Source organism: Apodemus sylvaticus, chromosome 19, assembly GCF_947179515.1.
Source record: "Apodemus sylvaticus chromosome 19, mApoSyl1.1, whole genome shotgun sequence".
NCBI lineage: Eukaryota > Metazoa > Chordata > Mammalia > Rodentia > Muridae > Apodemus > Apodemus sylvaticus.
The window spans coordinates 60237303-60309391 of record NC_067490.1 but is presented as its reverse complement, the minus strand read 5'-3'; the positions used below and the strand labels follow the sequence as shown (position 1 = coordinate 60309391).

Sequence of the window (72089 nt, the reverse complement as noted above, 5' to 3'; positions counted from 1 at the left end):
GAGAATTTGGTGTCTGGGTATGTCTTATACCAATTCCAGGGAGCTGACTTTCTTTTCAGAAATAAAAGTGTAACAAGAAACATGGGTTTCTGTTGTACATTCAACCTTTGTAAAGCACAGGAGTATGGGAATAAAGTTGGCTGGCATTTATCATTTGTTCTAGAAGTCTTTAAGAAAATGTAAGTCGGAGCCCTGCCCTATTCTCCGGGACTGGGCGGGGCAGGGCCCTGCGGTCTGTCCAGAGACCTCAGGCTGGAGAGCCAGTGACTTTCTTGTTGGCAATCTCAGAAAGGCCATGTCTGGTGGCGTAGCCCCTCGGTGCTTAATCAAGATTCACTATTGCGAGTCTAGGTCCAAGCCACTACTATGCCCAACCCCAGCAGTACCTCCTTTCCTGGCCCTCTCCCTGAGGAAATTAGGAACCTGTTGGCAGATGTTGAAACATTTGTGGCAGACACACTGAAAGGGGAAAATTTATCCAAGAAAGCCAAGGAAAAGAGAGAATTTCTCATTAAGAAGATAAAAGATGGGGGCTGGTGAGATGGCTCAGCAGTTAAAAGCACTGACTGTTCTTCTGAAGTTCCTGAGTTCAAATCCCAGCAACTACATGGTGGCTCACAACCATCTGTAAGGAGATCGGATGCCCTCTTCTGGTGTGTCTGAAGACAGCTACAGTGTACTTACATATAATAAATAAGTAAATCTTAAAAAAAAAAGAAGATAAAAGATGTAAAGTCTGTTTATCTTCAGGAATTTCAAGACAAAGGTGATGCTGAGGAGGGGGATAAATATGATGATCCTTTCGCTGAGCCTTCAGACATGATTTCCTTAGCCTCAGAGCACTATGATAAAGATGATGATGGCCCCACAGATGGAAATCAATTTCCTCTGATTGCAGCCCAGGACCTTCCTTTTGTCATAAAGGCTGGCTACCTGGAAAAACGCAGAAAAGATCACAGCTTTCTGGGGTTTGAATGGCAGAAGCAGTGGTGTGCTCTCAGAAAAACAGTATTCTACTATTACGGGAGTGATAAAGACAAACAACAGAAAGGTGAATTTGCAATAGATGGCTATGACAACAAAATGAACAACACCCTTAGGAAGGATGGAAAGAAAGATTGCTGTTTTGAAATCTGTGCTCCCAATAAACGTATCCCAAACGTATCCCAGCACACTCTCCCAAAGATACTGAGGAATGGGTCCAGCAGCTGAAATTTATCTTACAAGACATGGGATCCGATGTTATTCCTGAGGAGGATGATGACGAAAGAAGAGAATTATATGATGACGTTGATCATCCTGATCCGGTCAGCAGCCCACAAAAGAACCAACCAATAGATGTTGAAATTCATGAGGAACTTCCAGAGGAGGAAGAGGACACTGCTTCAGTGAAGACAGCCGAGCAAGGAAAGGGGAGGTGGGACAGCATGCATCACCCCTCAGGAGATAAAAGCACTGATTATGCTAATTTTACCAGGGTTTGTGGGACTGTACTGGAGCTCTTTCTGATGAGTTGTCCTTTAAGTGTGGCGATGTGATTTACATTCTTAGCATGGAATACAATAGATATGGCTGGTGGGTAGGAGAGATGAAGGGAGCCATTGGCTTGGTGCCTAAAGCCTACCTAATGGAAATATATGATATTTGAGATGCTGGAGAAGTCTTATGTCCGTCTGCAAGTGCCTTGGAACTCGGTACGCCTGAATGCCTGCCCAGAGCCACCCTCCTTTGGGTGAATTCCTGCTTCAGCTGTCAGTCTATGTAGTCACTCACTAAAGCACTCTGATGGCAGATTAAGCAAGTAGTGATGGGTTACATTAGATACAGCAGTAGAGATAAGACCTGTTGCTTTTCAAATAATAATTAGTTTTAATTTACCCATTTGGTTTGTATGGGAAAATTCATTGTGATTGTACGTGAATCTTAGTCATTGAAGCTGCTAGTGAGGGTTGCTGTTTCTCTTAGTCCCTAAGTATAAGTTATTTTTAGAGTGCTGCATATAATTTCATAGACTTTGTACATTTTGAGTCTTTAATAAGGACTTCTTAAAAAAAGAAAGAAAGAAAGAAAGAAAATGTAAATGGTATGATAAATTAAGCAACCCATCCGTGGTTCTCAAATTTCTTATAAAAACATACATTGGCAAATCAGTCCCAGAGATTCTGATTCCATATAACTGAAGTTCAAGAATTATAAACTGTAGCAAGGTTAAGGTGGTGATTATGATAATAATCATGATACTATTAGTATAGAAAACATACTTTGAGAAGCATTTACATTAGGAATGCTATGAAAATAGGAGGTTTCACATAGCCTTTAGAGAGGCTATCAGCTTTCATATTTAATGGCTTCATGGATAGACTCAAGATACTGAAACAAAATCCAACTAATGACCCAAGCAGCTAATCAACCATCAAAACTTCACAGAGTCTCATCAAACATTTTATGATAAATCCCAGACTCAGGAAGGGAAACAAGACACTGAAATGGCCACATCTGGTAGACACACAACTGCCTATAAATATAATTCTTAAAGATCTGATACCCTCCTTTGGGCTCTACAGGAACTTATATGTGATGCAGACACACACCCTCCACACACACACACACACTGGCACACATTGACAACTACAACTACCTCACACGCAAGTTGAACTGCCTGCTTCTAAACTGGCTAAGACTGTTGTATCTTACAAGATTTTAGAGTAATTAAATCTGTACTTTCCTATAAATCAGGCAAAGCTTTTATCTAAGGCAAATTTTGAGCAAGATGATAAAGTATTCAAATCTCTCCTGATTTTATTACAAACTCCAGAGAAATAGCTATGTTATAGTTTCTGCATAAGAAAACAACAACATCATCACCAATACCTTATTCTAAGTCAGCAGGATATGTCTAAAATTAACCATGAAATAGATTTTGTAGTGGGAATCATCTTACAAATCTTGACATAGGAAAGTTTATGGTCATGTAAACACTCCTATGACTTAACAATTAAATTGCTCCATAGCAATGCTGGATCAAATTTTAATATATTTCAGAAAAATATTATTAAAATTGTGATACCATAAAATCTATATGGAATGAAATAATATCAGTTACTTTAATTGTCTTGGCAGAATATTAAATTGAATGCCAGAAAGATCATGTACAATTATTTTACTGCAACCTCTGTGATAACCCAGAAGACACAGCCTTTGTTAAAAGAGTGAAGAAGGAAGGCATGTGGTACATCAATGTAATTCAGTCTTAAGAACACTGAGTTAAAATGATGACTTCAATGTCATCCTAAAGACCTTTGAAATAATAACCAAATTATCTAAGTAATTTAACAAAATAGAAAGCAAGAAATTTTAATTATGATTCTTATTGTTTACACTTGGCTATAATCTGAAGACATTTTGTATACTAGCTCTTGCTGTAGATGATCAATCTGTTCTAATCTCCCCAGCATCATCCAAGGCAAAATTCCTTGCTACCTGCCCCAATGTGCTGGATTCGCAAATGAAAACCATACACACACACACACACACACACACACACACACACACACACACACACATGGCCTTATATTTAAATATTCCTTAAATAGCTCAATGTCTGGGCCACTCCCAAACTTCCACGTTTTTAATACCTCCCATACTCCTTCATTACCACCTACTAAATTATGTATTCCATCTTTGCTACCCTAGACTCAATGCAGGGGTGGGAGTCATCTGGGGTTATTCTTCCCCAAATTTTTACATGATTGGTACTCTGTCTTCTTCAGTTCTCAAACCTGCATCTTATTCCTTTTAGAGCATGGAGATCCAACTTCTTCTCTTGGTCCCCTTGCCCACAAATCCCAAAGTTCTGCCTCTGTCTCCTTGCTCAACCATTGTCTGCAAGCAACTTTATTTACTAATCATAACACATTGGGAGCAGGGACCCTCTGCTTCTTATGTGTGGGAGTCTTGTATAATTTTGGGAACACAACTAACATAATACAAGCAATAAACCAAATCTACAACAACAAGGTACATATTTAAAACATATTTATAACTAACAAAATATTGCATTTTGTGTAAAAATGTAACCCACACTAGACATTGTGCATAAGAAAGTAAAGTTATAAATATTAAGCTGATAAATTTTCTAAGAAATATGTCTGAGGATTTCTCTGAGTATTTGGGCATGTTTAAGCAATATAATATTATTTTATTATTGAATTGTATTCAAATGTTCTGATTTCATAACTTATTATATTTTAAAACTGTAGCAGTATATTTAAATTCTTTATTATTCTTTATAGCAAGAAGTAGACTATGCCTCATAATTTGATTCATAAGAACATACATATGTCCACACATATAGAGTGAAAATAAAGTAGTAAAATAACATGTAACAATTAATTGTAGGCTAGATTAAAACTCACAGTCCAAATGTAGTAACTATACTGTGTGGATATATGGATTTCTATTTAGCCTTTGCAATAAATTAATGTTTGTCTTGTTTCTCCAATTTTAGTATATTTTAAGAGATCATCTTTACTTAGTGGTATACTTCTTTTCATAATAAACTTTAATTTGGTCCTGGGAACATGGCTTGTTGGGGAAGAGTACTTGCTGTGAAAGCAAAGGACCTACATTGAATCTGCATTGTCCATATAAAAATTGGATGTGGTTTCCTAGGCTTGATATTTCAGTGCCAGGGGTCAGTTGACAATAGGAGGATCAGGGTGTGTGTGTGTGTTGGGGGGGAATTGTTGTTCTTAAATCTTTGTGTGTGCAAGTGTATATGTCAGGGTGCTGTGTGGCAATGAACCCTAGGATCATAAGACAGACCATGTGTCAAGGTAAAAAGACAGATAAAAAGAGACTCAAGTTCATACTGGCACACATATATGTACACACATGCAACATACACAGAGGGAAGGAAAGAAGGGTAAAGGGGAGAGATAGAAGGAGGGAGTAAAGGAGAGAGAGGACAGTAAGACTCAGACTGAAGTAACAAAGGGAAGTGTGTGCAATCCAATGTATTCTGGAGAAATGAGAATAACTATAGAAGCTTGTAGAAAGTAATGCATGGGCATAACCACTACTGCAGAATCTGTGAACATTTGCTACCACAGTTTTTGCTTGGGCAACACACCAAACCAGCTGTAAATTCACTGTCCACTATTTCTCTGAAGGTCTCCTCCATCAATGCTCAACAAGAAGGCAGATTATGCTTGTTCTGGAATTAACATTGTGTGATACAGATATATTAAAAATCCAGGGGATTGAGTGCTAGAGGAAAGGAGCACAGAACACACAACACATGTGCAGTGAAAAAGGAGTCACTAAGATATCAGTGAATTCCTTTAAGGGAAGGACCATGAAATAGGTAGACAAAGTAGAAGTTGGTCTTCTCCTTGTACCTATTATTCAAAGGGTTTAATTTATTTCTCAAATAATGTACATCTGGACTAATTATTAAAAATTTGTTATGCATATTAAAATATTCCAAATGTCACAGGACTCATAATGTTTTGGCCAGGACAGAGTGAGTACAGTCATTGTTGTTAGATACATTGATTATGCATGAACTCATGGAGGCAGAATTCTAAAACTGTTGCGTGGTCTATGTGGGCTAGTTAAAACAAAAGAATGTAAGAATACACAGTAGTTACTATTCAAGAAGTAGCAAGCAGATTGTTTTCTTATCATTTTCTTTTAATCTGATAAAATACTAAATATTTAGAATTTTTCTTGGTATTGGTAGATCATGTATATATAGTGTGAATGAATTCATTGCATATTATGTTTATTATTCTTGTGGTTTTAATTACCTTTCTTTCTTATACTAAAGGTAATTAAAAATCTTATATAGTATGCTTGAATAAGGTAACATACACAACAATTCTCATTTAAATTCCTCAGGATAACTGATTCAAACTAACTCATCTTTAAATGTATTCTTTTTAATGGGTGTTCAGTGGGTTGGGAAATGGGATCAATTTTTATAAATGCTTCCCACTGCAGCAAAGATTGTCTTCTATCCTCAGCATAACAGGTAATTAACTGTGCTTGAGAAGCAAGTCCTCAGAGAATTCTTTCCCTGGGAAGTTTGTCTAGTCACAGAGGACAAGGGTAAATAAGATGTCTATGAAAACAATGCACAGGACTCTCGGGAGTAGCAAATATATAAAAGCCTTCTTGATATTCTCTATTACTATTTTCCTAACTTGAGCTTTCCCTCCTTTTAGATTCTTTGTATGAACTAAAAACCTGAGAGTTCTGAAATAAATCTTAAACTGTCACCTTTATACTAGGATCTCTCTGTCCTCTGAAAAGGAAAAACTGAACTATCTTCCCTTATAACTATTTTTAATCAAATAAAGGGGATTTATCAAAATAAGGTAAGTGATGAGACACCTCTATTGACAGACATGCAGTCCTAGGAAAGGGGGAAAGTGTGGGCTGCAGTATCTAATTAGTGCACAGGAAAGACAGCTCCACTTCAAAAAGCCTTTCACAAACCTTGGCTATATCTATTTCAGTGACTTTAGGAACAACTAGACTTTAAAATTTAACTAATTTTTTTCTCATACTCTCACTGAAACCAAAAGAACTCTTAAGTTTCTATAAGCAATATATTTCTCAGTTGTTGATTACCTGAAAGTATTAATATATAGACATTTGATTGTATAAAAAACATGTTTAAAATAAGATTAATCTTGTTCATGTGTTTCACCTAAAGCTTTAGTCTATGGTAAAAATATTATACTTGGAGGTAAAAATGCTTACAATATCAATGTGAATAACAAAAATGCAATGTGTCTGTGATTTTTGACCCAGTTTTTATAATAAAAGAGAGCCTTAAACTCAGATGACAAATAAATACATCTAGAAGATAAATGAGTTAATAATAATTTATCACAAATTATTGGATATCAAAATTTCCACTAAATAGTTATACAATAAATCACATACATGACAGAGAGGAACAACACTATAATTGAGGCTTAACTCATTTGGCTTATAAATAGGGGATTTTTTTTATAACTGTACAAATATGAAGAAAAATGTCAACGGTGTTTTTACTACTTGCTCAAACTCAAGTACATAAAGGAGGTTTGTATATATCTCAAATGTATTCACTACACATGCAGAAGATTTGATCTTTCAGCTGAGAACATAAAAATGGACCAACCAATATTCCATACTAAGATTTCAGAGCTATTTCTTCCAACTTCCCGACTGATTCCTGGAAATGTTTCTATGATTTTCCAGGAATGATTTCATCACTGCTCTTAAAATTACCTCCTAAACATTATGCCACATGCACAGTCAGATAATTTGAAGTTCCTTTCAAATTTTGTATTAGAAGTAGAAGTGAAATTCCCAGTTGTCACACTATTTTTTGTGCATGGAGGAATATGAATGTGTATGAATGGGATATTCATACATGTTTCTATTGTGTGGGTGTGTTGTGCATACAAAATCCAGAGTCCTTGCCAATTTTTTCTATATTTGATTTCTACTTTATGTTTGGAGACTGTGCTTCCCACAAAATACGGAGCTCATCAATTTAGCTACAGTACTGCATCAGTAGGGTCCATAAAAATAACCACTTTTCTCTCAACTAGAACTGAGATTATAGAATTATAGGTTATAGATTATTGGTTCCCTTGCCAATATTATTACCTTATTACTGAAGATAAAATCCAGGTCCTCTTGCTTTGGTACAGAGCTCTATATGGACTGAGTTGTCTCCTAAGCATCTCACATGACATTTCAAATATGGAATGACCACCCTGGTTTCTACAGTTATAACGAATGAATCACGAGGCTTTGCTATTCCTATAAAACTAACTTTCTTGATACTTCTTTACTATAGGAGAGTCAGATTGGAGAGAATGTCATTGATCAATAAAAGTCATCCAGAAGAGTTTATTCTACTTATTTTTTCAGACTGTCCTTGGCTGGAACTTCCTCTCTTTATTATTCTTCTGGTAACATACCCCACAGCCATGATTGGAAACATTGCCATCATTCTGGTGTCCACATTAGCCCCCGCCTTCACAGCTCCATGTACTTCTTCCTCAGCAACCTCTCCTTTCTGCTCTGATTTGAAAAAAATGCAAAAATTCATGGTGCTGTTTCATTTACAAATAGTTACTTTATTAAGTGCTAATACAATTATTTAATTTATAATACAAGTATGTCCTTCCAAGCTAATTGTCATGAAAATTACATAGTAATCATTCATCAATTGTTTTCTAATTTGTGACTTGTGAAACAAATCCAATTCTTGTGGGAGAGCTGACTACACACTGATAAATAGGAACTACTTTTTATAAAGTATTCTTTTAGTTTACAGACTTTATTTATGTGGTTGTTATTTTAAATACCCTGTTTTATTTCTTAATCATATCTATGCAAGTATTCTATATGAGGAATTGAAGAACTTACCATTAAATACCCAAAAGAGTATAATTAAAGATGAAAACATTATTTTCTTCAACTTTTATTTTAAATATCTTGATCAATTAAATAGGAAAAATGAAATATATAATGACAGCCTAGAAATATTTATACTAATATACTTGTAGCTAGATGGAATGTCCTTTTAAGGATTAAGAGGCTTAGCAATTTGTAATTTGGATTGAAAGAGAACTTGCTTATTTATTTCTACAATATGAATTGTTACAAATATATAAATTTTACATAAGGATGTTCAAAATATACAACACCGTAACTTGAGATATCTAAGACCATTCTAGTACTAACAGGGAGAATTTATCTTTTATCATGAAATCAGCTACACTTCATTAAAACAAATTGATGGCTTATAAAATTATGATATCGGAATAATTTGTGAATAATTAAATATGGTGCATACGAAAGAACTAAATATGAGTGAAAACATAAGCTATATCATCACTTTCTTGACCTGAATGCTTTAATTATTGGCCAATCTTCATGGATTACCCATAGTCGCATTATCTCAGGATAAACTATTATATTTAGTACCTTTTCTTCCAGGTCTGTTCCTACCAATTGATGTAATTTTATTCCAACTTTTATGGTGAAATCAGAAACTTTTTTCTATGTAAATCTTTAATTTTTTTACTTTCTGTACTAAGAAAATCCATACCATAACACTATATTTCTTACCAAGAAGAGAACAAGTTTAAGGCAAAATAAGCAAAATACAATTAAGTTTGGGATGTATGTGATCTACATATGCATCTTGCAGTCTCTTTTTTACTAAAGTTTACTATTTCTCTACTCATAGTTTTAGCTGTAAACATGATGTTATTGTGCACAGTGTGACAATTTAAACCTTGATTTTGTGTACACATATATCTGGATGCAGTACTTATTCAGAGATTCTCCACTCTCAATCTTGTGTAAAAACCAGCTACTTAATTGTTTCCTGATGTGTCAATAAAGAAAGTTTAATACCCAATGACTGAGCAGGGAAAGAGAATGGGGCTGGACTTCCTGCCACCCAGAAGAGAAGCTGAAGAGAGAGGAAATGGGGATTTAGCCAATGGGAGAGAATACAGGAGAACAGAAAGCCATAAAAAGCAAGTATCTTCAGGGTGGAGTGGGGGGGGGGAAGCAATAAATGGGACATTTGAAATGTAAATAAAGAATATATCTAATTTTTAAAAAAAGCAAGTATCTTGGGAATTTGGACTGGGAGGTAGCCACATTGTTTTAAGAGTATTAAAATTGAGAAATACTGCTCAATTGTTATCCCTTTAAAGTATGTTAAATAAATATAATGGTCCAATCTCAATTATTTGGGCACTAGCTGAGTAAGACACCAACTAAAAAGCCACTAATAGTTAGTGGCCCTAGATTGCCTAAGTCTGAAACTCCTTGCAGCATTTGAAACAAAGTACTTACCTCTTGAGTAATTAATCACGGGTCATTGGAAATTAATATCTCCCATTAATTTTTGAAAATAGTAATCATGAAGACTTTGCAACTGGTCTCTTATGATCTGTTGCTTTAGTGGTTGAATTTTTTGTTGACTTATTTTAAAACCCAAACAGTTCATAAAACCTTATCCCTGTCATTTTTCAGGAGCAATCTGTAGCCCCCAGCATGGAAAAATTCTTTGTGTTTCCTTAAACATTTTTTTTTCTAAAATATCTGTGTCAGAATCTGTCCACAAAATATCATCCATGTAATGACAAATAATGGATTGAGGAGAATACCATGTAAATTATATGTAGTGGTTATTGCACAAAATACTCACACAAATTTGGACTGTTTAACATTCCCCGTGGCAGAATGTTCCACTGATATCTTTTTTTTTCCTTTCTAATAATATTATTTTTGGAGAGTTCCATAAGCATTAGTAACATATAAGAAAATGACAAACCACTGTTGACAATGAAAAAGAACAGCATTTCATCACTTCCAACTTTTTTTTAAAATTATTGATATATTTATTTACATTTCAAATGATTTCCCCTTTTCTGGACCCCCACTCCCCGAAAGTCCCATCAGTCCCCTTCCCTCCCCCTGTTTTCCCACTGAACCCTTCCCACTTCCCTGTTCTGATTTTGTTCTATACTGCTTCACTGAATCTTTCCAGAACAAGGGGGCCACTCCTCCATTCTTATTGTACCTCATTTGATGTATGGATTATGTTTTGGGTATTCCAGTTTTCTAGGCTAATATCCACTTATTAGTGAGTGCATACCATGATTCATCTTTTGAGTCTGGGTTACCTCACTTAGTATGATGTTCTCCAGCTCCATCCATTTTGCCTAAAAAATTCATTAATTCATTGTTTCTAATGGCTGAATAGTACTCCATTGTGTAGATATACCACATTTTTTTGCATCACTCTTCTGTTGAGGGATACCTGGGTTCTTTCCAGCATCTGGCAATTATAAATAGGGCTGCTATGAACATAGTAAAGCATGTATCCTTATTACATGGTGGGGAAATCCTCTGGGTATATGCCCAGGAGTGGTATAGCAGGATCTTCTGGAAGTGAGGTGCCCAGTTTTCGGAGGAACCGCCAGACTGATTTCCTGAATGGTTTGTACCAATTTGCAACCCCACCAGCAGTGGAGGAGTGTTCCTCTTTCTCCACATCCTCTCCAACACCTGCTGTCTCCTGAATTTTTAATCTTAGCCATTCTGACATGTGTAAGGTGAAATCTCAGGTTTGTTTTGATTTGCATTTCCCTAATGACTAATGAAGTTGAGCATTTTTTAAGATGTTTCTCCGCCATCCGAAATTCTTCAGGTGAGAATTCTTTGTTTAACTCTGTACCCCATTTTTTAATAGGGTTGTTTGGTTTTCTGGAGTCTAACTTCTTGAGTTCTTTATATATATTGGATATTAGCCCTCTATCTGATATAGGATTGGTGAAGATCTTTTCCCAATTTGTTGCTTGCCAATCTGTCCTTTTGATGGTGTCCTTTGCCTTACAGAAACTTTGTAATTTTATGAGGTCCCATTTGTCAATTCTTGATCTTAGAGCATATGCTATTGGTGTTCTGTTCAGAAACTTTCTCCCTGTACCAATGTTCTCAAGGGTCTTCCCCAGTTTCTTTTCTATTAGCTTCAGAGTATCTGGCTTTATGTGGAGGTCCTGATCCATTTGGATTTGAGCTTAGTACAAGGAGACAGGAATGGATCAATTCCCATTCTTCCTGCATGCTGACCTCCAGTTGAACCAGCACCATTTGTTGAAAAGGCTATCTTTTTTCCATTGGATGTTTTCAGCCCCTTTGTCGAGGATCAAGTGGCCATAGGTGTGTGGGTTCATTTCTGGCTTTATAAATTAAAAAAAAAAAGATTCAGTTACAACACCAAAAAATATTTAGATATTTTACAAAGTGTCACTTTGCAGGACCATAATCACATTTAAGCCACTGACTTACTGTTAATGGAAAAGGTTCACACTGCATCTATTTGCTATATTATTTCTAAGCATAATCACAGCTGATTGAATGCAATGTGATATACGCCAAAATCCATATGGATGTAATATGGTGACAGCATTGTACAAGTAACATTGGTGACCTCCAACAAGCATATGTTAAAAGTAGGCTAGTCAAGCTAAGTGTAATGTTGGAGCCAAAAAAAATGTAGTGGAATTAGGATTGTCTAGTGAGATCAGAAACTATACACAATAATGATGTAAAAACTAAATACTGGTGGAACACTATCAAAATACTAGCAGCAACTGTGAAAGTCCTCCAAAATGACTAAGAAAATCTAGCAAATAAAGATAATACCATTTGTTTAAGAATATAAAACTTTGTATACAGTAAGCATAAACAGCTTTGTGTAAGGCGTTAAATCTGCTTCATTTCAAACAACTGCCAGAATATACTCCCACTCTAAAATGCCTCACTGACATCTTTTTATGGATTGAGCATTACTGTGAGTAGGTTCTGTGAAAGCAAACCTTTCCTTATCTTGCTAATGCAAATGAAGAGTAATAAAATTATGATCATAGGCCATTCCTTAAGTAATGAAGAAGGTAAAGAAATTCTAGGCTGTAACAGACCCACTGGTTGGATTACTCTATTCACTGCTCTTAAATTTGCTGACAGGTCAGCTCCCATATCCACCAAATCTTCTATTTCAATACCATTTACTTGCAATTTTAATTTTGGCCTCTGATCATTAACAATGGTTTGTCAGAACACACAGTTTCCAGTACTTCCAAGCATCATATTCTCTATTCATAAGTAGTTTTACCCTTGAGGTAAGAAAACGGTAAAAATTGAGAAAACATATCACCTGCATTAAATTGCAACTCTCTTTTTACATAGGTTATAATTTTAATTTCTCCTCTGAAATCTTCACGTATACTTCCTGGGTGCACAATGCATCCTTGCAAAGTCAATCCACTCCTTCCAGGATCATCTTTCTAGTACTGGAGGGCAAAAGATCATAAACAATCAGATTTTTTTTTTAACAATCAGATATTGAATTTTTGGCAATTGAAAGAGGTGTTTACCTGTGGCCAAGTCAAGAGTTCTGCTGCTTGCAGTAACATGTATTAAATCACGAATGCCAAATGGAGGCTTTTTGGTTTGCACGTAACTGCTTGGCAGCAATAGCTCATAATTTTTGCTGCATTGCCCTGAGCCAGGCACCCAAGGTCATTTCCTGACAGAAGAGTTTACCTTAAATGTTTTCTTTTGGACTTTCATCCATTTGCCAACTGGCAACCCTGCCTCATCACATGTACAACCCTGGAAACCTAGGCCTTCATTTTGGTTTGTATTAGAAAAACCATTGCCCTTACAAATGGTTTGTTCACAATTTTGTTGCCAATAATCACATTTTCCACAGTTAAAGCACCAGGTATTTTGTGATCTGAGACCCTTGGTGGGTTGGTTACAGTCCTGTTGCAAATTACTATATTTCCTGCAATTAAAGCACTAAACATTTTGACATCAGATACTTTTAAATATAGCTTTGAGGGGAAACTCTGTTAATTAAAGTCAAAGTCTATCATTTCCTGGATAGCTTTCTGGGGCTCTTCACATAATAGAGAACTCAGTTCCTTAATAGAGTTTCTCCTTCACTGACCTTGTCTGGGATATTCTAAGGCCCCATACTCACCTCTACCTGAGGAATGTCATATAGCCTCAACTAGTTTATAGGATTTTCTTCCTCCTCTAAAAACCTATTCAGCCAGCACCTGATTCAAGAAATTAGCTTCCCTATGCAAATGAGGTATGCCACATAGCTGAAACCCCAAAGTAATGACTTTTGCCCTTCCTAGATGTCCCTGTCTTCAGTCCCCCAAAACTTTATAAGCCTTTAATTATCCTCAATAAAATTGATGCACCTACTGACAAGGTATCTCTATGTGGTCATTCACTATATGTACTTATTGGACTTCTGAATCTCCTGTTCTACATCTCTACTCCCCGTGCCCTCATATAGTATATCACACATCAAACTCCAAAAGCAAGGAAACCCACAAAGCTTAACCTATTACATTAGCATGGTACATGTTAGAACCAATATTGGTCATATCCCTTATTCACACATCCACTGACATGCCTGCAGCTATAATGATCTAACAACTTTTGTCTTTCGGGATTTGAATTTTCAAACACCAAGGTCTCTAACAACACTTGACTTGTGTGAGGATCTAATTTGGCTTTGTTCACAGCTGAGGCTAATCTTTGTAAAATTTTAGTAACAACTTCTCTAGAGCCTTATATAATCTTTGTAAATGAGGTGGACTATTTTCCTGGCTTCCTCAACTTTGCCCCAAGATCTTATAGTCCCTAAGTGAAATTATTCTATGGTAGCATCTACAAATTGAATCTGTTCTATTTATCAGAGTACCACCATTCACCTAGCAACTGGTCTTTTCTTAGATTCATTCCCTGCAATCTACTTTACTGTTCAATATTTGTGGCTTGTTCCCTCCACCTTATTACCTATTGCAAATGGGGACCAGCCAATAGTATCCCCAGTCTTGGGAAATAATTCTATTTTGAGTAGTCCAGTTATTTAGAATTTATTTCAGATAAGGCTAGTGCAACCCAAATGAGACCATGACTTCTTTAAACTGCCTTAGATCTATTATTTCTATAGGACACTCCCTTGTCTTGTCATGATTTTATTCCACACCATTACCAGGCATATGCTATATGACTACTAGAAAAGCTGATGATGATCTCACAACGCCAGGCTTCCCCTCCTCTAATTCTGGTGGGACACTGATTCAAAATTAACCCCCTTTCTTGAAACAGATGTTTATCACTCTGTGTTTCCAATTTTTATGCTTTTCTCTAACCCAACCTCCCTCCTGACCAGTTTTGTTCCTTCTTTCCTCCTGTGGCAAACCCCCATTCTCTTGCCCAGTTGCTGCTGCTGACACATTTTGTTCCACCTTTCCCAGTGCTCCTTGCCTCTCAAGTACTTCTATCTCCACCTGGAAACGATCAAGTTGCACAGCCGACTCTGCAACCCTTTCAGAAGAGAGTAGAGTGACCACTTTAGTTTTCCCCTTTCAGCCATTTTGTTTGTTTCTTAAGCACCCCCATTTCTACCTGCAATTTTTCCAACTGCTCAGCCATTCTTACAACATTTTTCATAACAAAATATAGGGGGGAAAAGAAAGAAAAAATAGAAATTCTCCTCTTTGAGCAAAGCTTGGAGTATCCCAGGTGTTACAGCCACAATACATTTTCTACTGGCAACTTGAAAAAGAATCCATTCTTCCAATCCCTGCCATTATCTCTATGGTTTTTGAAATCAAGTTCCCCACTTTTATCCTCATGTTTCATGCACCACTTCTTTCTAGTTTTGCTATTTTGTTGGTTCTTCTTATCATTACCTTTTATCACTCATGATTTTATCCCTAACACTAGAAAAGAGAGTAACTAGGAATATATGGGAGAGAATTATTAGGAAAAATCCTGACTCTAATTTCTCATTTGTTTCTTCTTTGATCATAGCTAGTAAAAAAAAACAAACAAACAAAAAAAGCACCCTAAATGACAAACAATATCCCACACTTACCTTTTGGAGCCCTAGTATTTATAGACCCTCAAAAAATTTCAGAGAATTCCAAACCTCACACATTCACAAAAACAATCTACAGCTGGCAAAACCATGCCTTTGCTAGAGTACTAGGCAAATCACTGTCTGATGTGTTGGTGAGTCTGAAGCACCCCCAAATTCCTATGCCTATGACCGGGATAGACAAAAAAACAACAAAACAATACAAAACAAAAAAATTCTTATAATATTTCTGTTTTTTAAAGAAACCGAAATTCCAAATTGTCACTACAAAATTTCAAAACAATTATTTAGAGACCTTGAAAGGGCAATACTCTATTTCATGTGGCAAAACATAAAAGCTCAAGATAGGAAAAATAATCCTGAACAATGAAAGAACATCCAGAGGTGTCACAGTGTCTGATACCAAGATGTACTACAAAGATATTAAAATAAAAAGTGTACCATGTTGTCATGTAAGAAGACATTCTCATCAGTCATATTAAATTGAAGATCAAACATAAATTCACACATCGATGGATGCCTGATTTATTTATTTTTATTAACTTTTGTAATATTTTATACAGAAGCCAGAAATACACAAAGGAAAAAAGAAAGCACCTTTAACAAATAGTGCTGGTCTAACTGAACATAAGCATGGAGAAGACTGCAAATGAACTCATATTTAGCACCCTGCATGAAACTAAAGTCCAAGTGTATGAAAGACCTCAACATAAAACAGGACACACTGAATGCAAGAATAGAGAAACTAGGGAATAACCCTAAATGCATTGGTACAACACACAAATTTCTGGAAAGAACACCAATAGCTCAGGCACTAAAATTAACAATTAATAAATGGGACCTCATTAAATGGAAGAGCTTCTTTCAGGACTATGACACACAAATGACACTTCATACTGATGAAGATTGTCAAGCAAAAGGAATACTCCTCCATTGCTGATGGTAATGCAAAACTCATGGATATGGAAGTCAACAAGGCAATTTCTCAGAAAATTGGGAATTTGCATACTTCAAGATCCATGTATACCAGTCTTAGGCATATATACCAAAAGATGTTCCATTCAGTCACCAGGACAGGTTCAAACTTGTTCAGAGAGGCTTTATTCATAATAGACAAAAACTGAAAACAACCTATGTGTTTCTCAACCCAGGAATGGATAAAGAAAATATGGTATATTTACAAAATGAAGGATTATTCAGGAATTAGAAAAAATAATATATGTAGACAATGAGTTAAAACTAGAAAAAGATTTGTCCTAAGTGAGAGAACACAGACCCAGAAAGACAAATACAATAAATACTCACTTAAAGTGGATATTAACTGTTAAATTAAAAATAATCAACATATAATCCACAGATTCAGAAATTCTATGTAACAAGACAGGTTTGGGGGTGGGGAAATGTGCTTATTTCTCTTAGTGGAAAGAGAAATAAAATGCACTTTGTGGGTGGACTTGTGGTGGGTAGGGATGGCAATGGGAGGGATCAAATGGGTGAGGGAAGGACAAAGAAAAGTATAAGGAAAGATGACCAGAATAGGCAGTGTTTAAAGGGCATGCTGGAAACTTATGGCAAAGGAAATTTCCTGGAACCTATGAGGGTTAACTTTGCAAAAACTTCTATTAATGGAGGATAAGGAGTCTGAACTGGCCATCGTTTTAAATGAGGAAAGGCTTTTTGTGAACTAGGATAGCAACACAGCCACAAAATGCTCAATACACATTTAAAATTGCATCTCATGATGCCAATAGGGGACTTTAATAAGGACATAAATAACTCACTTAAAGAAATACAGGAGAACTCATGTAAACAGGTAGAAGCCCTTAAAGAGGAAACACAAAAAATCCCTTAAAGAATTACATTGAATACACAACCAAACAGATGCAGGAATTGAACAAAACCATCCAGGATCCAAAAATGAAAGCTGAGACAATAAATAAATCACAAAGGGAGACAGCCCTGGAAATAGAAAACCTAGGAAAGAACTTAGGAGTCATAGATGCAAGCATCGCCAACAGAATACAAGAAATAGCAAAGAGAATCTCAGCTGCAGAAGTCACTATAGAATACAAAACTGTGAAAGAATATGCAAAATGTGAAAAGCTTCTGACCCCAAACATCCAGGAAATCCAGGACAAAATGAGAGGACTAAACCCAAGAATAATAGGGATAGAAGAGACGGAAGACTCCCAACTTAAATGGCCCGTAAATATTTTCAACAAAATTACAGAAGAAAACTTCCCTAACCTAAAGAAAGAGATACTCATAGACATAAAAGAAACCTACAGAACTCCAAATAGATTGGCCAAGAAAAGAAATTTACATAATCATCAAAATATTAAATGCACAAATCAAAGAATGAATACTAAAAGCAGTAAGGGAAAAAGGTTGAGTAACATATAAAGGCAAACCTACCAGAATTACACAAGACTTTTTACCAGAGACTATGAAAGCTGGAAGATCCTAGGCAGATGTCATACAGACCCTAAGAGAACACAAATGCCAGCCCAGGTTACTATACCCAGCAAAACTTTCAGTTACCATAGATGGTGAAATGAAGATAATGCATGAAAAAACCAAATTTACACAATATCTTTCCACAAATCCAGCCCTTCAAAGATAATAAATGGAAAACTCCAACTTGAGGAGGGAAACTACACCCTAGATAAAGCGGGAAAGTAATTATCCATTAACAACCCAATAAGAAGACAGTCATATAAACATAACTCCACCTTCAACAACAATAATACCAGGAAGCAACAATTACTTTTCCTTAATATCTCTTAATATCAATGGACTCAATTCCCCAATAAAAAGACATAGGCTAATGGACTGGATACTTAAACAGAACCCAACATTTTGCTGCATACAAGAAACCCACCTCAGTGACAAAAACAAACACTACCTCAAAGTAAAAGGCTGGAATACAATTTTCCAAGCAAATGATCCCAAGAAACAATCTGTGGTAGCCATTCTAATATTGAATAAAATTGACTTTTAACCTAAAGTCATCAAAAAGGATAAGGAAAGACACTTCATACTCATCAGAGGAAAAATATAACAAGAGGAACTCTCAATCCAGAAAATCTATGCTCCAAATGCAAGGGCACTCACATTCATAAAAGAAACTTTGCTAAAGCTCAAAGCACACATTGTACCTCACACAATAGTAGTGGGAGACTTCAACACCCAGCTCTCATCAATGGACAAATCATAGAAAACAGAACCTTAACAGAGAAACAGTGAAACTAACAGAAGCTATGAACCAAATAGATTTAACAGGTTATCTATAGAACATTTTAATCTAAAACAAAAGAATATACCTTTTTCTCAGCAACTCATGGTACCTTCTCCAAAATTGACCATATAATACATCACAAAGCAGGCCTCAACAAATACAAGAAGATTGAAATAATCCAATGCACCCCATCAGATGATCATAGATTAAAGTTGATCTTCAATCACATAAAAAACAATAGGAAGCCCACATACACATGGAAGCTGAACAACACTCTACTTAATGATAACTTGGTCAAGGAAGAAATAAAGATACAATTAAAGACTTTTTATAATTTAATGAGAATGAAGCCAGAGCCTACGCAAACCTATGGGAGACAAGGAAAGCAGTCCTAAGAGGAAAACTCATAGCTCTGAGTGCCTCCAAAAGAAACCAGAGAGAGCATACACCAGCAGCTTGACAGCACATCTGAAACAAAACCCAAGAGGAGTAGATGGCAGGAAATAATTAAAATCAGGGTTGAAATCAACCAAGTAGAAACAAAGAGAACTATACAAAGAATCAACCAAACCATGAGCTGGTTATTTGAGAAAATAGATAAACATTTAGACAGACTAACCAGGGGGCACAGAGACAGTACCCAAATAAACAAAATCAGAAAGGAAAAGGGAGGCATAATAACAGAAACCAAGGAAATAAAAAAAAAAAATCATCAGATCCTACTACAAAAGCCTTTATTCAGAAAAACTGAAAAATCTGGATGAACTAGACAATTTCCTAGACAGATACCAGGTACCAAAGTTAGATCAGAATCTGATAAACCATCTAAATATATCAATAGCCCCTAATGAAATGGAAGCAGTCATCAATAGTCTCCCAACCAAGAAAAGCCCAGGACCAGATGGGTTTAGTGGAGGATTCTATCAGACTTTCGAAGAAGGAGTAACACCAATACTCTTCAAACTATTCCACAAAATAGAAACATAAGGAACACTACCGAATTTGTTCTAGGAAGCCACAATTACTCAGATACCTAACCCACACAAAGATTCTACAAAGAAGGAGAATGTCAGACCAATATCACTTATGAATATCGATGGAAATATACTCAATAAAATTCTTGTAAACCAAATCTAAGAACACATCAAAACGATCATCCATCATGATCAAGTAGACTTGGGATGCAGGGATGGTTCAATATAAGGAAATCCATCAACATAATATGTAGTCCGCCAGCGGCCACATACGAACTGGGTTACCTGGAAGAAAATTCTGAGGTTAACGGGAAGGGGGCGAAGGAGAAATGAGTCAAGAGGACAGTTGCCCATAGAGACCGACTTTACTATCAATAAGCCAATATTTATAATCTTAGGAAAAACCACCCTGCCCCCCAAATGGCCGAGAGTTCATGGATTTTCTTCTCGGCGGGTTGTCTGCTTAGTCACGCAGTTTTCTGTTGGTCTCCGGGTGGAGCTGCACTGAGGTGAAATTGGTTGTATTGTTATCTTGAATAGGCCAGAGATAACGCCTGAGGAAGGGTGGAGGCTGTAGGCCAGGAATGCCTCAGCTTGAATAGGCCAGAGGTAACCCATCGGGAGAGTGGGGGTTGCCAGCCAGCTTAATGTTGTGGGGGAAGAGACATAATCCAATACATTAACAAACTAAAAGAAAAAAGACCACATGATCATCTCTTTAGATGCTGAAAAATCATTGAACAAAATGGAACACCCCTTCACGATAAACGTCTTTGAAAGATCAGAATTCAAGGCTCATATCTAAACATAGTAAAAGCAATATACAGCAAACCAGTAGCCAACCTCAAATTAAATGGAAAGAAACTCAAAGCAACCCCTCTGAAATCAAGGACTAGACAAGGCCCTCCTCTCTCTCTGTACCTGTTCAATATAGTACTCAAAGTCCTAGCTAGAGCAATTAGACAACAAAAGGAGGTCAAAGGGATAAAAATTGGAAAGGAAGAAGTAAGAATATCATTATGTGCAGATACGATAATATAATAATGTGACCCCAAAAATTCCACCAGAGAATTCCAAAACATGATAAATAACTTCAGCAAAGTGGCTGGATATAAAATTAACTCAAACAAATCAGTAGCCTTCCTCTACTCAAAGGAAAAACACACTGAGAAAGAAATTAGAGAAACAACACCCTTCACAATAGTCACAAATAATATAAAATACCTTGGTGTAACTCTAACTAAACAAGTGAAAGATCTGTTTGACAAGAACTTCAAGTCTCTTAAGAAAGAAATCAAAGAAGATCTCAGAAGATGGAAAGATCTCCCATGCTCATAGATTGGCTGGTTTAACTGGTCATCTTGACAAAAGAAATCTACAGATTCAATGAAATCCCTACCCAAATTCCAAATCAATTCTTCATAGAGCTAGAAAGAACAATTTCTAAATTCATTTGGAATAACAAAAAACTCAGGATAACAAAAACTATTCTCAACAAAAAAAGAATTTCTGGGGAATCACCATCCCTGACCTCAAGCTGTAATATAGAACAATCATGATAAAAACTGCATGGTATTGGTACAGTTGAAGACCCAGAAATGAACCCACACATCTATGGACACGTGATCTTTGACAAAGGAGCTAAAATCATCCAGTGGAAAAAAGACATAATTGTCAACAAATGGTACTGATTCTACTGGCAGTTAGCATGTAGAAGAATGCAAATCGATCCATTTTTATGCCCTTGTACAAAGCTCAAGTCCAAGTGGATCAAGGACCTCCACATAAAACCAGATACTCTAAAACCAATGGAAAAGTGGCAAAGACCCTCGAGCACATGGGCACAGGAGGAAAATTCCTGAATAGAACACCAATAGCTTATGCTCTAAGAGCAAGAATTGACAAATGGGACTCACAAAATTGCAAAGCTTCTGTAAAGCAAAGGTCTCTGTCAATAGGCCAAAACAGCAACGAACAGATTGGGAAAAGATCTTTACCAATCCTTCATCTAATAGAGGGCTAATTTCTAATATATACAAAAAAACTCAAGAACTTAGACTCCAGAGAACCAAATAACCCTATTAAAAGTGGGGTACAGAGATAAACAAAGAATTCTCGGAGGGAAGCCCCGCGGCCAGATTCGCTGCCTGCCAGGACAGAAAAGGATCACTAGGTACTATATCACCCTGAGCTTTAGATCTCTGGTGGTGCAAACCGCCAAGGGTCTGCCTGCACTCAGGAACTGAGCACATAGGCGGTTTGTCTGCCAGCCTGCCGGGAGTGAGGCCTGTGTCCTGCCCAGAGAGCTGCAGAAGGAGAGAAGCCCCGTGGCCATATTCTCTGCATGCCAGGACAGAAAAGGATCACTAGGTACTGTATCACCCTGAGCTTTAGATCTCTGGTGGTGCAAACTGCCAAGGGTCTGCCTGCACTCAGGAACTGAGCACATAGGCAATTTGTCTGTCAGCCCGCCTGGCATGGGGCCTGTGGTCTGCCCAGAGAGCAGCAGAGGAAGAGGTTCCCTGTGGCCATATTCGCTGCCTGCCTGGACAGAAAACCGTCACTAGGTACTGGATCACCCTAAGCTTTAGATCTCTGGGGGTGCAAATCTCCAGGGGTCTGTCTGCACTCAGGAACTGAGCACATAGGCGATTCATCTGCAAGCAGGTCTGTCGCAGGACCTGTGTCCTAGGTGAGAATCAACAGAGGGAGTGACCCCCACCACACCATCTTTTCTCCATAATAGAGCAGACAGAGAACACCTGGTAGACCTTGACAACCTAAGTATAACATTGCTTGAGGCAAGACTGAGCAGGGCTCCAAAGGCACAAAAGAGAAAGGCAGCATATCAGTAATCTGTGCCAGAGGAAATAATAGTCATCCAGTGTTGCAGAAATAACCTTAAAGATCCACAGTAGGTTGAAGCACCAGCCAGTGACAATAAGACCATCTAACACCTGGGAGAACTAGATGGCTAAAGGCAAATGTAGGAACATTACTAACAGAGACCAAGGCATTATGGCAGCATCTGAACCCAATTCTCCAGCAATAGCAAGTCCTGGATACCCCCAACACACCAGAAAAACAAGATTTGGATTTAAAATCACTGGTCATGATGCTGGTACAGGAACACATGAAGGACATACTTAAAGAAATTCAGGAGAAAATGGATCAAAAATTAGAAGCCCTTACAATGGAAACACAAAAATCATTGAAAGAAATTCAGGAAAATACAAAAGCCAATAAAGAGGAAATGCAAAAATCACTTAAAGAAATACAGAACTTTGATCAACAGGCAGAAGTCATGAAAGAGGAAACACAAAAATCCCTTAAAGAATTAGAGGAAAACACAAACAAGCAAATGATGGAACTGAGCAAAAACTTCCAGGATCTAAAAACAAAATTAGAAACAACTAAGAAAGCACAAAGGGAGACAACTTTGGAGATAGAAAACCTTGGGAAGAAATCAGGGACCATAGATGCAAATATCAACAACAGAATACAAGAGATAGAAGAAAGAATCTCAGATGCCGAAGATACCATAGAAACCATGGACTCAGGAGTTAAAGAAAATGCAAAATGCAAAAAGCTTGTAACCCAAAAGATCCAGGATATCCAAGACACAATGAGAAAGCCAAATTTAAGGATTATAGGCATAGATGAGAGTGAAGATTTGCAACTTAAAGAGCAAGCAAATATCTTCAACAAAATTATGGAAGAAAACTTCCCTAACCTAAAGAGAGAGATGCCCATGAATATACAAGAAGCCTACAGAACTCCAAACAGACTGGACCAGAACAGAAATACCTCCTGTCACATAATAATCAAAACCTCAAATGTACTAAACAAAGAAAGAATACTTAGGGTAGTAAGAGAAAAAGGGCAAGTAACATGTAAAGGAAGACTTAGCAGAATTACACCAGATTTCTCACCAGAGACCATGAAAGCTAGAAGATCCTGGGCGGAGCTCATGCAGACTCGAAGAGAACACAAATGCCAGCCGAAACTACTATACCCAGCAAAACTCTCAATTACTATAGATGGAGAAACCAAGATATCCCATGACAAAACCAAGTTTACCCAATATCTATCCACAAACCCAGCCCTACAAAGGATAATAGGGGGAAAACACCATTACAACAAGGGAAACTATACCCTGGAAAAAGCAGGATATTAAGCTTCTTTCATCAAACCCAAAGAAAATAACCACACACATATAAAATTAAAATCAAAAATGATAGGAAGCAATAACCACTACTCCTTAATATCTCTTAACACCAATGGACTCAATTCCCCAGTAAAAAGACATAGACTAACACACTGGTTACGTAAACAGGACCCTACATTTTGCTGCATATAGGAAACACACCTCAGTGTCAAAGACAAAAACTACCTTAAAGTAAAAGGCTGGAAGACAATTCTACAAGCAAATGGTCCCAGGAAACAAGCCAGAGTTGCCATTCTAATATCAGATAAAATTGACTTTCAACCTAATGTCATCAAAAGAGACAAGGAAAGTCACTTCGTGCTGGTCAAAGGAAAAATCCAACAAGAAGAACTCTCAATCCTGAACATCTATGCCCCAAATACAAGGGTGCCCTCATTCATAAAAGAAACTTTACTAAAGCTCAAAGTACACATTGCACTTAACACAATAATTGTGGGTGACTTCAACACTCCACTCTCACCAATGGACCGATCGGGAAAACAGAAACTAAACAGGGAGACAGTGAAACTAATTGAAGCTTTGGACTAATTGGAGTTAACAGATATATATAGAACTTTTCATCCCAAAGCAAAATAATATACCTTTTTCTCAGCACCTCACGGTACCTTCTCCAAAATCGATCATATAGTTGGTCACAAGACAGACCTCAACAAATATAAGAAGACTGAAATAATCCCATTCCTCCTATCAGATCATTATGGAGTAAAAGTGGTCTTTAATAACAATAAAAACAACAGAAAGTCCACATACACATAGAAACTGAACAATACTCTATTCAACGATACCTTGGTCAAGGAAGAAATAAAGAAATCAAAGATTTCTTAGAATTTAATGAAAATGAAAGCACAACATACACAAACCTATGGGACACAATGAAAGCAGTGCTAAGAGGAAAATTCATAGCTTTGAGTGCCTCCAAAAAGAAATTCAAGAGAGCATACACTAGAAGTTGTTAACAGAACAACTGGAAGCCCTGGAACAAAAAGAAGCTAATTCACCCAGGAGGAGAAGAAGACAGGAAATCATCAAACTCAGGGCTGAAATCAATCAAGTAGAAACCAAGAGAACCATACAAAAAAATCAACAAAACCAAAAGCTGGTTCTTTGAAAAAAATCAACAAGATAGATAAACCCTTAGCCAGACTAACCAAAGGGCACAGAGAAAGTATCCAAATTAACAAAATTAGGAATGAAAACGGAATTATTACAAGAGAAACCGAGGAAATTCAAAAAATCACCAGATCCTACTACAAAAGCCTGTACTCAATACAACTGCAGAATCTGGAGGAAATGGACATTTTCTTAGACAGATACCAATTACCAAAATTAAACCAGGATCAAATAGGCCATCTACACAGACCCATAACCCTTAAAGAAATAGAAGGGGTCATAGATAGGCATTTGACCAAAAAAAGCACAGGACCAGATGGTTTCAGTGCAGAATTCTATCATACCTTCAAAGAAGACTTAACACCAATACTCTTCAAACTTTTCCACCAAATAGAAACAAAAGGAACACTACCCAACTCCTTCTTCAAAGCCACTATTAGGCTGATACCAAAACCACACAAAGATCCAATTAAGAAAGAGAATTTCAGGCCAATTTCCCTTATGAATATCGATGCAAAAATACTCAATAAAATTCTTGCCCACTGAATCCAAGAACACATAAAAATGATCATCCACCATGATCAAGTAGGCTTCATCCCAGGGATGCAGGGATGGTTCAATATAAGGAAATCCATAAATGCTATCCACTACATAAACAAACTCAAAGAAAAAACCACATGATCATTTCATTAGATGCTGAAAAAGCATTTGACAAAATTCAGCATCCTTTCATGCTAAAAGTCTTGGAAAGGATGGAATTCAAGGCCCATATCTAAACATAGTAAAAGCAATATACAGTGAAGCGGTAGCTAACATCAAACTAAATGGAGAGAAACTTGAAGCAATCCCACTAAAATCAGGGACTAGACAAGGCTGCCCCCTCTCTCCATCTCTTTTCAATATAGTTCTTGAAGTCCTAGCTAGAGCAATTAGACAACAGAAGGAAGTCAAAGGGATACAAATTGGAAGGGAAGAAGTCAAACTATCACTATTTGCAAATGATATGATAGTATACTTAAGTGACCCTAAAAACTCTACTAGAGAACTCCTACAGCTGATAAACAACTTCAGCAAAGTGGCTGGCTACAAAATCAATGCAAGCAAATCAGTAGCCTTTATATACTCAAAGGACAAGCAGACTGAGAAAGAAATTAGGGAAATGACTCCTTTCACAATGGCTACAAACAGCATAAAGTATCTTGGGGTGACACTAACCAAACAAGTGAAAAACCTATATGACAAGAACTTCAGATCTCCGAAGAAGGAAATCGAAGAAGATCTCAGAAAATGGAAAAATCTTCCATGCTCGTGGATTGGCAAGATTAATATAGTTAAAATGGCCATCTTGCCAAAGGCAATCTACAGATTCAATGCTATCCCCTTAAAAATACCAACCTAGTTCTTCATACAGCTAGAAAGAGCAATTCTCAAATTCATCTGGAATAACAAAAAACCCAGGATAGCTAAAACTATTCTCAACAGTAAAAGAACTTCAGGGGGATTCAGTATCCCAGACTTTAAACTTTACTACAGAGCAATAGTGATAAAAACTGCATGGTACTGGTACAATGTCAGGCAAGCGGATCAATGAAATAGGATTGAAGACCCAGAAATGAACCAACACACTTATGGACACTTGATCTTCGACAAAGGAGCTGAAAGCATCCAGTGTAAAAAAGATAGTCTTTTCAACAAATGGTGCTGTTTCAGTTGGAGGTCAGCATGCAGAATAATGCGAATCGATCCATTCTTATCTCCTTGTATTATGCTCAACTCCAAATGGATCAAGGACCTCCACATTAAACCTGACACACTGAAACTAATAGAAAAGAAACTGGGGAAGACCCTTGAGGACCTGGGCACAGGGGAAAATTTCCTGAATAGAACACCAATAGCTTACGCTCTAAGATCAAGAATTGACAAATGGGACCTCATAAAACTACAATGTTTCTGTAAGGCAAAGGACACTGTCAAAAGGACAAAACGTCAACCAACAGATTGGGAAAGGATCTTCACCAACCCTAAATCCGACAGAGGTCTAATATCTAATATATACAAATAACTCAAGAAGGTAGAACCCAGAGAACCAAATAACCCCATTAAAAAGTGGGGTACAGAGCTAAACAAAGAATTTTCACATGAAGAACTTCAGAGGGCTGAGAAACACCTTAAGAAATGTTCAACATCATTAATCATTAGGAATACAAATCAAAACAACCCTGAGATTTCACCTCACACCAGTTAGAATGGCTAAGGTCAAAAACTCAGGAGACAGCAGGTTCTGGTGACGATGTGGAGAAAGAGGAACATTCCTCCACTGCTGGTGGGATTGCAAGATGGTGCAACCACTTTAGAAATCAGTCTGGCGGTTCCTCAGAAAACTGGGCATGACACTTCCTGAGGACCCTGTTATACTACTCCTGGACATATACCCAGAGGATTCTTCAGCATGCAATAAGGACACATACTCCACTCTGTTCATAGCAGCCCTATTTGTAGTAGCCAGAAGCTGGAAAGAACCCAGGTGTCCTTCAACGGAGGAATGGATACAAAAATGTGGTATATTTACACAATGGAGTACTATTCAGCTATTAGAAACAATGAATTCATGAAATTCTTAGACAAATGGATGGAGCTGGAGAACATCATACTAAGTGAGGTAACCCAGTCTCAAAAGATCAATCATGGTATGCACTCACTGATAAGTGGATATTAGCCTAGAAACTTTGAGTACCCAAGACATAATCCACATATTAAATGATGTCCAAAAAGAATGGAGGAGTGGCCCCTGGTTCTGGAAAGACTCAGTGCAAGAGTATAGTGGAATTCCAGAACAGGGAAGCAGGAAGGAGTAGATGGAGGAACAGGGGGAGGGAAGAGGGCTTATGGGACTTGCGTGGAGTGTGGACCCAGAAAAGGGGAAATCATTTGAAATGTAAACAAAAACTATATCAATAAAAAAACAGAATTCTCAACTGAGGAATACCGAATGGCTGAGAAGCACCTAAAGAAATATTCAACACCCTTAGTCATTAGGGAAATGCAAATCAAAACAACCTGGAGATTCCACTTCACACTAGTCAGAATGACTAAGATCAAAAACTCAGGTGACAGCAGATGCTGGGGAGGGTGTGGGGAAAAAGAACACTTCTCCATTGCTGGTGGGATTGCAAGCTGGTAAAATCACTCTGGAAAGCAGTTTGTGGTATATCAGAAAATTAGACAAAGTAGTGGAGGACCCAGCTTTACCACTCCTGGGCATATACCAAGAAGATGCTTCAACATGTAATAAGGACACATACTCCATTATGTTCATAGCAGCCTTATTTATAGTAGCCAGAAACTGGAAAGAACCCAGATGTCCCTCAACAAAGGAATAGAGACAGAAAACATGGTACTTTTACACAATGGAGTACTACTCAGTTATTAAAAACAATGAATTTGTGATTGCATCACCTCACTTAGGATGATATTTTCCAGTTTCAACCATTTGCCTAAAAATTTCATAAATTCATTGTTTTTAATTTCTGAGTACTAGTCCATTGTGTAATATACCACATTTTCTGTATCCATCCACTGAGGGACATCTGGGTTCTTTCCAGCTTCTGGCTATTATAAATAAGGCTGCTATGAACATAGTGGAGCATGTGTCCTTATTGCATGCCGAGGAATCCTCTGGGTATATGCCCAGGAGTTGTATAACAGGGTTCTCCGGAAGTGTCATGCCCAGTTTTCTGAGGAACCGCCAGACTGATTTCCAGAGTGGTTGTACCACCTTGCAAACCCACCAGCAGTGGACGAGTGTTCTTCTTTCTCCACATCCTCACCAACACCTGCTGTCTCCTGAGTTTTTAATCTTAGCCATTCTGACTGGTGTAAGGTGAAATCTCAGGGTTGTTTTGATTTACATTTCCCTAATGACTAATGATGTTGAATATTTCTTAAGGTGCTTCTCAACCTAAGTGAGGTGACCCAATCAAAAAAGAACACACATGGAATGCAGTCACTGATAAGTGGATATTAGCCCAGAAGCTCTGAATACCCAAGACACGATTAACATATCAAATGATTCCCAAGAAGAAGGAAGAAGTGGGCCCTGTTCCTGCAAAGGCTTGATGCAGCAATGTAGGAGATTACCAGGACAGAGAAGTGGGAGGGAGTTCATTGGGGAACAGGTGAAGGGAAGAGGGCTTATGGGACTTATGGGGAGGGGAGAACCAGCAAAGGGGAAATCATTTTGAATGTAAACTAAGAATGTAGAAAAAATCATTTTGAATGTAAACGAAGTATGTAGAAAATAAAAAACAAAAAGCAAAACAACAACAAAAAAACCAATGAATTCATGAAATTCATATGCAAATGGATAGAACTTGAAAATATCATTCCGAGTGAGGCAACCCAATCACAAAAGAACACACATGGTATGCACTCCCTGATAAGTGAATATTAGCCCAAAAGCTTGGAATTCCCAATATACAATTCACAGACCACATAAAGCTTAAGAAGGTAAAGCAAAGTGTGGATACTTTGGTCCTTCTTAACATATCCATATGAGGAAATACAGAGAAAAGGTGTAGAGCAGATACTGTAGGAAAGGCCATCCAGAAATTGTTCCACCTGGGGATCCATCCCATATACCAAACACAGACTCTGTTATGGATGCCAAGAAGTGCTTGCTGACAAGAGCCTGATATAGCTGTTTCCTGAGAGGCCCTGTCAGTGCCTCACAACTACAGAGGGGTATTCTCTCAGCCAACCATTAAATTGAGCACAAGGTCCCCAACGGAGGAGCTAAAGAAAGAATCTGAGGAGCTGAAGGGGTTTACAGCCCCATCGGACAACAACAATATAAACCAACCAGTACCCCCAATGCTCCCAGGGACTTAACCACCAACCAAAGAGTACACATGGAGAGACCAATGGTTCCAGCCAAATGGGTAGCAGAGGATAGCCTCTTCGGACATCAATGAGAGGAAAGGCCTTTGTACCCATGAAGGCTCATTGCACGAGGGGTTCCCTGAACTATGAATCAGAGAGATTTTTATGGAGACATCGCATTTAGAGCTGAATATTCTAAGATTTCTCATTCTCTGCATAATGATTGGCATCTCTGTATTTACTATCATTTGCTGAAAGAGGAAGTTACTGTGATGATGCTGAAGAAGGCACTGACCCAGACTGAGTATGGGAGACCCCTATGGAGGAGGTAGGGCAAGGAGTAAAGGAGCCCAAAGGGTTTGCAACAGTACCAACCAAACAGACCCCCAGAGCTCCCAGGGATTAAACTACCAACCTAACAGTACTTATGGAGTGACCCATCGCTCCAGTTGGATAAGTAGCAGGGGACTGCCTTATCTGGCATCACTGGGAGGGGAGCCCCTTGGTCCCGTGGAGCCTCAATGACCCAGGGTAGAGTAATGCTAGGACACTGAGACAAGAGTGGGTAGGCGGGTAGGGGAGCACCCTCATAGAGGCTGGAGGGACTGGGAGAGGGATAGAGGGGTTGTGGATGGGAAACTAGGAAGCAGAATAACATTTGAAATGTAAGTAAATAAAATAATCAATTTTAATAAAGATATAAGAATAATCAGTAGTTATTATTCATGAAGTTGGAAGCAGATTGTTTTCTTACCATTGCCTTTTAATTGTGATAAAATACTACACACTTAGAATTTTTCTTGGTATTAGTAGATTTATAGTGCATATGAATTCATTGCATATTATTTTTTATTCTCATGGTTTTAATTACCTTTCTTTCTCATCCTATGCATAATTAAAATCTAATATATTTTTGAAGAAGGTAACATACACAGCAATTCTCATTTAAATTCCCCAGGATAAATGATTCAAACAAGCTCATGTTTAACTGTGTTTTTTTAGTGGGTGTCAAGTGTATTGGGAAATGGAATTAATTTATTTCAAATGCTTCACATTGCAGCGACGATTGTCTTCTATCCTCAGCACAGCAGGTAACTAAGCAAATCCTCAGAGAACTCTTTCCAGGGAACTCTGTCTAGTCACAGAAGACAAGGGTAAATAAGATGTCTGTGAAAAAAAAGCACACGGGACTCTTGGGAATAGCAAAGAAACATGATAACATAAAAGCCTTCTTGATATTCTCTATTACTATTTTCCTAACTTGAGCTTTTTCTCCTTTTAGATTCTTTGTGTGAACTAAAAACTTGAGAGTTCTGAAGCAAATCTTAAACTGTCACCTTCATACTAGAATCTCTCTGTCCTCTGAAAAGGAAAAACTAAACTATCTTCCCTTATCACTATTTTTAATCAAATAAAGGGGGTTTATCAAAATAAGGTAAGTGATGAGACACCTGTATTGATAGACATGCAATCCTAGTAAGGTGGAAAATGTGGGCTGAAGAATCTAATTAGTGCACAGGAAAAACAGCTTCATTTCAAAAATTCTTTCATAAACCTTGGCTAATCTATTTCCGTGGCTTTAGGAACAACTAGACTTTAAGCTGTAACTCATTTCTTTCTCATTCTCTCACTGAAACCAAAAAAAGCACTTAAGATTCTATAAGCAATTTATTTCTCAGATGTTGATTAACCAAGAGAAATATTAATGTTTAGGCATTTGATTGTATAAAAAACATCTTTAAAATAGGATTAATCTTGTTCATGTAGTTCATCTAAAGCTTTAGTCTATGGTAAAAATATTTTTTAGCGAAGGGTGTTTAAAAATAAAGGCAGATTTACAACCTACACAGGCCAGAGTACTGTAAATATAAACAAAATGATGTGCCTTATCATATGAATATAATATGTTGGTATGAAAATGTAGGTTGAGATATGGACAGCATGTTGACAGAAACTCAGCCTATTTTTGAGCAGTGATTTTAAACAATCCTGGTTGGATATATTCCTGTAAGTTGAAATTGTGTTACATCACTGAATAAGAAAATTGAAGCCTCTCTCCTTTTTTTTTCATTCCAATCCTCCTACAAAACCTATTCCATTTCCCATTCCCAGGGAATAACATGCATCCCCTTAGACCACTCCTCTTTATCTGACTTCTCTGCATCTGTGGATTATAAATGTTATTATTCTTTACTTAACGGTTAATATCCACTTATAAGTGAGTACATATCATGTTTGTCTTTCTGGGTCTGGGTTGTCTTGCTTGGAATGATTTTTTTCTACCTCCATCCATTTTTGGTTGGGGTCCTAAGAGTGGGAGCAGAGTGTCTCTGACTCTTTGCCTCCCTATAGGACTCTTTCTTCCTTACTGGGTTGCTTTATCTAGCCTTGATATGAGGGCTTGTGCCTAGTCTTACTGCACCTTGTTATGCAGTTGTCATGGATATTACCAGGAGGCTTGTTCTTTTCTGAAGAGAAACACAGGAGTAGCGGACATGGAGTAAATGGGGAGTGTGTGTATGTGTGTGTGTGTGTGTGTGTGTGTGTGTGATTGTGTAACTGGGAGACGGAGAGAAAGAGGAATTTATGTTTCTTAAAATACAGAAATAAGATTCTCTTATTTGGGAAGAAGTGCTAAAATATTTCAAAGGTGAGAAAAGTTTGCTAGAGAGCTTATCACACACACACAATCATTAAGAAGTTGTTTGAGGAATTAGATAGATGGCTCAGCAGTTAATAGTATTGACTCCTCCTCTAAAGGAACTGGGTTCTATCCTCAGCATTCACATGGAGTCTCATATTCATCATTAATTTCAGTTCTGGGTATCTTTTGCCATTTTTTAGCCTCTGTGGATACCAGACACATATGTGGTACACAGGTGTATATGGAAGCAAAACGATCAAACTAGAAAGATAAGGTTTAAAAATTAGGTTAAAAACAAGTTGTTAGAATTATTACTTTTCTAGAATATAGAATTTTTGTTTTCTATTTTTTTATTTATGCCTCTATAAAAATGTGTAGTCATAAAACATGATTCACATCTTAGTCTCAGTGGCTCTTTTGAAACCTCATAAGATGGACCTGAGGTTTCAATCAATCTGCTTCTAACTGCAAGAATATAGTCTGCTATGAAACTGCTGATTGGCTAGAGAAGTAGCTCAGATTTGGGCAATGGAATATTTTCTTAATATCACATTTGGATATTCATTGTATATCAAAGATGAAATTGTATAAAACACTCATAAATAAAATGTATTCATAAACCTTTATAGCTTTCAAAACATTGTTTGACTCAGTTCCTTCATTTTATTGTATCAGCATTGACTATAGATATGAAGTACTAGCATACATCCAAGAAATACAAAATTACTAGGATGTGAATGTCTAAATTACTATCTGTTGACAAAAGATACTTGGAGGTCAAATATACTTATAATATCAATGTGAATAACAAAGAAATCAATATGTCTCTGATTGCTTACCCAATTTTTAAAGGAAAAGAGAAAATCGACCTTAGTTGACAAATAATACATCAAGAAGATGAATGAGTTAATAATAACTTATCACAAATTATTGAATGTCAAAACTTCTACTAAATAATTATATGATAAAGCACATCCATGACACAAAAGAACAACACTGTAATTGAGGCTTAACTTATTTGGCTTGTAAATAAAGGACTGTTGATAACTGTTCAAATATGAAGACAAAATGTCAACAGTATACTAAATACTTGCTCAAACTCAAGTACATAAAGGAGGTTTGTATATAACACAAATTTATTTATTACACATGCAGAAGATTTGCTATTTTGGCCCAGAATATAGAAATGGACCAGCCAATTTTCCATACTAAGGTTTCAGAGCTCTTCCAACTTCACTGACAGATTCCTGGAAATGTTTCTATGATGTTTCAGTAATGCCTTATGACAGCTCTTAAAATTAGCTCTTATACATTATGCTACATGTTCAGTCAGATAATTTGAAATTCCTCTCAAATTTTATATCAGATGTAGAAGCAAAATCCCCAATTGTCACATTATTTTGTGTGCACGGAAGAATATTTGTATGTATGAATGGGGTATGCATATATGTTTCTATTGTGTGGGTGTGTCATGCATATAAAATCCAGAGTTTGTGCCGAATTTTTTCTACATTTGATTTCTACTTTATGTTTGGAGACTATACCTCCAACAGAACATGGAGACTGCCAACTCAGCTACACTACTTCATCAGCAGGCTCCAGAAAAATAACCAATTTTATTTTAACTAGAGCTGAGATTATAAAATTATAGATTTTTGTTTCCCTTGCCAATATTTTTTTCTTTTTCTTTTTTTTTTAAATATTTTTATTTTCTATATTCTTTGTTTACATTCCAAATGATTTCCCCTTTCCCGGATCCCCCCCTCCCCCGCATATGTCCCATAAACCTTCCTCTCTCCATCCATTCTCCAATCACCTCTCCTTTTTCTCTGTCCTTATATTCCCCTCCAACGCTAGATCAATCCTTTCCAGGATCAGGACCCTCTCCATACTTCTTCAAGGGAGTCATTTGTTATGCAAATTGTGCCTTGGGTATTCAGGGCTTCTGGACTAATTAATATCCACTTATCAGAGATTGCATTCCATGTGTATTCTTTTGTGACTGGGTTACCTCACTTAGGATCATATTTTCCAGATCAAACCATTTGCCTAAAAATTTTGTGAATTCATTGTTTCTAATTGCTGGGTAGTATTCCATTGTGTAAATATACCACATTTTCTGTATCCATTCCTCCTTTGAGGGGCATCTGGGTTCTTTCCAGGTTCTGGCTATTATAAGTAAGGCTGCTATGAACATAATGGAGCATGTGTCTTTATTGCATGCCGGGGAATCCTTTGGGTATATGCCCAGGAGAGGTATAGCAGGGTCCTCCGGAACTGTCATGTCCAGTTTTCTGAGGAACCATCAGACTGATTTCCAAAGTGGTTGTACCATCTTACAGCCCTACCAGCAGTGGAGGAGTGTTCCTCTTTCTCCACATCCTCGCCAACACTCTCCTGAGTTTTTGACCTTAGCCATTCTGACTGGTGTGAGGTGAAATCTCAGGGTTGTTTTGATGTGCATTTCCCTAATGACTAATGATGTTGAGCACTTCTTAAGGTGCCTTTCGGCCATCTGAATTTCTTCAGGTGAAAATTCTTTGTTTAGATCTGTGCCCCATTTTTAATAGGGTTATATGGTTCCCCGGGGTCTAACTTCTTGAGTTATTTGTATATATTGGATATTAGCCCTCTATCAGATGTGGGGTTGGTGAATATCCTTTCCCAATTTGATGGTTGCTGTTTTGTCCTTTTAACAGTGTCCTTTGCCTTACAGAAACTTTGTAATTTTAGGAGGTCCCATTTGTCAATTCTTGATCTTAGAGCATAAGCTAATGGTGATCTGTTCAGGAATTTTTCCCCTGTGCCCATGTCCTCAAGCGTCTTCCCCAGTTTCTTTGCTATTAGTTTCAGTGTGTCTGGTTTTACATGGAGGTCCTTGATCCACTTGGAGTGAAGTTTAGTACCTGGAGATAAGAATGGATCAATTTGCATTCTTCTGCATGCTGACCTCCAATTGAACCAGCACCATTTGTTGAAAAGGCTATCTTTTTTCCACTGGATGTTTTCGGCTGCTTTGTCGAAGATCAAGTGACCATAGGTGTGTGGATTCATTTCTGGATCTTCAATTCTATTCCATTGGTCCACTTGTCTGTCACAGTGCCAATACCATGCAGTTTTTAACACTATTGCTCTGTAGTATTGCTTGAAGTCAGGGATACTGATTCCCCCAGAATTTCTTTTATTGTTGAGAATAGTTTTAGCTATCCTGGGTTTTTTGTTATTCGAGATGAATTTTAGAATTGCTTTTTCTAACTCTGTGAAGAACTGAGTTGGGATTTTGATGGGTATTGCATTGAATCTGTAGATTGCTTTTGGCAAGATGGCTATTTTAACTATATTATTCCTGCCGATCCATGAGCGTCCTTGCCAGTATTTTTACCTGATTTCTAAAGACTAAAACCCAGGTCTTCTTGCTTTGGCACTGAGCTCTATATGAACTGAGGTGTCTCCTAACCATCTCACATGACATTTCAAACATGGAATCCCAACCCTGGTTTCTATAGTTATAACCAATGAATCATGAGGCTTTGCTATTCCTATAACACTAATTTTCTTGATACTTCTTTACTATAGGAGAATTGGATTGCAGAGAATGTCATTGACCAATAAAAGTCACCCAGAAGAGTTTGTTCTACTTGGTTTTGCAGACCGTCCTTGGCTGGAACTTCCTCTCTTTATTATTCTTCTGGTAACATACCCCACAGCCATGATTGGAAATATTGCCATCATTCTGGTGTCCATATTAGACCCCTGTCTCCACAGCCCCATGTATTTATTCCTCACCAACCTCTCCTTTCTGGACATGTGTTATACCACAAGCATTGTGCCTCAGATGCTAACCAACCTTGGGGGCTCCACAAAGACCATCAGCTACATGAGGTGTGTAGTTCAGCTTTATTTCTTCCACATAATGGGGGGTACAGAGTGTGTCCTCCTGGCTCTTATGTCCTTTGACCGATATGTGGCCATCTGCAAACCACTGCACTACACCCTCATAATGAATCGACGTACCTGCCTCCTGTTAGTGTCCACTGTGTGGCTGACTGGAATTTCCTATGCTGTCTCAGAGGCCACTGTGACACTGCAATTGCCTCTATGCAGCCACAATAAACTGGATCATTTGGTGTGTGAGATTCCAGTTCTGATAAAAACTGCTTGTGGTGAAAAAGAGACTAATGAGCTTGCTCTCTCTGTGGTTTGCATTTTTCTTTTAGCTGTTCCTCTGTGTTTAATTCTTGCCTCCTATGCTTGTATTGGACATGCTGTCTTTAAAATCAAATCTTCAGAGGGAAGGAAAAAGGCCTTTGGGACATGTTCCTCTCATCTCATTGTAGTTCTCTTGTTCTATGGTCCAGCCATTAACATGTATCTTCAGCCTCCCTCCTCTATTACAAAAGACCAACCCAAGTTCATGGCTCTCTTCTATGGAGTAGTAACTCCTACACTGAACCCATTTATCTATACCCTGAGGAATAAGGATGTAAAGGGGGCATTAGTTAACCTATTTAGGAACATTTTTATGTCAAAGTGAATGCTTGTACATGCTATATAAAATGGTTAACAAATTAAAGGCTTTTCTTATAACTCATTCCCTGTACATTCATCTTTCCTTTTTATCTTACATATTTTTTAAAAACATGTCTTGTTACTTATGTTTCCTTTAATCATGCTAGGCAATGAGTAATCTTGGATAGTTTTAACCAATATAGATGCTCTGCTTAGAAAAAAATGTTAAAATACTTTGTTTTTGTACATCCAGAAATCCTTACATTAAGTGCTAAAACAATCATTTAGTTTATAATACAGTTACATTGTGCCAACCCAATTGCATGAGCACCACATAGTAAACATTCATCATTCACTTTTTAATTTATCACAGTTGAAATAAATCTTCAAGTTTTTCCAAATCTTGTGGGAAGGTTGGCTATACACTGTCAAGCACAACTTCTTTTAATAAACTTTTCTGTAAATGTATAAACTTTATTTGTGTGGATTTATTTAATGCCTTGTTAATTTTTCTTAAATATAAAAATGCATTTATGTATTCTATATGAGAAATTGAGGAATTTTCATTAAATACCAAAATGATGTTATAAAGATGAAAATATTTTCTTAAACATTTATTTTAATTATCTTGTTCAGTTAAATAGCATACACACACTCACACACACACAAACACACACACACACACACACACACACATGCTATTTATATTTTGGCAGCCTGGAGACATTTATATACATATACTTGTAGCTAGATGAAATTTCTTTTAGGCATGAAAGAGTTAATAATTTATAATTTGGATTGAATTACAATCTAGTTATTTTCTTCTACAATATGGAGTTTTATAAATATGTAAATGTCACATAAGGATGTTCAAAATACTCATAACTATTAGTTAAAATATCTAAGACAGTTCTGAGAATAACACTGAGAATTTATCTTTTATCTTGAAATCTGCTTCATTATAACAAATTGATGGCTTATAAAATTATGTGGTATTGGATTAATTTATAAATAATTAAATAAGAAAGAACTAAATATTACAGAAAAATGCAAGACGTGTCAGTTTCCTTGACTTAGATGCTTAAATTCTTCACGAACCTTCAAGGATTACCCATAAAGCTATTGTATCAGGATGAGCTTTATGCCAAGTCTGTTCCTGATAATTAATATAGTTTTATTCTAACTTTTATGATTAAATCAGAAATGTTTTTCTTGTTTTTTTCCTTTTTATTGGATATTTTCTTTGTTTACATTTCAAATGTTATCCCCTTTCACGGTTTACCCCCCTCTCCCAGAAACCCCCTATCCCATCCTCCCTCCCCTGGCTTCTACGAGGGGGTTCCTCCACCCAACCCACTCCCGCCTCTCCACCCTTGAATTCTCCTACACTGGAACATCTATTGAGCCTTCATAGAACCAAGGACCTCTCCTCCCATAGATGTGTGACAAGAAAATCCTCTGCTACATATGCAGCTGGAGCCATGTGTGCTCTTTTGGTTGATGGCTTAGTCCCTGGGAGTTCTGGAGGTCTGGTTGCTTGATATTGTTATTCTACATATGAGGTTGGAAACCCCTTTAGTTCCTTCAGTCCTTCCTCTAACTCCTCCATTGGGGTCCCCAAGCTCAGTCCAATGGTTGACTGCAAGCATCCACCTCTTTATTTGTAAGGCTCTGGCAGGGCTTCTCAGGAGACAGCCATATCAAGCTTCTTTCAGCAAGCATTTCTTGGCCTCCACAATAGTGTGGGTTTTTGGTGATTGTATATTGGATAAATCTCCAAATGGGAGAGTCTCTGGATCGGCCTTTCCTTCAGTCTCTGCTCTACACTTTATCTCCATATTTGCTCCTGTGAGTATTCTGTTCCCCTTCTCTGAAGAACTGAAGCACCCACACTTTGATCTTCCATCTTCTTGAGCTTCATGTGGTCTGCGAATTTTATCTTGGGTATTCTGAGCTTTTGGGCTAATATCCACTTATCAGTGAGTTCATAACATGTATATTCTGTTGTAGCTGGGTTACCTCACTCAGGATGATATTTCCTAGCTCTATCCATTTGCCTAAGAATTTCAGGATTTCATCATTTTGAATAGCTGAATAGTACTCCACTGTATATATATACCACATTTTCTGTATCCATCCCTCTGTTGAAGGACATCTAGATTCTTTCCAGCTTCTGGATATTATAAACAAAGCCCATCACATGGTTTTATCTAAGATAACTTTTCAATACCTAGAATCTGTACACAAACCTTTTAAACTGGCCATTCTGAATTCCATGCTTTTTGTGATACGATAGGTAGATCAGCTACCATATCCACCAAATCTTCTATTTCAACCATTTACTTGCAATTTTAATTTTGGCCTCTGATCATTAACAATGGTTTGTCAGAACACACATTTTCCAGTACTTCCAAGACTCCTATTCTTTCTACATGAGTAGTTTTGCCCTTGATGTAAGGAAACAGTAACAACTGAGAAAACATATACCTGCATTAAATTGCAGCTCTCTTTTTACATAGGTTATAATTTTAATTTCTCATTTGAAATCTTCATCTATAATTCCTGGGTGCACAATACATCCTTGCAAAGCAATCCACTCCTTCCAAAATCATCCTTACAGTACCTGAGGACAGGAGTTATTTTATATCAAATTTGTGGCAATTGAATGAGAGAGATGTTTACCTGCAGCCAAGTCAAGAACTCTGCTGCTGCAGTAGTGTGCATTAAATATCCAAAGTTGAGTGAAGGATTTTTGGTCTGCATGTTACTCCTTGGCTGCAATAGCTCATAATTTTTGCTGCAGGACCCTGATCCAGGCCCCAAAGGCCATTTCCTAACAGGAAAAGTTGACCGTGAATGTTTCTTTTGGACCTATACTCCTTGGCCCAGTGGCAACCCTGCCACATCACCCATACAACCCTAGAAGCCTAGACCTTTTTTCTGGTTTTTATTTAGAAAAATCATTGCCCTTACAAATGACTTGTTCACATTTTTGTTGCCAATATCACATTTCCCACAATTAAAGCACCAGGCATTTTGAGATCTGAGACCTTTGGTGGCTTGGTCACAATCCCGTTGCAAGTGACCATATTTCCGGCAATTAAAGCACTGGACATTTTGATATCAAATATCTCTAACTATAGCTTTGTAGGAAAACTCTGCTAATTAAGGTCAAAGCCTATCGTTACCTGAATAGCTGACTGAGGCTATTCAAAAAATGGAGGAACTCCCTTCATTAACAGAGTTTCTCCTTCTCTCACTTTGTCTGGGGTATTCTAATTCCCCACACTTACTTCTACCTGAGGAATGTCATATATCCTCAACTAGTTTATAGGATCAATTTCCTTCCTCTAAAATCCTATTCAACCAGCACCTGAGAGTCCTGAGATGCTTCCCCATGCTAATAAGGTATTCCAGGTATCCCAATCTCTCTGCCACTGTTCTTTGCCCATCCTGGAAGTCCCTCAGAACTTTATAAGCCTTTTACCACCGTAATAAAATTGATCTGCCTATTGACAAGTAATCTTTGTGTGGTCATGTACCATATGCACTTAAAGGGCTTCTGAACATTCTGTTCAATATCTCTGCTCCCAATGCCATCATGGAGAATATCAGCCCCCAAAACTTCAAGGGCTGGTAAACGCATATAGCTTAAACTATTATATTAACAGGGTACATGTTAGAACCAATATTCATCATATCCCTTATTCACTCATCCATATTTCCTACCTGTTGCTTTAATGATCTAATATCTTTTTACATTCAGTATTTGAATTTTCAAACACCCAATTTAAATATAAGCCACAAATATTGAACAGTGAAGTTGAATGAATCCAGTTCCCTATCAACGCTTGCCTTGTGTGAGGATCTGATTTGGCTTTGTTCATAGCTGAGACTAACCTTTGTTAAAAAAAAAAAAAAGCAGTAAAGGCTTTGCCAGAGCCTTATATAATATTTGTAAATAAGGTGGACTGTTTTTCTGGCCTCCTTAACTTTGCCCCAAGTTCTTAACGCCACTAAGTGGCATTACTTTACAGTAACATCTACAAATTGAATCTGTTCTTATATAGCAGAGTATCACCATTCTCCTAGCAACTGGTCTTTTCTTATATTTATTCCCTTCAATCAATTTTACTGTTCAATATTTGTGGCTTATTGCCTCCACCAAATCCTTTGCAGTTGGCGTATATCTTACCAATCCCTTACAGTTTGGGGGAATAATTCTATTTTGAGTAGCCCAGTTACTTAAAATTTGTTTCAGATACGGCAAGTGCATCCCACATGAAATCATGACCCCTTTAAATTGCCTTAAATCTGTAATTTCTATTGTACACCCCTTATTTTGTCATAACTTTGTTCCATATCATTAGCAGGCATATACTGTATGACTACTGGAAAAGCTAATGATGAACCCACAATGCCAGGCCTCCTCTTCTTCAAGTCTGGTGGTGCAACTGGTTCTAACTCTTTTTTTAAAACAGGTTGTTTAATCACACTGTCCTCATTTCACTGTTCTGATTTTCAATCAGAAAATCACATTTTTCTGATTTTCTTTGACCCAACCTCCCTCCTGACCAGTTTTGTTCCTTCTTTTCTTCTGTTGGAAACTCCCATTCTCTTGCTCAGTTGCTGGTGCAAAGGTGTTTTATTCCATCTTTTCCAATGTCCCTTGCCTCTCAAGTGCTTCCATCTCCACCTGTAAACTCTCCAGTTGCACAGCTAACTCTGGAATCCTTTTATTTTTTCAAATATTTCTATTCGATATGTTCTTTATTTATATTTCAAATGATTTTTCCCTTTCCCCCAAAAGTTCCATAAGCCCTCTTCCTTCGCCCTGTTCCCCAGTCAACCCCTTCCCACTTCCTTGTCCTGGTATTCCCCTAAACTGCTGCAATGATCATTTCTAGGACCAGGGGCCTCTCCTTCCTTTCTTCTTGGGCATCATTTGATATGTGAAATATGTCTTGGGTATTCCAAATTTCTGAACTAATATCCGCTTATCAGTGAGTGCATACCATATGTGTTCTTTTGTGATTGGATCACCTCACTCAGGATGACATTCTCCAGTTCGACCCACTTGCCTAAGAATTTCATGAATTCATTGTTTTTAATAGCTGAGTAGTATTTCATAGTGTACACCACATTCATTGTATCCATTCCTCCATTGAGGGACATCTCGGTACGTTCCAGCTTCTGGCTATTATAAATAGGGCTGCTATGAACATAGTGGAGCATGTATCCTTATTACACACTGGGGAATCCTCTGGGTATATACCCAGGAGTGGTATAACAGGGTCCTCTGGTAGTATCATGCTCAGTTTTCTGAGGAACTGCCAGACTGATTTCCAGAGTGGTTGTACCAGCTTGCAATCCCACCAGCAGTGGAGGAATGTTCCTGTTTCTCCACATCCTCGCCAGCACCTGTTTTCTCTTGAGTTTTTGATCTTTGCTATTCTGACTGGTGTGAGGTGAAATCTTAGGGTTGTTTTGATTTGCATTTCCCTCATGACTAAGGATGTTGAACATTTCTTTAGGTGTTTCTCAGCCATTCAATATTCCTCAAGTGAAAATTCTTTGTTTAGCTCTGTGCCCCATTTTTAATAGGGTTATTTGGCTCTCTGGAGTCTACTTCTTGAGTTCTTTGCATATCATGGATATTAGCCCCATGTCAGATGTAGGGTTGGTAAAGATCTTTTCCCAATTTGTTGATTACCATTTTGTCCTTTTGGCAGTGTCCTTTGCCTTACAGAAACTTTGTAGTTTTATGAGATCCCATTTGTCAATTCTTGATCTTAGAGCATAACCTTTTGGTGTTCTGTTGAGGAAATTTTCCCCTGTGCCCGTGTGCCCAAGGGTTTTCCCCAGTTTCTTTTCTATTAGTTTCAGTGTGTCTGGTTTTATGTGGAGGTCCATGATACACTTGGACTTGAGCTTAGTACAAGTAGATAATGGATCAATTCCTCTCCCTGATGGAGCAGAGGGGCAGCACCAGGTACTGAGATTTCCTGTGTTTAAGACATCTGTGGACGCAAACCACCAAGGGTGTGCCTGTACCCAGGACCTGGGCAGATCAGTGGTTCGTCTCTGTGCCAGCCAGTCATGGGTTCTGTGCCCTACATGGTGATCAGCACTTGGAGAGACTCCCCACCTCCATCTTTGCTCCATGACAGAGCAGACAGGGAACACCAGGTTCACTGAGACAACCCAAGTATAACATTGTTTCGGGCAAGACACAGCAGGGCTCCAACAGCACACAAGAGGAGGGAAGCACATCAGCAATCTGTGCCAGGGAAAACCCAGTCATCCAGTGGTGCAGAAATAGCCTTATGGGCTCACAAGAGGTTCAAGAATCAACCGCTGATAACAGGACCAACTAACACCAGAGAGAACCAGAGGACAAAAGTCAATCGTAGGAACATTACCAACAGAAATCAAGGCGATATGGCAGCATCTGAACCCAATTCTCCAAGAAAAGCAAGTCCTGGACACCCAACACATCAGACAAAAACAGGATTTGGATTTAAAATCACTGGTCATAATGCTGTTAGAGGAACACATGAAGGACATAAATCTCTTAATGATATCCAGGAGAAAACAGATCAAAACTTAGAAGCCCTTACAAGGGAAACACAAAAATCATTTAAAGAAATTCAGGAGAATATGGGTCAAAAGATAGAAGCCAATAAGGAGGAAATGCACAAATCACTTAAAGAAATATAGGAGAACTTGGGTCAACAGGCAGAAGTCAAGAAAGAGAAAACATAAAAATCTCTTGAAGAATTACAGGAAAACACAAACAAGCAAGTGAAGTACCTGAGCAAAACAATCCAGGATCTAAAAACAGAAGTAGAAACAACTAAGAAATCACAAAGGTAGACAACTTTGGAGATAGAAAACCTTGGGAAGAAATCAGGGACCATAGATGCAAATATCAACAACAGAATACAAGGGATAGAGGAAAGAATCTCAGATGCCGAAGATACCATAGAAACCATGGACTCAACAGTCAAAGAAAATGCAAAATGTAAAAAGCTTGTAATCCAAAATATCCAGGAAATCCAGGACACAATGAGCAGGCCAAACCTAAGGATTATAGGCATAGATGAGAGTGAAGATGTACAATTTAAAGGGCCAGCAAATATCTTCAACAAAATTATGGAAGAAAACTTCCCTAACCTAAAGAGAGAGATGTCCATGAAGATACAAAAAGCCTACCGAACTACAAACAGATTGGACTAGAACAGAAATACCTCCAATCACATAATAATCAAAACCCCAAATGTACTAAACAAAAAATATTAAAGGCAGTAAGAGAAAAAGACCATGTAACTTATACAGGAAGACCTATCAGAATTACACCAGATTTCTCACCGGAGACCATGAAAGCTAGAAGATCCTGGGCAGCTCTCATGCAGACTCTAAGAGAACACAAATGCCAGCCAAAACTACTATACCCAGCAAAACTCTCAATTACCATAGATGGAAAAACCAAGATATTCTGTGACAAAACCAAATTTACACAATATCTTTCCACAAACCCAGCCCTACAAAGGATAATAGGAGGAAAACACCAATACAAGGAAGGAAACTATACTCTGAACAATCAAATATAAAAAATAACATCAAAAATGACAGGAAGTAATAATCACTATTCTTTAATATCTCTTAACATCAATGGACTCAATTCCCCCAATAAAAAGACATAGATTAATGGACTGGATATGTAAACAGAACCCTACATTTTGCTGCATACAGGAAACACACCTCAGTGTCAAAGACAATCACTACCTTAGAGTAAAAGGCTGGAAGACAATTTTACAATTGAATGGTCTCAGGAAACGAGCCAGAGTAGCCACTCTAATATCAGATCAAACTGACTTTCAACCTAAAGTCATCAAAAGAGACACAAAATGACACTTCTTGCTGGTTAAAGGAAAAATATACCAAGAAGAACTCTCAATTCTGAACATCTATGCTCCAAATGCAAGGGCACCCTCATTTGTAAAAGAAAGTTTACTAAACCTCAAAGCTCACATTGCACCTAACACAATAATTGTGGGTGACTTCAACACTCCACTCTCCTCAATGGACAAATCAGGAAAACAGAAACTAAATAGGAACACAGTGAAACTAATTGAAGCTTTGGACCAGTTGGATTTAACAGATATATATAGAACATTTCATCCTAAAGCAAAAGAATATACCTTTTTCTCAGTATCTCAAAGCACCTTCTCCAAAATCGATCATATAATTTGTCACAAGACAGACCTCAACAAATATAACAAGATTGAACTAAACCCATGCCTCCTATCAGATCACTACGGAGTAAAAGTGGTCTTCAATAGCAACAAAAATGACCGAAATCCCACATACACAAGGAAACTGAACAATACTCTACTCAATGATGCCTTGGTCAAGGAAGAAATAAAGAAAGAAATCAAAGAATTTTTTAGAATTTAATGAAAATGAAGACACAACATACCCAAATTTATGGGAAACAATGAAAGCAGTGCTAAGAGGAAAACTCATATCACTGAGTGCCTCCAAAAAGAAAATGGAGAGAGAATACACTAGCAGCTTAACAGCACAACGGAAAGCCCTGGAACAAAAAGAAGGTAAATCGCCCAGGAGGAGAAGAATACAGGAAATCATCAAACTCAGGGATGAAATCAATCAAGTAGAAACAAAGAGAACTATACAAAGAATCTACAAAACCAGGAGCTGGTTCTTTGAAAAAAGTCAACAAGATAGATAAACCCTTATCCAGACTAACCAAAGGGCACAGAGACAGTATCCAAATTAAAAATTAGAAATGAAAAAGTAAGATATAACAACAGTAACTGAAGAAATTAAAAAAAAATCATCAGATCCTACTACAAATGCATATACCCAACACAACTGGAGAATGGACAATTTCCTAGACAGATACCAAACACCAAAATTAAATCAGCATCAAATAGATCATCTAAACAGTCCCATAACCCCTAAAGAAATACAAGGGGTCATAGAAAGCCTTCCAACCAAAAGAAGGAGATGACCAGATGGCCTTGTGCAGAATTCTATCAGCCCTTCAAAGAAGACTTAGCACCAATACTCTTCAAACTATTCCACAAAATAGAAACAGAAGGAACTCTACCCAACTCGTTCTAAGAAGCCACAATTACACTGATACAAAAACCACACAAAGATCCAACAAAGAAAGAGAACTTCAGGCCAATTTCCCTTATAAATATTGATGCAAAAATACTCAAAAAAATTCTTACCAACCGAATACAAGAACACATCAAAATGATCATCCACCAAGATCAAGTAGGCTTCATGCCAGGGATGCAGGGATGGTTCAATATATAGAAATCCATCAATGCTATCCACTAAATAAACTCAAAGAAAAAAACCACATGGTCATTTCATTAGATGCTGAAAAAGCATTTGACAAAATTCAGCATCCTTTCATGCTAAAAGTCTTGGAAAGAACAGGAATTCAAGGCCCATACCTAAACATAGTTAAAACAATATACAGCAAACCAGTAGCCAACATCAAACTAAATGGAGAGAAACTTGAAACAATCCCACTAAAATCAGGGACTGGACAAAGCTGCCTCCTCTCACCGTATCTTTTCAATATAGTTCTTGAAGTCCTGGCTAGAGAAATTAGTCAACATAAGGAGGTCAAAGGGATACAAATTGGAAAGGAAGAAGTCAAAATATCACTTTTTCCAGATAATAGTCTACTTAAGTGACCCAAAAAACTGCACTAGAGAAATCCTACAGCTGATAAACAACTTCAGTAAAGTGGCTGGTTAGAAAATCAACTCTAGCAAATGAGTAGCCTTCCTATACTCAAAGGATAAGCAGACGGAGAAAGAAATTAGGGAAATGACATCATTCACAATAGCCACAAACAACATAAAGTATCTTGGTGTGATTCTAACCAAACAAGCGAAAGATCTATATGACAAGAACTTCAGATCTCTAAAGAAAGAAATCGAAGAAGACCTCAAATAATGGAAAACTCTTCCATGCTCGTGGATTGGCAGGATTAATATAGTTAAAATGGCCATCTTGCCAAAAGCAATCTACAGATTCAGTGCGATCCCCATCAAAATCCCAACTCAGTTCTTCATAGAGTTAGAAAGAGCAATTCTCAAATTGATCTGGAATAACAAAACAAAAACAAAAACAAAAACAAAAACAAAAAAAAAAAACCCAGACTAGCTAAAACTATTCTCAACAGTAAAAGAACTTCTGGGGGAATGAGTGTCCCAGACCTCAAACATTACTACAGAGTAATAGTGTTAAAAACTGCATGGTATTTGTATAATGACAGGCAAGTGGATCAATGGAATAGGATTGAAGACCCAACAATGAACCCACACACCTATGGTCACTTGATCTTCAACAAAGGAGCTGAAAACACTCAGTGGGGGAAAAATAGCCTTTTCAACAAATGGTGCTAGTTCAATTGGAGGTCAGCATGCAGAAGATTGTGAATTGATCCATTCTTATCTCCTTGTACTAAGCTCAACTCCAAGTTAATCAAGAATCTCCGCATAAAACCTGACACTGAAACGAATAGAAAAGAAACCGAGGAAGACACTTGAGGACATGGGCACAGGGGCAAAGTTCCTGAACAGAACACCAATAGCTTACGCTCTAAGATCAAGAATTGACAAATGGGACCTCATAAAACTACAAAGTTTCTGTAAGACAAAGAACACTGTCAAAAGGACAAAACGTCAACCAACAGATTGGGAAAGGATCTTCACCAACCCTACATCCGACAGGGTGCTAATATCCAATATATACAAAGAACTCAAGAAGCTAGACCCCAGGGAACCAAATAACCCTATTAAAAATGGGGTACATATCTAAACAAAGAAATTTTCACCAGAAGAACTTCAAATGGCTAAGAAGCACCTTAAGACATGTTCAACATCATTAACCATTAGGGAAATGCAAATCAAAACAACCTTGAGATTTCACCTCACACCAGTCAGAATGGCTAAGGTTAAAAACTCAGTAGATAGCAGGTGTTGGCAAGGATGCAGAGAAAGAGGAACACTCCTCCACTGCTGGTGGGATTGCAAGCTGGTACAACCACTTTGGAAATCACTCTGGTGGTTCCTCAGAAAACTGGACATGACACTTCCCGAGGACCCTGCTATACATCTCCTGGGCATATACCCAGAGGATTCCCTGGCATGCAATAAAGACACATGCTCCATTATGTTCATAGCAGCCTTATTTATAATAGCCAGAAGCTGGAAAGAACCCAGATGCCCCTCAATGGAGGAACGGATACAGAAAATGTGGCTTATTTACACAGTGGAATACTACTCAGCAATTAAAAACAATGAATTCATGAAATTTTTAGGCAAATGGTTGGAACTGGAAAATATCATCCTAAGTGAGGTAACCCAATCACAAAAGAATACACATGGAATGCAATCACTGATCAGTGTATATTAATTAGCCCAGAAGCTCTGAATACGCAAGACACAATTAACATATCAAATGATTCCCATGAAGAAGGAAGGAAAGGGCCCTGATCATGGAAAGGCTTGATCCAGCATTGCAGGGGAGTACCAGGACAGAGAAAAGGGAGGGGGTGATTAGAGAATGGGTGGAGAGAAGAGGGCTTATGGGACATATGGGGAGGGGGGAACCAGGAAAGGGGAAAGTATTTGGAATGTAAACAAAAATATAGAAAATTAAAAAAAAAGAAATACAAATAGTCAATCATTTGAAAATACAATAAAAAAAAAAGCATAAAAATCTTTAAAGTGGCCAGGCATGGTGACACATGCTTTTAATCCTAGCATTTGGGAGGTAGAGGCGAATGGATCTTGGTGAAGTTTAAAGCTAGCCTCATCTTCAAACAGGGTTCTAGGATATAATAATGGTAGGCATAAAAGTATTCCTAAGTTGATGGAAAGTGGAATTATAAATATTTTCTGATAAAGTTGAATATTTACATGGAAAATATTTCTGATAAAATTGAAGAAACATATAGGAAAACATGTTACAATTGGAGATTATCATGGAAAATTATACAGATAAGATGGTAGGCATAAAAAATTCTAAGCTGATTGAAAGTGGAATTATAAACATTTTCAGATAAAATTAAAGATTTACATGGAAAATATTTCTGATGAAATTCAAGAAATATATAGAAAAACACGTTAAAATTGTCTAGTTCCTCTTTCTATTTCTTGTTGAGCCTTTTGGTGGGCAGTCATGCTAGGCTCCTGTTTGTAAGCATACCATAGTATCAGTAATAGTGTCTGGCCTTCTGATCTTCCCTTGAGCTGGATCCCAATTTGGTCCTGTTTCTGGACCTCATTTCCCTCAGGCTCTTCTTCATTTTTGACCCGTAGTTCTTTCAGACAAGAACAATTCTGGGTCAGAGTTATTGACTGTGGAATGGCAACTCCATCAATCTACTTGATACCTTGTCTTTCTACTGGAGGTGGACTCTACAAGTTCCCTCTCCCCACTGTAGGGCATTTCATTTAAGGTCCCTTCCTTTGAGTCCTGAGAGTCTCTCCTCCCAGGTCTCTGGTATATTCTAGGGGAGCCCCCCCCATCTCTTATCTCCCGAGGTTACCCATTACCATTCTTTCTGCTGGCCCTCAGGGCTTCAGTACTGTCCTCCCTCCCCCTCTCCCACCCAATACCTAATCATGTTCCTCTCTTCCCCTCCTTGTCTCCTCTACTACCCAGGTCCCCTCCACACCCCGTCCAGTGATTGCTTTCTTCTTCCTTCTAACCCTAACCCCCATCATTTCCTTTTTTTGTTTGCAGATAATTTTGTAATTATACTTATGTACAGAAAACTTAGTATACATTTAACCCAATTTAGTGGTGAGTTCTTTAGCCTTTGCCTTTTCTAGCTTGGCAATGTGATCCACAGACTTAGGACCCAGGACTTTGCCTCCCCAGTTTCCACCAGCTTAGCCAGAGCACCCTTGGCTTCCAAGTTAACCTGTGTGAAGGTGACAGTGGTGCATGTCTTCCTGTGGACCAGGCACCCCAGCCTGGGCTTTCCCTTGATGATGCAATAGGGCACCCCCATCTTTCAACACAGGGAAGGCAGGAAAAACCATCAACTCAATGGGGTCTACATCATGGGCAATCACCACAAGCTGAGCCTTCTTGTTCTTCACCAAGGTGGTGACTGTATTGACTCCTGCTCAGAGGACAGGTGATCTCTTAGTTGGGACGTCCCCTTTGGCAGCAGCTTTCTTCTCAGCACAGGCCAGTAGCCTTTGCTTCTTCTCTTGCGTTGTCTCTGGCCTCTACTTGTGGGCAAGCTTAGTCAGCTGAGTAGCTGTTTGCCTGTCCAGAGCCTGGGTGAACTGGTTAATGGTAGGAGGTACTTTGAGCCACTTATAGAGGATGGTTCTTTGCCGCTTCAGCCTGATGTAGCAGGACCAGTTGATGAAGCGTGTTAGATCTCTTTTGGGCTGGATGTCCTATCCAATGCCAAAGTTCTTGGGCCTTTTCTCAAACAAAGGATTGACTCCCTTTTTGGCCTCCTGTTTCTTGACGATGGTGGGGGACAGGGCCACCTTCTTCCCCTTGGCCTTCTTTCCTTTAGGCATCTTGCTTGGCTGGTAGAGAGCTCATCATTGCCTTTTAATTATCATAAAATACTAAAGAATTAGAAGTTTTCTTAGTATTCTAGATTATTTATAATGGGTTCTGAATTAATTGCATGTTATTTTTATTATTCTCATGGTTTTAATTACTCTTTATTAGTATATTGGGGATAACTAAAATCTTAAATTTTATTTGATTCCCATAAATAAAGTAATATAAAAAATTCTCACTTAAGTTTCTCAGAATAACTGATTCAAACAAGGTCATCTTTAATCGTGTACATGTTAGTGGGTGTTCTGTGTGTTAGGAAATGTAATCAATGGTTTTGTTTTTTTTTTTCAAATGCAGCAGAGTTTGTCTTCTAGCCTCAGCACAGAAGATAACTGTACATGAGAAGCATGTCTTTGGAGAGCTCTTTCCCAGGGAACTTTCTCTGTCTAATCACTCTGGAGAAGAATAAATGAGTTGTCTGTGAAAACAATGCACAGGACTCTAGGGAATAGCAAAGAAAATGATAACTCAAAAGTCTTCGTATTTTCTATTGTCTTCCTAACTTGAGTTTTTCCTCCACTTGGCTCCTTTGTCTAAACAAAACCCTGAGAGTTCTGAAGAAAATCTTAAACTCTCACCTTCATACTAGAATATCTCTGTATTCTTGAAAAGAAAAACTTCAAATATCTTACTTTATAATTGCTCTTTAATCAAATAACGGGGGTTTATCAAAATAAGGTAAGTGATGAGACACATTGACAGACATGCAGTCCTAGGAAGGTTGCAAAGTGTGGGCTGCAGTATCTAATTAGTACATAGGAAAAACAGCATTGTTTCAGACAGTCATTCATAAGATCTGCCTGTATCTATTTCATACTAGAATCACTAGAACAACTAGACTTTAATTTTTAACTCATTTTTCTCAGTCTATCACTGAAACCAAACTTAGAAGCACTATATTCTTCAGATGTTGATTACCTGAGTGAAGTATTATTGCTTTAGTCATTTCATCTTTTAAAGACTTAAAATATGACTAATCTTGCTCAAATGTTTTATCCAATGCTTTATATATGTCTATTATAAAAATACTCTTTAATAAAGGATGTTTTCAAAATAAATACAATTCTTATAACCAATGAACCCAAAAGTACTATAAATATTAATAAAACAATGTATGTTTTCAAACTGAATGTAAATATAATATACTTATATGAAAATATGAACTGACATATGGACAGCAGGTCAATAGGAACTTAGTCTGAAATTCAGCAATGATTTTAAACACTTCTGGATGACTATACCTTTGTGAGTTGAAATTGTGATAAATCACTAAGTAAAAAAATCAAGTCTCTCTCCTTTTTTCCATTCCCACCTGCCTCCAATCCACTCTCAAAATCTAATCTATTTTCTCCTTTCCATGGAAATATATGCTTCCCCGCTTAAACCACTTTATCTTTGGATTGCAAAAGTGACTGTCCTTTACTTAACAGCTAATATCCACTTATAAGTGAGTATATGTCATGCTTATCTTTCTGCATCTGTGTTGGCTTGCGTAGGATAATTGTTTTCTAGCTCCATCCATTTTTTGTTGGACTTCTAATAATGAGAGTTGAGTGTTCCTAACTCTTTTGCATGCTCGTGGGACCCTTTTCCCCCTACTGGGTTACATTGTCCAGCCTTGATATGAGAGTCTGTGTCTAGTCCTATTGCATTTTGTTATGCTGTGATAACTGATATCACTTGGAGGCTTGTTCTTTTCTGAAAGGAAATATAGGAGCATGAGGTGTCTAGTGGGTCTGGGAGGAAGGGAGGAAGGGATGACATGGTCAGTATATATTTTATGACAGAAAAATTGAAAAAGCAAAAATAATATTAAATCATTGAATTCAATAAGTGTGCCATGATATATCATAAAAATAACTAACACTGTCCAAAAAACTGAAGACAGAGAATAATAATGAATACATAGGAAGGTAAGTCACATTTGTCTCAGGAGATATGGAAAGGGGAAGGTGGAGTGCAAATTGATATGAGTTAGATAAAATTAATTGTGAAAGAATTTTAAAGAGTAAGTCTAAAATTGCTCATTTAAAAAACAAAACTATTGGATTATTCATGTTTGAAAACTGTAGTAATGCTAAGTAAACAGTATTCAGTGAGCTCCATAAGTTATGATTTTGGAAATAATTATTTTATAATCAGAATAATAGATACAATATTCTTATTCATATTTATTCTACAACATATTCTCCTGAAATAAGAATTTAGCCTAACTTATCATCAAAAAATTAGGAGTGCTTATCTTAATAAAGTCATTTCAGAAACTATGCTGCCTCAATGGGCATCATGCCCTTAATTTCAGGTACTTTCTGTGGATTCCAGAAGTACTAACTTTTAATCAGCTGTTTTGTTACTATATATTAGGCACTGATAAATTATTGCTACCTAGATTATCCATAGCTATTAGGAAAATAACAAAACAAACACTTAAAAGAATCTTAAAATACAGAAATAAGATTATCTTATTTGGGAACAGGTGCTAAAGGATTTTTCAGAGTGGGGAAAGCGTGTTAGAGTGCTTATCACAAAGAACTCATTAAGAAGTTGTTCATGAGACTGGATAGATGGCTCAGTAGTTAAGAATATTGCCTTGTAGAGGAACCGAATTCTATTACCAGCATTCACACAGAGGTTTGCAATCAACATTAATTCCAGTTCCATGGACTTGTTGCCTTCTTCTGGCACCAGACACATATGTGATTCATAGGCATATATGCAGACAAAACACCCGTACCTATATTTAATTTTTAAAATTTACGTTAATGATAAGAGTTGTTGGAATTATTACCTTAACATATAGGACTTCCACCCCCCATTTTATAATGTATGCATCTGATGATCTGTTATTTGATGTGTAATCAAATAACATAATTCATATCTTATTCTGCTTGGGTCCTTATAGACCATCACAAGGTTGCTGTAAACTTTCAATGAAAAAAAAGAGACTGAGATCTGCTTTAACTATAAGAAAATAGTCTGCTGTAAAGATGCTAAATAGCAAGAGGAGTAACTCCAACTTGTTGAGTAGACTGTTATCTGAAAATCACATTTGAATATTCATTTTTTCAGAGATGAATTTTATGAAGCATAAATAAATAAAATGTGTAAATAAACAATTTTTGTTTTCAAACATTGTTTTATTCTGTTCCATAATTTTGTTGTATCAGCATTTACTTTACCTATGAAGATCTAGGAAATACAAAATAACTGAGATTTGAATGTGATTCTACCTAAATTAAGACATCTGCTGAAAGAAAAGATTGTTGATGTTGAAAAATATATTCACAAAAATAATACAAATAACAAAAAATCAATATGTTCCCGATAGTACAGCAAATTTTTGAAATAAATAAAGCATTAAGCTCAATTGATAAAGAAATACCTCCATGATAAGAAATGCTATGAATAAGTTTTTTATAATTTATCATAAATTATTAAATGCCAAACATGCATTAATAGTTATACAACAAAGTTCATAAATACCAAAACATGAACAACATTGTAACTGAGGCTTAACTCATTTGGCTTATAAACATGGGCTGTTTATAACTGTACAAACATGAAGGAAAAGGGTGTTTAAACTACATTGCTCAATCTCAAGTATATAAAGGGATGTGTTTAGATCTCAAATGTACTTATTACTCATATAGACAATTTAATGATTCACCTCAGAAGATAAGACTGGACAGACCAACCTTCCAGACAGAGTTCAGAACTCAGAACTCTTTCTACCAATTTCTCTGACTGATTCCTGAAAATGTATCTATGATGTTTCAGTAATGCCTTCAGCACTGCTGTTAAAATTAGTTACTCCATACTAAGTGAGGTAACCCAGTCTCAAAAGATCAATCATGGTATGCACTCACTAATAAGTGGATATTAACCTAGAAAACTGGAGTACCCAAAACATAATCTACACATCAAATGAGGTACAAGAAGAACGGAGGAGTGGCCCCTTGTTCTGGAAAGACTCAGTGAAGCAGTATAGGGCAAAACCAGAACAGGGAAGTGGGAAGGGGTGGGTGGGAGAACAGGGGAAGGGAAGGGGGCTTATGGGACTTTCGGGGAGTGGGGGGCTAGAAAAGGGGAAATCATTTGAAATGCAAATAAAAAATATATCAAATTAAAAAAATTAGTTACTCACCTTTATGTTCACATGTACTGTCAGATAATTAGAAAGCCCCGTTAAAGTTTAGTATCATAAATAGAAGTTAAATCACCACTTGCCAGATTATTTTATTTGTGTGCTTCCAGGAGTGTGTATGTGTATAAATGGATATGCATACATGTTTCTGTGCTGTGGGTATATTATGCATATAAAACCCAGTGTCCATGTCAAATTTTTTTTCTACATTTGATTTCTACTTCATGTTTGGAGGCTGTGCCTCCCACGAAACCTGGAGTTCATCAATTCAGCTATAATAACAAGCCAGCAAGCTCAAAAAAATAATAACCAGACTTTTCTTAACTAGAACTGGGATTATAGAAATGTTTTCACCTGGGTACTGAAGAAAATACCCAGATCCTCTTGCTTTGACACAAAACTCTATATGGACTAAGTTATCTACAAAGCATCTCTCATGAAATTCCAAATGCAGAATTCCAACCCTGGTTTCTATAGCCATGACCAATGAATCATGAGGCTTTGCTATAATACTAATTTTCTTGATACTTCTGTACTATAGGAGAGTCAGATTACAAAGAAAGATGTTGATTAATAAAAGTCATCCAGAAGAGTTTATTCTACTTGGCTTTGGAGACTGTCCTTGGCTGGAACTTCCTCTCTTTATTATTCTTCTGGTAACATACCCCACAGCCATGATTGGAAACATTGTCATCATTCTGGTGTCCATATTAGACACCTGTCTCCACAGCCCCATGTACTTCTTCCTCAGCAACCTCTCCTTTCTGGACATGTGCTACACCACAAGCATTGTGCCTCAGATGCTAACCAACCTTGGGGGCTCCACAAAGACCATCAGCTACATGAGGTGTGTAGTTCAGCTTTATTTCTTCCACACAATGGGGGGTACAGAGTGTGTCCTCCTGGCTCTTATGTCCTTTGACCGATATGTGGCCATCTGCAAACCACTGCACTACACCCTCATAATGAATCGACGTACCTGCCTCCTGTTAGTGTCCACTGTGTGGCTGACTGGAATTTCCTATGCTGTCACAGAGGCCACTGTGACACTGCAATTGCCTCTATGCGGCCACAATAAAATGGATCATTTGGTGTGTGAGATTCCAGTTCTGATAAAAACTGCTTGTGGTGAAAAAGAGACTAATGAGCTTGCTCTCTCTGTGGTTTGCATTTTTCTTTTAGCTGTTCCTCTGTGTTTAATTCTTGCCTCCTATGCTTGTATTGGACATGCTGTCTTTAAAATCAAATCTTCGGAGGGAAGGAAAAAGGCCTTTGGGACATGTTCCTCTCATCTCATTGTAGTTATCTTGTTCTATGGTCCAGGCATTAGCATGTATCTTCAGCCTCCCTCTTCTATTACAAAAGACCAACCCAAGTTCATGGCTCTCTTCTATGGAGTAGTAACTCCTACACTGAACCCATTTATCTATACTCTGAGGAATAAGGATGTAAAGGGGGCATTAGGTAACCTTTTCAGAAACATTTTTATTTCAAAGTGAAACCTTATGGGCATTACACAAAATAGTTAACAAATTATCAGCTTTTCTGATAACTCAGTCCCTGTCTTTTTTTTTTATTCCCTGTCTTAAAACAACAACAACAAGAACAAAAAACCTCAGCTGTCTTTTTTTTTTTTAACATGTTCTTGAAAATCCTGTCTTGTTACTTGATTAACCATACTAGGCAATGGTTAATCTTGGTCAACAAATATGGATGTTTTGTTTAGAAAAATTGTTAAAATATTTGTATTGGTTTTAATACATCTACAAATAGTTACTTTATTAAATGATAAAACAATAATTTAATATATAATCCACTTACATTGTTTTAAGCTAATTAGCATGAAATCCACATAGTAAACATTTGTCACTGGCTTTTGAACTTGTCATTTGTGACATAAATCTTTACTGTCTTTAAGTTTTCATAATTACTTGTGGGAAGGCTAGTGGTACAGTAACAGCTTTTAATAAACTATTTTATAAGGCATTGACTTTATTGATGTGGATGCTATATGGAATGTGTTTTAAGACCCCCAAAGAGTTAGTAATTTGTAATTTGGATTTTGGTTTAAAATAAAAGTTGTTTAATTTTTCTATAATAGGAGTTTTTAATAGATATGCAATTTCATGTAAGGATGTTCAAAATCTACAGAGCTAACAGTTTAATTATCTAAAACAGTTCTAGGACTAACACTGAGAGTTTAATTTTTATCATGAAATCAGTTACACTTCATTATAATAAGTTGATGGGTTATATAGCTATGTGGTATTAGATTAATTTATGGGTAAGTAAATAGGGTATACAATAAAGAACTAAACACTAGCAAAAATGCAAGAAGTGTCAGATTTCTTGGATCTGATGTAGCCAACTTTTTCACCATAAAGACTTGGGTGCTGGGAACTGAACTTGGGTCCTATGGAAGACTCGTGAGTGCTTTTAACTGCTAAGCCATCTCTTTAACCCTCTTTTCTTGTGACTTTTATATTAGGTAGCCACACAGTTGTGGTCAAAGGAATAATCAGAAGAATCAGTGAGGACAGGACTCAGGGTTGGAGACCTAAAGGCAAATGAGGGTATTTTACTAAAATATTACAAAATTTCAATTAATTGGAAATGTAAGCATATAAAACCTGTTGTACAAAATAATTATTAAAATTAGTACTTAGAAAACATCTAAGAGAGTAGATCTTGAATGTTCTCACTGAAAAATTATGTAATAACGGATATAATGACTGTCTTGAATAAATTATTTTATGATATACACATATTAATATAATCATCCAAAATTCCTATGTGTTGAGTATACTTTACCATAAGTGTGGAAATTTTCAAATGATGAAAGATAGCACTGCATTACATGTCTCAAATCATAAGGTTTCCATAGTACATGATATTCAAAGATGTTATTAAGGTGGTTTTAAATTTAATATTCTTGCTATATTTAGCATAAAATACTGGTGATTGATCGACAACAAGGAAAGTTGTTTTGAAACCTACTGTAAATTCTGATCAAACTTTACAAAGTAAATTCAATTGCACACAGGACAAAATAGTTTAATGTAAATAGTATAAATGCACAATGAGGAAAAAATCAAACATCAAAGAATTTCTTGAAATCATTGAAGTCCCACCACTAGTTAAGGAGCTATTGGCAACTGATAATTGCTGGCAGAAGAACAGTCCTTTTTTATATATTTATTTCAAAATATGTACATAATTTTCATATATGAATGTGGGGGGTGTAGATAGGGGGTCGGGTGGAGGTGTGTTTTAAATATAGTTATCCTATAAGAGGGCAACAATGTCCTGGTAAAACACCACAAGCTAACAAATAAAAAGCTCAGTGTCAGGAATAGATTACCTCCATTGGAGTTGTTGGCAAGTGAGTTCGCATAAATTCTCAGATATTATAGACTTTTGCCATTGTTCTTGTTTAGTCTCTAGATCTTGATGATAAACCCTATTGCTGAAGACATCACATACTTGAGTCATAGAAAATGAGGAAATCAAACTACTATAGACCTGGAAGCTTCATCCCTACTGAATAACTTTGATAGTACTAGAAGAAGTAATTCTAAATCCTGTCCATCTGCAAAACTCCTGCCTGCCAATACATCCCTACTGGTACAATAGTGGCCCAATATCATGAAAGTAAGCAATAATTTTCTGATTGCTCTCTCTGACTTTCTGTCTCTATCTCTCTCTCTCCTTTCCTCCCTCCCTCTACCTATTCTTCTCTTTCTCTTCTCCTTTTCTCTCTCTCCCTCAGTCTCTCACCCTCTCAAACCACCTGTAATATATTTCAGGCTCAGCAGTTTGAAATAGATTGATCTAGTCAACTAGGAAGAACAGAAAGCAGACAGGCATCTCCAAACACATAACTGTTCTTTAATTAGAAAAACTGAAGGACCACCATCTCTCTGTGAAGTGGAAACTGTGCACATGGCATTGAATGCTTCATGTTTTTATAGGACTGAAAAGGAGACTTTTGGGGGTGTAGTTAAGTTCTCCTGCAGCCTCAGAGTGGTAGATACTATTCAAAAACATATGTTCATCCTCTTAGAAGTATTCAGAACTCAATATCCCACAGATAATTAGGGAAGTCAAATTTCCTGTCCAGATCTTCTCAGTCCATCTGGGGCCTTAAGGTCATTAAACCTTTCATAAGTACTCTAGTGCTGAACCCCTAGCCTTAACTTAAACTGGAGTATCATTCTTGTTCAAACACTCTATTTGTGGATGATATAATAGTATACTTAAGTGACCCCAAAAATTCTACCAGAGAACTCCTACAGCTGGTAAATGACTTCAGCAAAGTGGCTGGATATAAAATTAACTCAAACAAATTTGCAGTCGTCCCCTACTCAAACGATAAATGGATTGAGAAAGAAATTAGGGAAACAACACCCTTCACAATAGTCACAAATAATATAAAATATCTTGGAATGACTCTAACCAAACAAGTGAAAGATCAGGATGAAAAGAATTTCAAGTCTCTGAAGAAAGAAATCAAAGGAAACATGGAGTCATCTACCACAAACATAATGTTTCAAAAGTCTTCCAACTTCACAAATTCTAGTACTATTTAAACTGTCATTTTTGTTTATAATTCTTGAGTTATCTTTATTTTCAGTAGGTCTTTATGTCGCTGTTACTTTAAGCATAAATACATAGTCTGTAGAGCCCTATAAAGTCCTGAAACTTAGCACATTTGTTCCCCATGAAAAAAACCCATAGGTAATAAACCTATGACTATTCAAGTTTGTTATAGCAAGCTCCAAAGGAATTACGTGTAATATAGGTGTGTTTTAATCGTGTGGGTTATTAATGTATGCTAATTATTAGCATAACATTATGTTAATTACATGTAACATATTTATCATCCTCAATTATTTATTTATTTATTTATTTATTTATTTATTTGCCTATTTATTGATTGATTGATATAGGTTTTCATGTGTAGAGTATCTGGCTAGGAACTCAATATATACATCAGTTTGACCTCCAACTCACAGAGATCTATCAGCTTCTGTCTTCTTAGTCCTAAAATTAAAGTGGCACCATTCTTGTTGGCACTGTACCCTAGATTCTTTAAATAACTTCTCTAGTAGTTTGAATAGAAATGATCTTCATAGGAGTGCCCTACCTGGGGATCCATCCTATCTGCAGACACCAAACCTTACACTATTGGTGTGGTCAAGAGGTGCTTGCTGGCAAGAACCTAGTTTGTCTGCTCCTTCGGAAGTCAGGCCAGCAACTGAACAATGCAGATATAGATGCTTGGGTCCATCAGACTGAGCTCAGGGACCCTATGGGGGAGCTAGCAGAAAAAAACTGGAGGAGCTGATGGGAGTTGCAACCTCAGAGGAAGAAAAACTAGACCACCAACCAAGGAGTATACAGGGAGGGATCCATGACTCCAGATATATATGTAGCAGAGGATGGATGGCCTTGCTTATCATCAGTGGTAGGGGAGGTCATTGGTCCTGTGGAGGTTTGATGCCCCAGCATAGAGAGATGCTGGAGTGATGGGTTGGAAGAGGGTGAGTGAGGGAGCACCTTCATGGAGGCAAAGGGGAGGGGAAAGAGGGTGGATGTGGGATAGGGGTGCTGTGGAGGGGTAACCAGGAAGTGGGATATCATTTGAGATGTAAACAAATGAAATGATTAATAAAAAAGGAAGGAAGGAAGGAAAAAAGAAAGAAAGAAAGAGAGAAAAAGAAAGAAAGAAAAAGAAAGAAAGAAAGAAAGAAAGAAAGAAAGAAAGAAAGAAAGAAAGAAAGAAAGAAAGGAGGAAGGAAGGGAGGGAGGGAGGGAGGGGAGAGGAAGGAAGGAAGGAGGGAAGGAAGGAAGGAAGGAAGGAAAGAAGGAAGGAAGGAAGGAAGGAAAGAAAGAAAAAAGGAAGGGTCCCCCACAGACTCATGTGTTTAAATGCTTGGCCCATGAGAATGGCGCTATTAGGAAGTGTAGCCTTGATGGAGGAAGTGTATCACCGTGAAGAAATGCCCAGTGAAGCAGTCTTCTTCTGCTGCCTTCGGACTAAAATGTATAACTCTCAGCTCCTTCTCCAGCATCACCTGCTTACTGCCATGCTTCCCACAATGATGATAATGGATTAAACCTCTGAAACTGTAAGCCAGCCCCAATTAAATGTTTTACTTTGTAAGAGTTGCCTTGGCCATGGTGTCTCTTCACAGCAACTAAGCCCAAAGAAGACAACCTCCAAATAACTTATAATACACAATACAAAGTAAATAATAGTTATATTGTACTTTGATGAAAAAAATAAATGGAATTAGTCTCTGCATAGTCATTACAGGTGTGATACTTTCCAGATAATTTCAGTCCAGTTGAATACACAGATCTGGAACCCATAGACACAGTGGACCAACAACATATACAAGTAGTAAAGGGCAGAATGATTTCCATAAATCGTTCAGAACAAGTGTACACGCTTTCTATACAAATTTTGTGAGAAATAATTTTAAAATTATAAAACTTAGAATTAATATATATGTAATAAATCCATATACCAAAGTTGATACCTTCATGAATAAAACATGATGACAACTTAACATCACTGAATGCTTCTCTTACTTCTATGTTTATACTCTTTGTACTTGTGTCTACATGTGACTGTATGTGTGCTATATCTTAAAGTTTATTTTGCCACAACTTGTCCAAATATTGTTAAATTTTTCATCTTTTTTTGAGATTTTCTTTATTCGTGTTATATGTATGGGTAGTTTTCCTGCAGGTATACCATGTGAGTTCAGTTCTCACTGAGTCTAGAAGAGAGTAGCAGGTACTCTGGAACTGGAGTTACAGATGTTTGCTGCTATGTAGGAAATGACAATTGAACACAGATTCACAAAAGCAGCCAGTTTGTGAATGACTCTTAACCTTTGAGTCATTTTTCTCAGCCCTAAACCTTGTCAAATGTTAAGGTTATTTTACAAACTTTGTTTATTAGTTCTTTGAGATTTTGTAAAATGTGCTTTTATTGTTTCCATTCCCTAACTCTTATCAGATCCAACCCTTTCCTTTCCCACCCAACTTTATGTCCTCTTTGAAAATAATAAAATAAAATAAATCCATTAAGATCTATTAAGTCCATTTTGTGCTGCCCATATATTCTTGCTGTGTACACTTTTACTAGAACATTATTGGATTTCCAGAAGCAATAGTTTTAAAGAAGCCTGATTTTTTTCCCTTCTCCCAGCATTTACCAATTACCAGTAGCTCCTTGGCTATGGATAAAACTTTGTTCCTGTCTTCACTCTCCATACTGGGATTTTGTCTGACTTAGGTTTACTCAGGTCTTGTGTATGCTGTCATGACTATGAGTTCTTATATGTATATTTCTTCTATATCCAGAATACACTGCTTTCTTTTCATTATCTACCACCTCTAGCTCTTAAAATATTTCCACTAACATTTTCTACAATGTTCCCTAATCCTTAGGAGGAAGTATACAATATACATGTCCTATGTATGGTTGAATATTCTGCAGTCTCTTATTCTTTGTACATTGACTACTTGTGAGTCCCTAAGAAGCACACAATATAAGCTTCTCCAATGAGGATTGAAAGATGAATTAATTTATGAGTATAAAAGTAAGTCATTAGCTTTTCCAGTCTGAGCCAGTACCCTGAGCAGACCTTGGGTGCTAGCTCTGTATCCAGTCCCACAACATCCAGAAGAAGCTTGATTCTCAGATTGTCTAACACGCCCAGGATCATAGGTGAGGAGGCTACAACATCTGCCCCAACACCAGGAGTAACTGGGACCTGTAGGATCCAGCAACACAGGAACCCCCACCCAGACAGTGGCACAGGTTCCTTCCAGTCTGAGCCTGTACCCTGAGCACACCTTGGGCATTAGCCCAGCACCCATTCCCACAACACCCTGAAGAACTCAACTCTCAGGTTCTCTAACATGTCCAGGATCACAGGATCTCAAGAGCTTGGTCACAACAGAATTTCAGGATCCCAAAAGCATTTTGACTCCTAGGAGCTCTGATACACCAAGAATCTCAGAATCACAGGATCCCAGAATCACAGGATCCCAGAGGGAACTGGATTATGAGGAGTTCTGACACAACTAGTGTCAGAGAGATAACCAGATGGCAAGAGGCAAACATAAGAACATAAGCAACAGAAACCAAGGTTACTCGGCATCATCGGAACACAGTTCTCCCACCATAGCAAGTCCTGAATGCACAATCACACCAGAAAAACAAGATTCAAATTTAAAATCACTTCTTATGATGATGATAATAGAAGATTTTAAGGACATAAATAACTCACTTAAAGAAACACAGGAGAACACAGGTAAACAGGTAGAAGCCCTTAAAGAGGAAACACAAAAATCCCTTAAAGAATTACAGTAAAACACAACCAAACAGGTGAAGGAATTGAACAAAACCATCCTAGATCTAAAAATGGAAATAGAAACAACAAAGAAATCACAAAGGAAGACAACCCTGAAGATAGAAAACCTAGGAAAGAGATCAGGAATCATAGATGCAAGCATCACCAACAGAATACAAGAGATAAAAGACTCTCAGGTGCAAAAGATACCGTAGAAAACATTGACACAACAGTCAAAGAAAATGCAAGAGCACCCATTCATAAAAGAAACTTTACTAAAGCTCAAAACACTCATTGAATGCCCCTCAATAAGAGTGTGAGACTTCAACACCCCACTCTCACCAATGGAGAGATCATTGAAACAAAAATTAAACAGAGACAGAGTAAAACTAATAGAGGTTATGAACCAAATGGATTTAACAGATATCTATAAAACATTTCACCCTAAAACAAAAGAATATACCTTTTTTCTCCAAAATTGACCATATAATTGGTCACACACAAAACAGCTCTTAATCGATACAAGAAGATTGAAATAATTCCATGCATCCTATTAGATCACCATGACCTAAGGCTGGTCTTCAACGACAGCACAAATAATAGAAAGCCCATATACATGTGGAAACTGGACAACTCTCTATTCAATGATAACTTGGTCAGGGAAGAAGTAAAGAAAGAAATTAAAGACTTCCTGGAATTTAATGAAAATCATACCCAAACTTATGGGACACAATGAAAGTGGTGCTAACTGGAAAACTCAGCAAATTCATAGCAGAGCAATGGATACAGAAAATGTGGTACATTACAAAATGGAGTACTACTCAGCTACTAAAAACAATGAATTCATGAAATTCTTTGGCAAATGGATGGACCTAGGAAATATCCTGAGTGAGGTAACCCAATCACAAAAGAACACACACAGTATGCAGTCATTGATAAGTAGATATTAGCCCCAAAGCTTGGAATACCCAAGATAAAACTCACAGATTACATGAAGTTCAAGAAGACGGAAGACCAGAGTGTAGGTGCTTCAGCCCTTCTTAGAAAGGTGAACAAAATATTCATGGGAGCAAATACGGAGACAAAGAGTAGAGCAGAGACTAAAGGCTATTCAGAGACTGCCCCACCTGGGGATCCATCCCATATATAGTCACCAAACCCAGACACTATTTTGGATGCCAAGAAGTGCTTGCTGAAAGGAGCCTGATATAGCTGTCTCCTGAGAGGCTCTGCCAGAGCCTTACAAATACAGCAGTGGATGCTCGAAGACAACCATTGGACCGACCGAGAGAGTAGGGTCCCCAATGGAGGAGTTAAAGGAAGAACTGAAGGAGCTGAAAGAGTTTGCAACCTCATAGGAAGAACAATATCAACCAACTAGACCCCCCAGAGCTCTGAGGGATTAAGTCACCAACCAAGAAGTACACATGGAGGGACCTGTGGCTCCAGCTGCATATGTAGCTGAGGATGGCCTCGTCATGCATCAGTGGGAGGAGAGGTCCTTGTTTTATATGAAGGCTAGATAGATGCCCCAGTGTGGAGGAATTCAAGGGCAGGGAGGTGGGAGTGGGTGTGTGGGTGGAGGAACACCCTCATAGAAGCAGGGGGAGAGGGAATGGGATAGGGGTTTCTGAGGCAGGGGACTGGAAAAAGGGATAACATTTGAAATGTAGATTTTAAAAAATCCAATAAATAAATAAAAGTTAAAAAGAAAAACATGCTATTGGCACAAAACTAGATGTGTAGGTCAGTGAAATAGAATAAGATTAACTATTTCTCCACTTTAAAAAAAATTGATCAGAATTGGGTTTTTTGGTATGGGAGGTAGGGCGGATATGTGGGTGTATATTCATGTGAGTCTGCAGAGGTTTTGGGGGGTTTGTTTTTTTCTACTTCTGTTTATTCTCTCATCATGACTGCAGCTTTCACTCCATCTCTTCTTCCTTTCCTTTCTCCCAGATTCACCACCCCCTTACTTTCCCTCAGAAAAGAGAAGGCCTTCCAAGGATAACACCCAAATCTGGCATAAAAACCTGCAATAGGACCAAACACATATTCTTACATCAAGGCTAGACAAGGCAAGGCAGTAAGAGGAAAAGGGTTCCAAAGTCAGAGAAAAAAGTCAGGGACAGATCCTATTCCCACTAATAGGAATTCTACAAGAATCCTGAGCAACACAACCATAATAAATATGCAGAGGACCTAGATCAGTCCCATACAGAGCTCCCTCATCTTTGTGATCCCACTTGAGTCCTAGTCAGTCTATTCTCTGAGTCATTATTTCCTCAATATCTGGTTTTATGTTGAGATCTTTGATCTACTACGACTTGAGTTTTGCATTCTTCTAGATGCAGATATTCAATTAGACCAGTATCATTTGTTGAAGATCCTTTCGTTATTCCATTGTATGGTTTTCTCTTAGTCAAAATTTAAGGGTCCAACAGTGTGTTAGCATATTACAGGGTCTTTCATTCAATTCCATTGATCAGTCTATCTGTGCCTATACCAGTACTGTGCAGTTTTTATTGCTCTGTAGTACACCTTGAGAACAGGAATTTGGATACCTCTAAAAGATCTTAAATAATTCATGATATTTTTTGTCTATTCTGGATTTTTTGCTTTTTCATATGAAGTTGAGAATTGCTTTCTCAAGGTCTGTACAGAATTATGCTGGAATTTGGATGAGAATTCCACTTAATCTGTAGATTACTTTTGGTAAGATGGCCATTTCTCACTATGTTAAGCCTACCAACCTATGAGTATGAAAGATCTTTATATAGTCTATATTTTCTATAAAATGAATCTTTTCTATATTCTCATGTCTTCCTCAATCTCTTTCTTCATAGGCTTCAAGTTCTTGTCACAAAGTTCTTTGACTTGCTTGGTTAGAGTAACAGCAAGATATTTTATTTTATTTGTTGCTATTGTTAGGGTGTTCTTTCCCTGATTTCTTCCTCAGTCTATTTATTGATAATATGAAGGAGAGCCATTGATTCTTTTTTAGTTAATTTTGTATCCAGCCACTTTGCTGAAGGTACTTATCAGCTGTAGGAGTTCTCTGGTAGAATTTTTTGTGGTCACTTATGTATACTATCATATCCTCAAATAGTGAGACTTTGACTTCTTCCTTCTCAATTTGTAACCCTTTTATCTTTTTTCTTGTTTTATTGCTCTAGCTAGAACTTCAAGTACTATATTATATGAAGAGAGAGAAAGAGGAGAAAGAGAGAGAGAGAGAGAGAGAGAGAGAGAGAGAGAGAGAGAGAGAGAGAGAGAGAGAGAGAGAGAAACAGCCTTTTCTTGTCTCTGATTTTAGTGGAATTACTGTAAGTTTTTCTCCATATAAATTGATGTTGACTATTGGCTTGCTGTATATTGCTTTTATTATACTTAGGTATACACTATGTATCCCTGATCTCTCCAAGGCTTTTAACATGAAGGATGTTGGGCTTGATCAAAAGTTTATTCAGCATCCAATGAGATGATAATTTGATTTTTTCCTTTCAGTGTTTTACATGATGGGTTATATTGATGGATTTTCATATATTGAACTATTCCTGAATCACTGGGCTGAAGTCTACTTGGTCATGTTAGATGGTGTCTTTGATGTGCTTCTAGATTCTGTTTGTATTTTTGCATCAGTGTTCATAAGGTAGATTGGTCTAAAATTCTTTTTTGGTTGAGTTTTTGTGGGGTTTAGGTATCAGGGTGATTGTGGTCTCAGAGAATGAGTTTAGCAGTGTTTCTTCTGTTTGTACTTTGTAGAATAGTTTGACAAGTATTGCTATTAGCTCCTCTTTGAAAGTACGGTGGAATGTTGCACTAAAAACCATCTGGCCTTGAGGGATTTTGTTTGTTTGTTTGTTTGGTGTAGCCACCCGCAGCCACATGTGAACTGGATACCTGGAAGAGAATTCTGGGGATAAACGGGAAGGGGACGAAAGAGAAATGAGTCAATACGACAGTTGCCGATAGAGACTGACTTTACTATTATTTAGCCAATATATATAGTCTTTAGAAAACCACCCTGCCCCCCAAATGGCCGCGAATTCCTTGGTTCTTCTTCTCAGCGGGTTGCCTGCTTCCAGTCATGCAGGTTTCTGCTGGTCTCCAGGTGAGACTGCTCTGAGGCAGCCTTGGTTGTTAAGGTGAAAGCGGCTGTATTGTTCCCAACAGAACAAGTGCCAGAGATAACACCAGGGGAAGGGTGGAGGCTGCCGGCCAGGAATGTCGCAGCTTGAATAGGATGGGCTGAGAAGTCCAGCTAAATGCTGTGGGGGAAGGGACAGTTTGGGATGCTTCCATTTACCTCTTCTATTTCCTTTGGGATAACAGGGCTGTTTAAATAGTTTACCTAAACTTTATTTAATATTGTTAAGAGGAATATGTCTAGAAAATCATCCATTTTGTTAAGACTTTCCAATTGTGGAAGTATAGGCTAATGACTTTTTTTTTTTTTAATTTTTTCAGTGGCTGTTATGTCCCCCTTTTCATTTCTGATTTAGTTTATTTGGATACTGTCATTTTTGTCTTTCAATTAGTTTGTTCAAGGCTTTATTCATCTTGTTGATTTTCTCAAAGAACCAGCTCTTAGTTTTGTTGATCTTTTGTATTGTTATCTTTTTTTTTTTTTTTTTTTTAGACTAGTATGATTTCTGCCTGGATTTTGATTATTTCCTGCCATCTTATTTTCTGCACGTTTACATTTTCTTAGAGTGTTCAGAGGTACTTTCATTTTTTATTAGATATATTCTTTATTTACATTTTAAATTATTTCCCCTTTCCTGGTTCCCCCCTCCCTGAAAGTCCCATAAGCCCTCTTCCCGCCTCCTGTTGCCCAATCAACCCCCTCCTGCTTTCCTGTCCTGGTATTCCCTTAGCCTGCTGCACTGAGCCTTTCCAGGACCAGGAACCTCTCCTTCCTTCCTTCTTGGGCACCATTTGATAAGTGAATTGTTTTGGGGTATTCTGAGCTTCTGGACTAATAATATCTACTTATCAGTGAATGCATACCATGTGTGTTCTTTTGTGATTGGGTTACCTCACTTAGATTATATTTTTCAGTTCCACCCATTTGCCTAAGGATATCATGAATTCATTGTTTTTAATAGCTGATAGTATTTCATAGAGTAAATATACCACATTTTCTGTATCCATTCTTCCATTGAGGATATACTTTTAAATTGTTAGTGTTTTCCTCTTAGCGCTGCTTTCATTAATTCCCACAAATTTAGGTATGTTCTGCCTTCATTTTCAATGATATCTGGAAAGTCTTTAATTTCTTTCTTTGTTTCTTTATTTCTTTACTCGTGACCCAGAGATCACTGAGTTAGAGAGTTCTTCAGTTTCAATGACTGTGTAGGTTTTCTTTTCTGGCCCTTCAACCTATTAGAGTCTCTGTTGAGATATTGAGTGTAATTCTGATTTGCCTTTGTATGATACCTGGACTTTTCCCTTGAAGGTTTTAATATTCTTTCTATGTTCTATAAATTTACAGTTTTGATTATTATATGGTAGGTCGATTTTCTTTTCTGGTCCAATCTAATTGGTTTTCTGTATGCTTTTTGTATGTTTACAGGCACTTCTTTCTTTATGTTGAGAACGTTTTTTTCTAAGATTTTGTTGAAAATATTTTTTCTGGTCCTTGGAACTGGGACTCTTCCCCACTTCTAAACCTATTATTCCTAGGTTAGTGCTTTTCATGACATCCCAGACTTCCTGGATGTTTTATGTCAGAAATTGTTGATTTAACACTTTTGACTGTTGTATTAATTTCTTATATTGTATATTCTACACCTAAGATTCCATCTTCTATCTCTTGTATTTTGTTGGTGATGTTTGTGTCTGTTGTTCCTGTTCTCTTCCCTAGGTTTTCCATCTCCAGGATTCTCTCAGTTTGTGTTTTCTTTATTGCTTCTATTTTCATTTTCAGGTCTTGAGCAGTTTTATTTCTTTCTTTCACATGTTTTATTATATTTTTCTGTATTTATTTCAGGGATTTATTTGTATCCTTTTAAATCTAACCTGTTAGATTGTGTTTTCCTGTATTTTTTAAACAATTTATTAATTTCCTTCTTAAAACCCTCTATCATTTTTATTAGATTGGATTTATGATTATTTTCTTGTGCTTTGGTTGTTAGGATATCCAGGGCTTGCTGTAGTAGGATAGCTCTGCTCTGAAGGTGCCATACTCTCCTTGCTTTTGTGGATTGGGTTCTTATGCTGGTCTTGAGCAATCTACTTGTCCTTGGATATTCCTATTGTAGCAAGTATTAGGAGGGGGCATAACCTTGATGATCCTGGTGTGGCCAGCCTTGTTTGGGTATCTTTGGGCTGGACAATGGAACTCAGGGGACAGTGCAAGTCTTCCTGCAGTTAGTTATGCCCCTGGAGACATGGTTGTAAGGGGAGTGGGGTGGAGAAGGCAAGCAGAGAGGTGGTGGAACAATGAATCTCCAGAGGATATTACACTGCTCTGGACAGCTGGGCATGCCCCCAGAGGACTATGGTAAGGGGACAAGGGAATGGGTTCAGGGTAAAACTACAACCTCTATGGTTCTGTATAAGCAGGTGTGATGAAGGTGGGTGGAGAGGGGTCAGGACAATGAAGATCTGGGGGACAGCAGTCCACAAAACGCAGCTGGGAATGCCACAGAGGACTAAAGATGGGTACAGGGGAATGGTTGCATAGGAGAAATATATGTTTCCAGATCAGCACGTTTGATCACAACATGGTTTTCATTCATTCACTCATGAAACTCTTTTTGTTTTTTTGGTTTTTTCAAGACAGGGTTTCTCTGTATTGCCATGGCTATCCTGGAACTCACTCAGTAGACCAGGTTGGCCTCAAACCCAGAAATCCACCTGCCTCTGCCTCCCAGCGTGCTGGGATTACAGGCGTGCGCCACCACCACCCAGCTGAAACTTTTTAATATAACAAAATCAAGTATAAGATTAAAACAAATACTATCACATTAAAGTTGAGCAAGTCAAACCAACAGAAAGAAAACAGCCCAAGAGAAGACATGAGAATCAGGGACCTATTTGTTCACATACAGAGGAATCTCATAAAAACACTAAACCAGGGGTAGTAATACATAAGCAAAGAACCTGGAACATATCCATGAGAGACCTCTCAATGCTGCATCAGTCTCTGTGAGTTTAGATAAGTTTTGCTCATGTTGATTTAGAAGGCCTTGTTTACTTGGTATCATCCATTCCTCTAGCTCTTAAATGCTTTCTGCCTTAATTTCCATGGTGTTTCCTTAGCTCTGAGGTGAGAAAATTGATAAAAACCTCACATTTAGGGCTGAGTGTTGCAAAGTCTTTTACTCTGTATATAGTGTCTGTCTGTAAGTCTCTATATGTGTTTCCATCTGCTGCAGGAAGAAGATTCTCTGACGATGGCTGAGCAAGGCAGTTATTTATGAGTATAGTAAAATATCATTAGGAATCATTTTCTCACTACATATTGTTTATTTTTTGAGACTAGTATTATCTGATTTATCCTAAGTCTCTGGGTTATCTTCTCTATATTTCTTATTCACTCAAGCAGTGTTGGATATGGGATGCATCTCATGAGATGATCCTTAAGTTAAATCAATCATTGGTTGATTACTCCCACAAGTTTTGTGACATTATTGCCCTGGCATATCTTGCAGGCAGTATACAATTGTAGATGAAAGATTTCTGTCTGGCTTGGTGTTTACATTTCTCTTAGTCTTGGCAACAGCCTGAATTATAACTTCAATTGTTTCAAAACTATATGAACTATTCTAAGAATGAGTGAAGGTACTTAAATTCTTATATAAATGCCAAAGACTTGTTTACTCATATATTGCTTAATTTACTTATTTTAATTATAATCTATGTAATACTTATATAAATTGTTTTGTGAGTTTCAATGTGTTTACTTTCTGTCTAAAAACTGAAGATATCTCCCAACCTCTGTTTAGTATCTGCTAATTGTACCTAAGAAACATTTCCACTGAGAGTACTTTCCCAAGGAATTTTCTGTGCTAACACACCTGTGAGAGGGATAAATGAATGGTCTGATTGAAAACAATGCCTCCAATATTTGAGGCAACATACAGCAAGTATATAGTAGTATACTCACAAACTATGTTTGATACTTTCTACTACTGGCTGTCTGCTGTAAGTTCTATGGCTCTTGTGTCAACTATAAAGTAAGATATGAAATAAATGATTGACTGTATATATGGATAACACTTTCTCTTCTCTCTAAAATCAAAAAGATGGAAATGAATCTTTATATTATTACACTCCAGTGAAAAATATAAAAACAAGGTAAGTTAAATAACACTTTATTTCAAAAGGCATGAGATCTCAGAGAAGGTAGAAACATCTATGGATACTTGTATCTATTATATACATGAATGTCATACAATATTTTACCTCAGGAAATCTCTAAAATTAGAAATACTTTGTTCAGTAGTTTTAGAAACAAGTAATTTCCTCTTTGAATTTCTTCTCAGCCTCTTTATCTTAAATTTATATAAACTTGAGCAAGTAGAGTTTTTGACATATGCTGGATATTTGAACGAAGTGTTAAGTCTTTATTTAAATGTAAAAGTAAACCATAGGAATCAGTTTTGAGTAAATACTCAAAGTTACTATGATAAATTATCCATATGGGTGGGTATGTGTGTGTGTGTGTGTGTGTGTGTGAGAGAGAGAGAGAGAGAGAGAGAGAGAGAGAGAGAGAGAGAGAGACAGACAGGCAGACAGACAGGCAGGCAGACAGACAGAGACAAAGACTTAGATTTCATTTATAGGTTTTAGGGTCAGACAAAAAAGTTTTAATGTATTTGGTC

General features: G+C 37.3%; 2 protein-coding genes and 2 pseudogenes across 2 annotated transcripts; 3 read left to right on the top strand and 1 right to left on the bottom strand.

The window, feature by feature from the left end:
* Positions 1 to 366: 366 nt before the first annotated feature.
* On the top strand, positions 367 to 1655 carry LOC127669695 (src kinase-associated phosphoprotein 2-like; annotated as a pseudogene).
* Positions 1656 to 36172: 34517 nt separating this feature from the next.
* On the top strand, positions 36173 to 37111 carry LOC127669873 (olfactory receptor 2B11-like). Its single transcript, XM_052164094.1, has one exon. It carries the CDS (start codon positions 36173 to 36175, stop codon positions 37109 to 37111), a length of 939 nt encoding a protein of 312 aa, XP_052020054.1.
* A 12823-nt stretch (positions 37112 to 49934) lies between these two features.
* Positions 49935 to 50696, bottom strand: LOC127669699 (60S ribosomal protein L7a-like; annotated as a pseudogene).
* Positions 50697 to 55446: 4750 nt separating this feature from the next.
* Positions 55447 to 56382, top strand: LOC127669871 (olfactory receptor 2B11-like). Its single transcript, XM_052164092.1, has one exon. The coding sequence runs from the start codon at positions 55447 to 55449 to the stop codon at positions 56380 to 56382; it is 936 nt and encodes a 311-aa protein (XP_052020052.1).
* Positions 56383 to 72089: the final 15707 nt, after the last annotated feature.

Excerpts from the sequence above, each read along its gene's own strand:
- LOC127669873 (XM_052164094.1), top strand. The coding sequence starts at position 36,173 with ATGTCATTGACCAATAAAAGTCACCCAGAAGAGTTTGTTCTACTTGGT.
- LOC127669871 (XM_052164092.1), top strand. The coding sequence starts at position 55,447 with ATGTTGATTAATAAAAGTCATCCAGAAGAGTTTATTCTACTTGGCTTT.